Here is a 72,089-nt window from a genome sequence, read left to right as displayed (position 1 = left end):
ATGGTAGTTGTGTAAAGGTGCTGTGTTTTGGTGAATGTTTTAAGAGTAAGTGTAAGTAGGATACTTTTACTTGGCAAATGGTGATGATTGTGGTACAGGAAGAGACCCCCTCCTCGCCAACGGTCATCAATCATGCTATTACTTGACAAATGGTGATGATTGTGGTACAGGAAGAGACCCCCTCCTTGCCAACGGTCATCAGTCATGCTATTACTTGACAAATGGTGATGATTGTGGTACAGGAAGAGACCTCCTCCTTGCCAACGGTCAACAATCATGCTTATAATGATGACAGTTTGTGAACCAACTTTTTCACATTTTACCATGACAGTTTCTACCAGATGAACAGGTGTTTGGGCGTAGGTTATTCATGAACCTCTTCCTTCATAATATGTATTTACTACATTTCCAAACTAATATTGTTAAACACACTGTAGTATGTATTTCATTTTTAAGATTTTAAAAATTTTGACTTTTCTCTTTTTCCTATAATCTTTGATCCAGGGACAGTACCCGTGCCCGAGCCTAGGCCCGAGGTTTGGGTACCCCCCATAGAGAACCCCGGCCCCGCAAGATCAGAGGGACGGATGCCGATCTCCTGCCGGAGGTCGGACATCGCGTCCGTGATCAGGGACCGGACAGATGACATCTGTTGCTGTAAAAGAGACGAAATATCTGATAACGTGAGTGGTGCGAGGGGTGGAACTTTAGAGGTAGAGGGGAGAGGAGAAGAGGAGGGAACATCCCCCGACTTAGCCCGCTTGACCCCTGGGCCTTCCGAAGAGGAGCTAGAGCTCTTCTTACTCTTACCCTTGCCCTTTTTGGAGGGCGGGTCCTGAGCCCAAATATCACCCCCCGCCTGTAACAGGTTGTTATAAAACAAGAAGTCGGCCGCCCGGCTCTTGATTGTGCGTGGTGAAAAAGCTCTGCATTTTTCACAGACTTGATCGTCATGATGTTCCTCCGCTAAGCACCTCAGACAAATTAGATGTGGGTCTTGAGGTGGAAGTGTATTCCCACACGAAGTGCAGGGGCGGAACTGTAACAATCAGAACCAACCTAATGGTAACTGATGTACAGAAAACATACACAATTAAACACATTATGTGCAAAATATAAACGCACGGGCGATAATAAATTGCTAAGCCCAAAATAAAGTACATTTAACCCAGCTTAACACATTGTATAAGTGGCTAAATGCAATCTACAGGCGTGTACATATAATTGTGTGACACCATGATAGAAGACGAAAAGTCGTAAACTCAAGTACCCATTTTGACTGAAACAAGCAAAAAATGGGTTAAAACATCCCAGCATGTAAGAACATACTAACATGCAACATACAGGAAAATGTGACGCAGGCGAAACACTTCCTATAAAAAAGAGAAGCCATAAAGACCGCCATCTTGCCAGCCACATGGCAGGAAGACAGGACCTACCTGGCAAAAGTTACAACAATTTATGAATGAAAATTTCAGCCATGAAATTCCAACTAACGCCCGTGCGAAAGGAAAGGAACCATACATACAGTTGCTGACTCTTTTTCACTCATCTTTTCGGGTTTGTAGGATATGACGCTACTCTGAATGGACGCGACCGTTCACTGGAACGACAGCATGAAAAGTGAGGTGCGAGGTAGACGGCCAGAGTTACCTGCTCTTGGCTGTAGGGGGCCTGAGGGGCCCTATAAGGGTGGTCTCACAAGACAAAAACGAGTTTTTTGTTTTGTAAATATTTTATTATCAAAATAGTTACAACTGTCGTAGGGATTTTTAATGGACATAAAAATGCTTATATGTACCCCAAGGAGGACTTTCTTCAAAGAATTCATAACCTCTACAGGTTTGTATAATTATTTTGAAACCTGAAACTTCTTATGGCTAATATGACGGGCGACTTCTTTCACCCTCTGCTAACTCCAGCTGTGCCTGAGGTGATTACCAGGTGCTCAGATACTGTGGCTTGTTTGATTATTTGTCAGCTTACATTGTATTGATTGTTGTTTATAATATTCAGGATGCGATTTTGCCGTTTACAATATTCAGTGGTGCCTGTGTAAACAGCTGGTACTGGTTATCTTCAGGAACAGGTTGCACCTTTGGCAGGTAATGATAAATTGGCCAACATCGAATAGCTGTCATAGTGTGTTTTAATTTGGGAGTAGCTGACTGGATGTAATATGTTCCCCTCTGTGTGACTTGTTACAAGCAGGAACATTTGTGTACTCATGAATCAGTGAAGTTACCATATCATTTAGCAGTTATACAATTGAGATTAGGAATAAAAGTAATGCAAAACTGAAATAGAATCATTGATCATGTATCATCATGGAATCTTGTTCTGTCAAATGTATCTCATATTGAGGGCTTGCTATGAAAACTGATGAACCAATATTTGTTACTTTAGAGAATCAGTGACATTATTTTATGAAGCAACCAAATAATTATAGTGTATTCAAGCCTAAAAGCCATGGTGCACTTAGTGCACGTATTAAAACACCCCTGAAATTAAGCCTTGATATCAGTTCCTGCATTGTTCCGTGTCTGTGGCTTTTTGTATCCCAATTAGGTGGAACAATGCGAACATGGGTATTCTCTGTCCATACTTGAATGTTTACAGGCTATGCCTGGAATAGTGATGTGTTAGGTGTTTAAGTAAAAAAATATAACACTGACGACATCTTTCACAGTACTGCATTATTTATCCTGGGGCAACAACTCTGTTCCCAAACAAACAGCTGCATACAACTTCCTTTGGTAACAACCGACTGATACATGTACTTCATTGAGCACAGAACATAAAGTTTGAGTTACCAGGAAACTGAACATATGTGTGGAAGTGGCATTTGCACATTTCTTGTATGTGACTTTTTCAGCAGTGTACTTTTATTGTTTTATATTCCTGAGCTCCAAATGCATAAAAAAGCAATGTTGCATCATTGCTCAGCCTCTCTCAGACATACCCCATATCAATATTGTAGTCGCCTGATGTTAGGGCAGGGCAACAAAATGTCAAAAAGGGCACTCTTGTTACAAGAGTTGCATATAGTAACAGACTTCCAAGTTTCAAGTTACCCATGCTTGTGGTTCTTAAAGACTCAAATGTCACAGTTGTTTTGCATAAAATGAAAACTATAAATAGTGAAGTGTTGATGTCCATCACTGTATTCTTTGCACATTAATCTTTTGAAGAGAGCAGTAACTGTTTCTGATTCTTCTGTTCTTCCTGAACAGAAATTTTCAACAACCTTGTCCATGTCAGCTGTGGTAGACATGTCCATGCTTATCATCAAGAGCCTGTTACAATTCTTCACACTCAGTCTGTCTCTCTCTGTGTCAGTAAGAGCTTCACTCTTGAGAAAAACCTCGCCACTTTTGATATTGACACGATGACTGTAGCATAAACACTCAGCAGCTTGACTGTGCATTGATACAGGTTGCATAGTTGTGGTTTCAGACTTGTCAGTGTTTTCAGCTTGGCTGCAAGGGAGCTAGTATCAAGATCATTGGAGAGGAGTTCCTTCACTTGATTCCACTCCAAAAGAGTGTGGTCTATCCAACTGGGACTGTTCTGCAAGGTCTGACATCTGTAAGAGAGATAAAATACAAATAGCTAGTTGTATTATTAACAATAATGAAGTCATAATTGATATTTGTTAAATATGGTTGAATTGAATGTTAATGGGATTTACAGATTCTGAGTCTTCCATTTCTTTTGTCAAAATCTGCATTTTCTCCAGGCTTTTAGATCTACCTGTGCTTAAATGGTAATATTTAAACAGACCTATCAACAGTTCATCAACACTTCCAGTTGCTGTCAGAGATTTTAATGCACAGCTTAGGGCAAGTTGAAGTTGGTGGTAAATGCAGTGGACATCGATCATTGCAGGATTTTCTTTCTTTAGCTGTCTGACTATCCCTTTTTGTTTTCCAACCATCACAGCTGGTCCATTACTAGCAAAACATGTCATCTTTTGGGGTTTGAGGTTTGCTTCTGCCATGTATCCCTTCACAGACTCAACTATTATGTTTACAGCTGCATTTTGGGATTTCCTGTTCACAAAGGAAGGCCAGCTTGGGCTCTCCATCCTCAACATATCGCCCAACAAAAGCAAGATGTTTCCTTGTTGATACGTCTGAGTACTCATCAAGCATGAGTCCAAATGAACTACTGTCCTTCATTTTCTTCTCCACCTCCTCTTCCACTACTTCAGCTTGTCATTCAACAAACTCTTGTATTGTCCTATGACCCTTGTATGATGCATTCTTACCACAGTAAAGGTTGGCAATGTTTGGAGCTCCAAGTTCAATGCATAAATCAATGAAGGTCCAGAAAGTGTTGCATGGGGCAAGTTATGCTTTATGAAAAAATAAAGTCAAGTCTCGTTAGTCCGACATGCCTGTTGCACACTAAATCGTCAGATTACAGAGAATGTCGGATTATGGAACTCTCAGAACATATCATGGCCAGTGATCAAAAACAGGACAATCATGATTCAAATCTCTGCTGTCACTGTCGCTGGTTCAACTTTGTAAAATAAACCTGTCTCGTCACAGTTGAAAATGTCGCAAGGGTTGAAATCGGCAAGGATTTCCTAAACCGATGGCCTGCTTTCACTCACAATTTCTAATGATACAGACGCAGATTCACTTTGCGATTTTTTATCCCATGCCTCTGTTTGAAATGATTCAGCCAACTGGTACTGTATGCAACATCGACCATGCCTAATCCATCACCCAACACTTTGGCCTGTGTTTTCAACAGTTTGTCATTCAGCATCATATTTCTTGATCTTACATCCATAAACCACAGAAATAAAGCATTCTCCAACTCCTCTTGTTTTGGTTTTCTGTTTCTTGATGAGGACGTGTCACTTGGTGGAACAGCCAACCATTTTGTTGAATCTTTCAGGATGTTCGATATCGTCGATCTGCCGATCTTAAACCCAAACTTCTCACTTGCATAAGTGATAATTTCATTCTGGGTCACTTTAGGTCTGTCAGATGTCCTTCTTGATCTGTGGGGTTATGTCTACACTTGGACGTTGTGTTCAACAAGATATCTTGTTGACTGTGTATGGTATGTCGTTCTCATTATTTCTGTACTAAAAATTGTAAATTATCTAACTGACTTTCGTTATATTGAGTGATGTGTCAGTGTAGGATTAACATGACTAATTATTGTGTGATAATGACTGTCAGCTGTTGATTGTGTGTGTCTGAGTCAGAACACAGGACTTCCTGATTAACGATAGTAAATAGCGTTCATTCAATTTCTTGCCGACAAAAGAGTCGGATAAAGCGGATTATCTGATTAAAGTAAGTCGGATTAATGAGAGTTGACTGTGTGTGTCGGAGTCAGAACACAGACTTTCGGATTAACGAGAGTAAATAGTGTTCATTCAATTTCTTGTCGACAAAAGAGTCAGATAAAGCTGATTATCGGATTAAAGGAAGTAGGATTCATGAGAGTTGACTGTATAGAACTTTCTGTGCATCTGCTAGGGCAGCTTTTTCTTGTCCTGAAAAGTCCTAGAAAGCATTCTTAATGGAAACTGCTTCGTCCTTGTCATGTGAAAATGCATCTTGATGCATCAGTGAGTTTTCGTGCAAAGACGCTTTGTCAAGTCTACTGGTCTCACATCCCTCCTTGTTCCATACCATGGATGCATCTCTCCCTTTTGTATTCCACTTCTGACGTAGAGTACAAAACATCATGCATTTCTTGACACCATCTTCGTTTTGGTCATCTTGATATTTCTACCAAGGCCTGCCTTCTTGCCACGTGGGTTCAAATGTCAGTTTCTGCCCTGCATCTTTTTTCTCTTTCTTATGAAAAGAAACTGTTCTGCTTTCTGTCACTGCAGGAGTTTCGGATTCATTTGCTGAACAAATCCTTTCTTCCTAGGAAGCTACTTTTCATTCCTCCAGATTTGGTCATAAGTTATTATATGTTACTTAGTATCATGTTTATAGCAGTCTAAGCACAAAGGCAAAAAAAATTAATGGCATTGTAAATACGGTAGTTTGGAGTACATAACCGCGTTAATATGAAAGATAATGTGACTATAATGTGGCTGCAGTGCTCCTTCATTCTGAGATCATATTGTTTGTTAAATTAAGCCGCACAAGTTAAAGAACACAAAACCAAAATATTACTGCAAATTTTGTGAATCACATTATGGAATTATGTAAATGCTCAAATGAAACTAATTATTACTAAATCCCCCAGTAAATATGTATGTTGTCGCACCTCCAAACCCATACCGCAACCGTGATAATGGCCTCGTAAAATTTTTGATCAGACAAAGCAGTTGAAAATATGCCAATAACTTGCAGAGTTGTGATACTGATACTAATTCAGTGATAATGCATTGTTCCATTTAAAGTTGTTGAAATACACACAAAACTTTATTACATGATTTATAAATATGACATGAAACGAAAGGGCTGACACTTTTGCTTGGGTAATGCGGTTGAAACAAAGCGAAATTTCATTGAAATATCTAACTGACAACCAATGTAAAGAAAGTAATGCAAAATACTTTTGTTCTACTGCAGAAGCCTGAGTCATCAATTCTTGTCGTATGCAATTTATTACAGATATGTTTTATAACGAAATTAACCACACTTAGCCACCTCTCACCAAGAAATCAAGGAGTCATCGTTACTTCCTGGCTTTGGCCCTCACAGCTTCTTCCCTTTTCCTCTTGGTTCTTTCCTTAGTTGGCATTGTGAAATAACCTGCAGTTGCAAGTAATGACTTCGTTTGACTTTGTGTTGTGTATTTTTAAAAAGGTAGTGTTTCAAGCTGATGTGTTCTCTACTTTCAGACTCAGAAGCCAGTTCGTTAATCGGGCAAGCAGGGAAGATAACAGAAAAAAGCAAACAACTGACATAATTTATTACAAAACAGAATACGTAGAAAAGTGCAAACAAAAACTTAACAGCTGATAATTGACACACTATCGCTTCAACTGGTTGATTCTAGATCAGTTAAACTTGTACTTTTAAGCCGCCCCTAAACCAACCCTGTTCTTATACAAACGTTACCCAAATGCTATAGATCCTAGATCTCTTAATTTTCCCCAACCCAACCTAACACTTATAGAAGAAACCTACCAGTACATGGCCTAGTCTACAGTTTAATGTTCCACTCTTTAAACAGGGAGGGAATGACCCTGAAATGGGATCTGAAGGGCGATTTTTACCTGATGTTACTCGGTTGACCAAAACTCGACAACTGAATACGGGAAGCCAGGTCACTCATATAGCACTCTAGAATGACCTCCGACATGGGTCAAAGTTCACCTACTGATCACGGATGGCCTACCCAATGTCTCTAGCACTACGATGAACAGTCACCTTGGTCGGAAAGTTATCCCGTAACAATGTGCTACAAGACCAAACGATACACCTACTCTATACGTGGTATGTAAGGTTGAAATATACATTTATGCACCCTCATGCCCCTTACTTAGGATAGAATTCAACCCAGTTTTTCTACACTTAAAATCCGAACCGAGTGACAAGTGTCAAACAGGTGAGACCATGAACAGAAGGGCAGGACATCTTAGAAAACGGGCAGGGTGAAAAGTAGAAAGGGCAGGGTGCTCAGCCCTGCTAAAAACTCCTAAGAGAAACTCTATATGTTCCCAAGTCTTGATTGCAGTTTTACATTGCTAGAACCTGAAATGCCATTTTATTAAAGCATCAGAGTATTTTTTATGGCTAAATTACACTTGTCATTTCCTGCATGAAAACTTGACATCAGTGTATAATTACTACCCATGAAGGTCTTTGTTAGAACTGGCCTTCAGCAACCCATGCTCATTTGGTTGGCATTGGATTGCCTGGCCCAGACCCTTATTATTTGCGGACTGTTACCATAGAGGTTGAATATTGTTGAGTGCAGGGTTAAACAACAAACCCAGGTGTGATTATATAATGTACTATTTATATATTTTATTCTATGTAAAATGTGAGACAGTAATGAAATGCTGATTAAATGACCATTAGCCTCAGCAGCTGCACATAGCAGATGTTTTGCATGTTTAGTTAGCATAATTCTATCACAGTTGTCAAGGACTCTGTCTTGGAGGCCAGCAAGGGTGTTCAGCTGAAATGTGTCTGGGATAGTTTGAGGTGACTTCAGCATGGGTGTTCAGCTGAATTGTGCCCGGGATAGTTTGGGGTGACGCCACCATGGGTGTTCAGCTGAGGTGTGTCCAGAATAGTTTAGGCTGACACCAGCATGGGTGTACAGCTGAGGTGTGTTCGGGATAGTTTAGGGTGACACCAGCAAGGATGTACAGCTGAGGTGTGTCCGGGATAGTTTAGGGTGACACCAGCATGGGTGTACAGCTGAGGTGTGTCCGGGATAGTTTAGGGTGACACCAGCAAGGGTGTACAGCTGAGGTGTGTCCGGGATAGTTTAGGGTGACACCAGCATGGGTGTACAGCTGAGGTGTGTCCGGGATAGTTTAGGGTGACACCAACATGGGTGTACAGCTGAAATGTATCTGGGATAGTTTAGGGTGACACCAGCATGGGTGTACAGCTCAGGTGTGTCCGGGATAGTTTAGGGTGACACCAGCATGGGTGTACAGCTAAGGTGTGTCCGGGATAGTTTAGGGTGACACCAGCATGGGTGTACAGCTGAGGTGTGTCCGGGATGGGTGTCCAGCTGAGGTGTGTCCGGGATAGTTTAGGGTGACACCAGCATGGGTGTACAGCTAAGGTGTGTCCGGGATAGTTTAGGGTGACACCAGCATGGGTGTACAGCTGAGGTGTGTCCGGGATGGGTGTCCAGCTGAGGTGTGTCCGGGATAGTTTAGGGTGACACCAACATGGGTGTACAGCTGAAATGTATCTGGGATAGTTTAGGGTGACACCAGCATGGGTGTACAGCTGAGGTGTGTCCGGGATAGTTTAGGGTGACACCAGCATGGGTGTACAGCTAAGGTGTGTCCGGGATAGTTTAGGGTGACACCAGCATGGGTGTACAGCTGAGGTGTGTCCGGGATGGGTGTCCAGCTGAGGTGTGTCCGGGATAGTTTAGGGTGACACCAGCATGGGTGTACAGCTGAAATGTATCTGGGATAGTTTAGGGTGACACCAGCATGGGTGTACAGCTGAGGTGTGTCCGGGATAGTTTAGGGTGACACCAGCATGGGTGTACAGCTAAGGTGTGTCCGGGATAGTTTAGGGTGACACCAGCATGGGTGTACAGCTGAGGTGTGTCCGGGATGGGTGTCCAGCTGAGGTGTGTCCGGGATAGTTTAGGGTGACACCAGCATGGGTGTACAGCTGAAATGTATTTGGGATAGTTTAGGGTGACACCAGCATGGGTGTACAGCTGAGGTGTGTCCGGGATAGTTTAGGGTGACACCAGCATGGGTGTACAGCTGAGGTGTGTCCGGGATAGTTTAGGGTGACACCAGCATAGGTGTACAGCTGAGGTGTGTCCGGGATAGTTTAGGGTGACACCAGCATGGGTGTACAGCTAAGGTGTGTCCGGGATAGTTTAGGGTGACACCAGCATGGGTGTTCAGCTGAGGTGTGTCCGGGATAGTTTAGGGTGACACCAGCATGGGTGTCCAGCTGAAATGTATCTGGGATAGTTTAGGGTGACACCAGCATGGGTGTACAGCTGAGGTGTGTCCGGGATAGTTTAGGGTGACACCAGCATGGGTGTTCAGCTGAGGTGTGTCCGGGATAGTTTAGGGTGACACCAGCATGGGTGTACAGCTGAGGTGTGTCCGGGATGGGTGTCCAGCTGAGGTGTGTCCGGGATAGTTTAGGGTGACACCAGCATGGGTGTACAGCTGAAATGTATCTGGGATAGTTTAGGGTGACACCAGCATGGGTGTACAGCTGAGGTGTGTCCGGGATAGTTTAGGGTGACACCAGCAAGGGTGTACAGCTAAGGTGTGTCCGGGATAGTTTAGGGTGACACCAGCATGGGTGTACAGCTGAGGTGTGTCCAGGATGGGTGTCCAGCTGAGGTGTGTCCGGGATAGTTTAGGGTGACACCAGCATGGGTGTACAGCTGAAATGTATCTGGGATAGTTTAGGGTGACACCAGCATGGGTGTACAGCTGAGGTGTGTCCGGGATAGTTTAGGGTGACACCAGCATGGGTGTACAGCTGAGGTGTGTCCGGGATAGTTTAGGGTGACACCAGCATGGGTGTACAGCTGAAATGTATCTGGGATAGTTTAGGGTGACACCAGCATGGGTGTACAGCTGAGGTGTGTCCGGGATAGTTTAGGGTGACACCAGCATGGGTGTACAGCTAAGGTGTGTCCGGGATAGTTTAGGGTGACACCAGCATGGGTGTACAGCTTATGTGCGTCTGGAATAGTTTAGGATGATCCAACATGATTGTAAAACCTTACCATAGTTTATTATGGTAAGAGTGTGTCAGCCATGTTGCCAATATCCTTAATGTATATTTTACAGAGAAACGTAACAATCACTACTGAAAATAATGTGGTAAACACTCAGCAGTCGTGCTGGCAGTATTTATGCCAAGAATATGACGGAAGATCCTAACAATGGTAACCATAAATAATACACTTCATGCTTGACTCAGGGATGCCACATACATGTGAGCAAGTATTGTACAAGTTATAGAGTGTCATATTGACCTGTCTTACCTGGGGAAGGTCACCTAAAGATCGCTTTATAACAATCTTGTCTGAAAGACAGTGTTTTGTTACTGCTGTAGAATGTAAGTGTTGCAAGAAGACTGTAACAGAGTGTAACAAGTGAGATTTATGATGGTGGAAGTGTTTGTGATCTGCATATATACTGATGATTTTTTGTGCTATGCTAGTTCAAGCATACATTATATTATTACATTGACCTATTTTGTCAGCAAAGCCTGTCTGTCATTCATCACATTAAGCTGGCATGATCAGTCTGCATATGTGGTCAAAGGGGAGACAATTTGCACAGTTGTAATGATGCAGTTACCTCCCCTGTTTGCATATGCTCCACTGTTCAAGCTGTAAGCTCTTGCTTGAACAGTAAATACTGAGTGGACAGTTAACGCAGTAGAATTGTTTAATTAATTTTGAAATAGCCTAAATCCAGTGCCAATCCATGACAGCATACATGAAGAGAGTTTTTCATGAATTTACACAAACTTTTGTTTCTGTGCAGTTTGTACTTTGGCATTTATTCTTGTATATGTAACTTCACAAATCGTCTTCTGGTGCTCTGTAACTATCAGATCTGTTTTTCCTGGGAGGGAGTTACTTCTGATTCAATTGTCAGTATTCTTGGTATGCAGATTGGTAAAGTACTTCAAGATAGGAAGCGTCTAAATGTTATTTTTTTCACTTTATTGAACACTGTATCACAACTGTGTTGCAGTCAAATGCCCTAGTTACATTTATACTGAGATCATGTGATCTGTGGTAAGTTTCATGATTGTAAAAAGCTGGAGATAACACTGGGGCAGTGTCAGTCAGGCAGCCAGTCGAATTCAGAGTTGCAATACGGTTTTTCAGCGGACAACAGCAGAAGTACAGTGAACACAGAGGACTCAGAATAAAAGTTTGCTGTGTTGGAACCATTTGTACAGACGTTTGCAGTGGTCATAAAGTTAAAAACCTACTGTGAGTGTGGACTACACAGTACAGTTTGAACTTTGACCTTGTATGTGGTGTTTAGTTGAGTTGATATTTGGCATTCGAGCTTCGAATATTATGACAGTTGATAATTTTGAATGCAGAAAGGATATTGCTGTGCTTTTCTTCAGTCATATCAGTGTATGAAATAGCTTCTGCCTGCTTGTTATATGCTGGCTTACAACTTTGTTTTATAGCCTGCCCTGTGGGCCAATACGTTTTCAAAGGAAACATAGTTGACTATGCCATTGACTACGTGAAATATTTTGAAAATAATTTACAATTGTGGTAGCTTGACAACGTCTGTATAGTTCATGATCAATCAAACTGTAACCTCCACAGATCAGCTTACCTATTTACATGTCAACATTGTTTAGTTATCAGCCCTGTGGACTTTTTGGCATTGTTAGGAGTTTCATACACTGGTCATATGATTGATATTGCTATATGGTTATACCGGAAGTTGTTGATGCAAATGTTCAGTCCTGGGTTGCTTATCAGTGAAGGTCGGGGGTAGGCCTTCAGCAACCCATGCTTGTCGTAAATGGCGACTATGCTTGTTGTAAGAGGCAACTAACAGGATCGGGTGGTCAGGCTTGCTGACTTGGTTGACTCATCATTGGTTCCTAATTGAGCAGATCGATGCTCATGCTGTGGATTACTGGATTCTCTGTTCTAGACTTGATTATTTACAGACCGCTGCCACATTGCTTGAATATTATACAGTGCCAGGCAGTGAAAGACTTGTAGATGACAAGCCAGAGATGTCTAAGAATGAAAAGCTTTTTATAGACATTATGAACTCTGCTGAGCTTGTTGATGGACATTATTAAATCCCTTGCCATTTAAGTCATCATTTGAAACTTTGTCCAGCAACAGAGCACAAGCAGAATACAGGGCAGAGCAACTAAGGAAGAAGTTTGTGCGATGTGAATCATTTCACAAGGTCTGTACAGCATTCATGAATGATTTGTTGAAGAAGGGCTGTGCACAGTAGGTACTGACAGAGAAGACCTTTTATGAACCATGTCACGGCATTTATCATCCTGAAAAGCCAGACAAGATTTTGGTGGTTTACGATTGTTCTGCATGCTGTCAGGGAATTTCATTAAATGACCAGTTGCTGAAGGGGCCGGATATGACTAGTTCTTTGCTAGGGGTCCTATTGAGATTTTGTCAAGAACCAGTTGCGTTAATGTCAAGTACTGAGGCAATATTTAACCAGGTGAAGGTGATGCCAAGTGATGTCTTATGCTTTTTGTGGTTGGCAGATGGTGAGATCACACTGGATTTAGTAAATATGAGATGACAGTACACATCTTGGTGCTGTTCTGTACCATGCACCCAGACTGAAAGGCAATGATAATGCAGCATAAATTGACAAAGGATTAATTGATGGCATCAAAAGAAACTTTTATGTTGATGATTGCCTGAAGTCTGTGAAAACAGAAACAGATGCCGTTAACTTTGTTGCAGATATAAGTGATGTTTGAACAAGAGAAGGTTTTCATCTCACCAAGTGGGTGAGTAACGGTGGTTTGGTTCTAGAGAATAGGAAAGAGCAGTAAAAATCAAAGACTTTAACTTGGACCAAGACAAGTTACCAATGGGAGAAAGAGCATTAGGACTTGGATGGTGCATCAGTTTGTATTCAGGATCTTGATAAAAAACAAACCAGCAACCAGAAGGCTTTCCACTACAAGTTTAGCCTATGATCCAATGGGCTTTGTAGCTCCATTTATTTCACAAGCAAAGCAATTATTGCAGGACTTGTGCAAGATAATATGTGGTTGGGATGATGAAATGCCTGACAGGTATCTCTCATGCTAGAAGAAATGGCTGTAATAAGATATATTCAGAATGTCACCTCAAGATTTCACACTTTTGTAGGAAACAGTCTTTGTAGGGCATTTAGAAGTGATACACACACAGACAAGAGTGTTTATGGATGACAACTTTTTGCTCTTACTCTTCACAATAAGGAAGTTGTCATCCATAAAAACTCTTGTCTTTTTGTAGCAAACAGACTTAATAATAATATGTGCATTTATATTGCCCCAAACTCCATTCACTAGGTGAATCCTCAAGCTGCCTGTTTGACTTTCCATGACGATTCATCTCCACAGCAGTGGTACTATAATGAATCAAAGCTAAACCCAGCTAATGATGCTTCAAGGGACTCTCAGTGAAAGATTTCATGAAAAGTGACTGATGGAAAAGTGGTCCTGAATTCTTGTGGCATCAGCAAGATGAATGGTGAACAGTGTGATCCCTAGCGATGATTCAGAATTGAAATGAAAACTGTACAGTGAAAATTACAGATGTTAGCGACACAGTTTGCTTCATCATTTCTCACAGTGGTACAGACTGAAACGTACAGTGGCTTTACGGGTGAAGAGACACTAGAAGGACAAAGTCAAAAGAAACAAGACAGATGGACATCAGAAGAGTTCAGACCTTGAATTAACATTGCAGGACATGATTAATGGAGAGATTTCAATTGTACCATTTGTACAGAGACTTGCATTTGTGCATGAAATTGACACCATTGAGAATTCTCAGGCTGGACTCAGGTATGTCCAGAAAGTTATGCAAGCTTGTCCCATTGTGCCAGAGATCATGTTACCCCAAATGATCCCCCGTTTACATTTGTAGGAGCAGATTATTTTGGTCCATTTAAAGTTAAGCATAGCTGTGCCTTGGTCAAAAGATACGGAGTAATTTTCACCTGTTTGACTACACGTGCAGTTCATATCGAAGTTGCGCACTCTCTTGATACCAGTTCATGTGTCAATGCCTTACGAAGTTTTGTGGCAAGAAGGGGTGAGATCCAACAAATCAGGTCAGATGATGGTACCAGTCTGAAAGGCACAGAGAGGGAACTTTGGGAGGCAATCAAGCAATGGAATCAATCTACCATTAGGAGAAGTATGATACAGAAAAATTAGGAGAGGATATTCAATCCACCAACTTGATTACACACCATGGCGGAATCTGGGAATGACAGATGCATAGTGTCTGGAAGGTAGTGATGAGGGATGACACAAAGTGCTGTTGGAAGTAGAAGCCATAGTTAACAGTCAGCCAATTTCAAGAGTTTTTGATGATCTGAATAATTTAGATGCTTTGACACCAAATCACCTGCTATTGTTAAAAGGCAAGCCAAACCTGCCTCCTGGTATACGCCTACCCCCGTCATTAATGGAGACAAATCCACTGCTTAGCAGATCTCTTTTGGAAGAGGCACTGGTCTCAAGTGTATCTCACGTTGCTACAGGTGCGACAGAAGAGGTTGAAGATACGTCGCAATATTCATGTGGTACATGTAGTTCTCATTGTAGATGAAACAACACCCAGAAATTCATGGCTTATGGCAAGGATTGAGAAAGTTTATCCTGATCACAAAGGGTTTGTGCACAGTGTTGAAGTCAGAACAAAGTCAGATTTCTTGAACAGACCTTTCAGTTCTTCTGCTTGGATGTACAGAAGTGTAGAGAAGCTTGATATTTTACTTAACCAGCGACTAGTTTATGTTTATTATGAAGTCACAATGTGTGTATGAGCCTTAGTATTGGAGGAGTTCACATTCCCATAGCTACTTGGTGCAGTTATAAATCTGCGTTGAAATGTATCAGTTTATTTAAAACTGAATGTTCCAGATTATGCAGAGTATGTTATTGTATATTATTGTCATTGTTAATTGCAACAATTAAGGGGCTGGAGTGTTGCGGTCAAATGCCCTAATTATATGCAGATTGAGATCATGTGATCAATGGTAAGTCTGACTTATTGGTAAAATAACTATAATACAAACTCTAGCAATCTCCAAACTGCTTCATATTTTTGATTCCCTGCCTAACCTACCAGCAGAGTGTATCACATGACTGTATAAAGGGGAGATAACAGTGTCAGTCAGAATATCAGAGTTCAGCCTGCAACAGCAAAAGCACACTGTACACAGAGAACACAGAATAAACGTTTTCTCTGTTGGAACTGTGGAGGTTGTTAATTTTGTAGAGACATGTGCAGGGGTAAAATCAAGTCTCCAATATAAAACCATTACATTACTATGAATTGGAAAATATGGAAACTAAAGCTGTTTGATACAGACTGGGGAATATCAGCATGTGAGATGATGGAGGCCTTTACTACTGGGTGATACAGACTTCGCAATTGAGTGATGTGGCCCTTCCTACTGAGTGGTGCTGACTTTGCTACTGGTTGATGAGGCCTTATCTCCCCTGTTTAGGGAAACAAGTTGATTATTGTATAACTGAATTCCTGACACGAGTAGAGGGGCATGAGTGAAAACTAGAGTTTGTTATCTTACCTGAGGAAAGTTACCTAAAGAGGGCTTTATAACAATCTTATCTGAAAGACTGCTGCAGAATGTACGTGTTGCCAGAAGGGTGTATCGGAGTGTAACAAGTGAGGTTTATGATGGTGGAAGTTTGTCTGATCTGTACATTTACTGAGGTTTTTTGATGCTCTGCTGGTTCAAGGGTACTGATTATTATTACATGAACCTATTTAGTCAGCAAAACCTGTCTGTCATTCATCACATTAAGCTGGTATGATCAATCTGCATATGTGGTCAAAGGGGAGACAATTTGTACAGTTGTAATGGTGCAGTTACCTCCCCTGTTTGCATATGCTCCACTGGTCAAGATGAGAGCTCTTTCTTGAAAGTAAATACTGATGGGAGGGAAAATTATCACAGTAGAATTGTTTAATTGATTTTGAAATAGCCTAAATCCAGTGCCAGTCCATGACAGCATACATGAAGAGTGTTTTTCATGAATTTACACAAACTTATGTTTCTGTGCAGTTTGTACTTTGGCATTTATTCTTGTATATGTAACTTCACAAATCATACTATGGTGCTCTGTAACTATCACAGCAAAATAACTTTGTTTGTGGACACCGGAAACCCAACCCAGATTCCTGTAAGGCCCCAGTGAGTTTGTTTTGCAGAATCGGTGAAGTTTCCACCCAGAGGTTCCATTGGGTTTCCACTATCCTATACTTTTAGTTGGTTTCAGTTACTTAATTCACTTAGATGTCCGTTTCTTTTAATCACGTTAGCCATTTTCCATAAGTTTCAGTAAAACAGAATCTGTGTGGCTATATTTGGTTTTAGTTATTAGCATCCAGTGATTAATATATAATGCAGTGATTCATATGTTTACATGAATGATGACTGAATAAATTATATGACATAATACATTCAAAAACGTTTTCACTTTAGTTATCTCAACACCACCTGGAAATAAAACAAAATCAGTCAGTCAGTTGATTTCTCTTTATTCATCATAAACAATGTCTTAAAGACTATCATCAAAATATGCTCAATACCACATGTAGGAATACACACTCATAATAAAAGAAACCCAAACAATACCACCTATATTTACATCACATTGTCCTCATAGTATGTCTGTGTTTCAATGTTTCAAATATACATTGTCACAAATCACAAAATCCTGTCGGTAGATTTATCTCTTTTCAGAGAGGAATGACATACACGCACACAAACCACTTGCACACATGCATATTTGTATTTGTTGTTTATCATTTTTCTAGGAACAGGGTTACATGTTTTCAAATGTTTGGAGGGTGTGAAGGAATGGTGACTCAGAATCTCCAACAAGGCTACGATCGTCTTTGTCAAACTCCACAGGCGATGTCAATTCTGGGGTTGTGATAACAGCCTTCACTGTTTTCTTTCTCAGTCCGGTTAATAGATTCTTCATATGTTGTTGTATTGTGAAAGTTATGTCAAACATTTATTCCAGGGAGCGGACTGCTTGGTCTAATTAGGTAATGACAAATTACAATGATGTGTAATGACTTGAGATAAAAGAGTTATATTATTATAGTCATGTTGTGAAGTGACAATACCTAGCACAGATTATGTCAGAAAAATGACTCGGGGAGTTTCACACCCTGGTGTCAGGAAGTGTATATAAACCGGTACAAGTGGTATTATATAGTCCAGTTTCAGGAAGTTACATATCGGATTCTTTTGTTTCTTTTAGCATCTTCCGTGTGATTTTCATTCTTTCCTGCATTCTGCCATGTCAATGATCCCTCTGGCTCCTCCATATTCCACAGAAGGCTTCTATTAAGAAAAGCAAATGCATTCATTTTGATTTTTCCAGTAATATATTATTCCAATCCCACAACCCTTATTTTGATTGTTATCATGTTCGACTATGTATTAAACCAAGTAATAAGTAATTGTGGTATATGCATTACTGAAGGGTAACATAAGTTTTCTATTAGTATTAACATGGTCAACATGATTCAGTACAAATTACGCACTACCGATGATTCACTACCGAAAGCCTTGGTGTGCCATGTTATTTCTACTAGATATTATGGTTGCATCTTAAGAAATGATGAAAACATCAAAGGTAAAGTTATCAATGATAGTGAGTATAAACTGGAACAATACGCTGATGATACTGAACTATTTCTTGATGGGGCGGAAGAGACATATTCTGCCATGGACACCATTAATAGTTTTTACAACTAATCAAAAGCAATCTGTATTGGATCAAAAGCTAATTCAGGTTCTTGAGAGGCATTTAGGAGTCGGTATTCTAATATACGACAAATTGTTATGGATGCCAACTTCTTCTTTATTAAATTTATTTATTTTTTACAAATTAAGATAGATATGCAGCAGAGAGGGTTTGGGTGATTCTGGCACAGTCCGGCTGGTATTATTATTAATAAAGTAGAAGTTGACATCAGTAACATTTTGTTGTATAAAAGCTGAATCTAGTGATAAGATATGTAATGATCTGAAAATTGAATGGGTAGTTGGTGAATTTGATGTACTAGGTATTTAATTTACACAAGATCATGAAGACTTATGGGTAATCAACTGTTACCTGAGGGTGTCGGGGTGTTATACCCTTCTCCCTAGGCAATCTGTATTTCCTCCACTCTTTGTCTGGGGATGATGTAGTCAGACGGTATACTCAAGGATAAGTCCAGTTTGGCGTTCAAGTCCTTTTATTTTTGGGTATAGTTTTTCACAAACAAAGGTCCTCAAATATTTCCTAGACTCTGGTCTAAACACGACATTAGTTTACAATGTCCTGGAAGAACTTGTTGGTCTCTTGCACAACTTCTGATACTCTAAGTTCATCTGAGCCATTCTCTCAATATACGGAGAGAACCTCTCAAGTCAACGGTGGGGCCCAGAATCGCGCACCACTCACCGGACAACTAACAAAATAGAAGTCATGACAATTTAAGCTCCTCCCCGCGAAATAATGTCCTACGTCATACAAAAATGACTCATAACCAATCTTAATAATTAGTTACTTTCATTAGTCCCTTTTCAAGACTTTATCAGTATCAAATTCTTCCAGTGTAAAACATCTTCGTTAATCAACTTTTAGCCATCCATCAACCAAACATTGTCATACCTGACAAAATATCAAATAATATTTCAGACTGGTAGGCGCCAGAAGATACTTAAACAAATTATTTCCGATCCTCTGCGTGTCCCTTTTATTGACACACTGACCATTAGTATCCGAATGTCCATTTGCCTACTCATGTATGATCACAAGGTCTTAGTTTTATGTTACTTCAGAGAAATCGCCATTTCCCCCGGGAAAAGTGAATCCATAAAATTTGGGTAACAGTTCCGCCCGTATCCCCCCCCCCCCCCCCTCCCAAAACATTAACTTACGAACTGGCACTGAAATTAATCACTAGTTATACCATCAATAATGTGTGTGAGGCATGAAAAACAATAGATGACGTGCAATAACTGCCGTTCCCGTATTCAGCCTCGGGAATCGAACGGGTGTTCACATCTGTTGAGGTCAGCGTGACAACATCGCCATATGTAAGCTATTTTCCATACAACTTGTCAATACTCCAGAAAAGTAAAACGTACCTCTACTGGCCTCCCGAGTAAATGGAGCCGATGTCACGTAAAAACTTCATGAAAATGTCCTCCGTGTTACTCGATCTGTACATATACTCAGCCAAGTGTAAGGTGAAATCCTTGTGTCTGGTGTGGGTGTTTGGCAGCTGTCGTTTGATGCACCACCACCGGTTTTCTATTAAGTTTGTACAGGCACCGGTGGTGGGATCTGGTAATAAATAGCAACAAAACTTAATGGAAATGACACATTAATAGCACATTATTTGCACGCATATACTTTACTGCATACACTTACCTTTAAAGTTCTCGGAATGATTTACTGTACTATGGGTATAACCCAGGTCAGACAGTCCGTCGTAAGCCTTCCAACAGTCTGTAACTATATGACTACCCCCCCCCACCACTTTCCTACAAATAACGTCAAGTAGTGTCCGTCGCGCGTCTCCACAGGAACTAGAAAGAACTGTCTTGTCTCCTTACAAATACCACCCAAAACACACTGACCTTCTACCATCCTACCTCTATGATACTTCCGTTTCCCAAATTTACTTTCATCTATTTCTACCGTCAAGCCATCCCACCAATTCTGTCCGAACCATTCTTTTCAACCATCGCAGAGCATACCTCTCTACAATACATGAAATAGTCCGATACTGTTTCTCTGGAGGTTTCTAGGACTTTCCCTTCACCATCACAATCAATACTCGTTTCTCTGATTGTGTCCGCGTATGACATTTTATGAGCAAAGCAGTAGGTGAGCAAAACGGTTTTTCTCAGTGACAAATTGGACCCAGAAAACCATGTACCCCTCCGTGCTGGAACTTGATTTTTGTTACTTTTTTCACATACCTTGCGGTTACACTGGAAACGATAGTCAGGAACCTTACCCTTGCGATTAACTGTATAAGTGCGAGTTAGTACTTGCTGACAGTTAGGACAAGTAGCTTGGGTTGGTAACACCCCGTAGCGCTGGCAGAAAGAAACAGTGCTCTCAGTGCTACCTAAATGTGAAATTCGAAAGAAAAGATTCATAGGAGGGGTTTTTTTAGCACTAGAACGTGTAACAACCCGAGGTGCTGGAGGAGGTGTCGGGGAGATGTTACGAGGGGATGTGGTGTGAGCCACTGCATCAACAGGCGAAGGTGTGGGAGAGCGTGGAGGTGAGACAGACTGGAAGGGGTCGGCAGGAGTTAGGTGCAGGGTTTTTTTTTTACACTTACGGGGACGGCTTGTGTCAGATGGTTTAGCAGGGTTTTCGGGTGAAGAAGTTACAAAACGAGCGGGACGTTTAATAATGCGTTTTGGACGTGCTGGAACGGTAGGAGAAGACGTACTTGGGTGTGCAACAGGAGGGACGGGAGCAGGGTTAATACTGTTACTGCTGGAGTTAATATTTTGAGTCAGTAAAAAAGATAAACCTGTGCTGGACACCGAAGAATTGCCGCGCTGACTGTCACTCGTTCGTCGCCCAGTCGATCCGTCACTAACGCTAGACATCCTCGGTGAATGCACGTTCATGTCGTCAATTGGTCTCTGACCTGGGTCGATCTCACCCTCAGATGATGATGAGAAAAACTCCATAAATGGATCGGCTTAACTCAATTCTTGTTGGGGGAATATCCGATTCAGATGAGGTCGACATTTTGTCTTTTTTTGGGGTGGGCTTACACAACAGCAATGTCTACCAGACTCAGTCAGCTGGGATATAGCATGGGAATGATGAACCAGACGATGTCAACATGGCTATGTTTTCTTTCAGGTTTAGGACTATGGCAGTGTGTCTATGTTTTATTCAAAAAGCATTAAGTCATGTGACGTGTTTAGATACAAGCACCTCGTGCCTAAATCATCATATGCACGGGAAAAGCACACCAGGTGATATCTCATACAAATTTCGCATCCACCAACAGAGTACGACAACACAATTCCTTTAACATAAGCAGTTGTTACATCAATATTACCTCCATGTGTCAACACGCTCAAGGAAAAAATACAAGGGTACGGGGTACGATAGTCGCACCTACAATCAAAGTAACACATCATTCCTTTAATATATTTATTTATTACACCACTATTACCTCCATATGTCAACACGATAACGAAAGAAAAAATATAATTGGGAACGGGGTTCGATCACATGAACTCGCCATCCTCATGTTATAGTGTGTGTCCACTGTACCTCGGAGCCGCCGAGACTTCTGAAATGCACTCCTCAATTAATACAATACAACCCTCACCGAAGCCTAAAAACTAGCGTCTAAATGCAATAAGTTCCGCTCTGTCGGTCACCAATCTCAGTAGCACTGAGGTAAGACGGAGGACTCTCGGCCAGACGACCCGGGTTCGGTTCCCAGAAGCGACGTCGTTTCTTTCAGACTTAGTTAGATTCTTAGTGAAGTTAGTTTAGTCAGTTATGTAGTTCACTTGAATGCTTACACCACTAACATTAGACGTATGAAAGTAGTATGATAATTCACAGGAAGTTGCCGGTGACTAGAAGAGACGGGCGGAGCAAAGACAGGTGAAGAAACACGGACACAAAGTAGTAGGACAAGAAGGCGATTTATTTTTAATCACCGCCCCTCCCCCCCACTTTTTGAATGTTACCCCCAAACTTCTAAACCCCCATTAAACGCTTTAACCCCCCAAAAATTTATAACAGCGCCCCTTTTTGAAATATTGCATCGGGGAATAAATCCCCCGGGCTGCATTTCTTACTGAAAAAAGAGGGGGGGTACGGGCGGAACTCTTTCCAAAATTTGATTACTTGGTCAATGCACTTTCCCAGTACATTGACCCTTCCTAACTTGACTTCAATTTCTCCTTATATTTTTATCAATGTTTTATAAACTTTCTAACTCTAAATGTCCTGGTTATACAACACCAGATAAAGACTGGAGGAGATTAATGGACTCTTAGCAATCTTGGAGAAACAGAATTGTATCACTTATTGGTAAAATAATACAAACTCTAGCAATCTGCAAACTGCTTCATATTTTTGATTCCCTGCCTAACCTACTACCAGCAGAGGGTATCATTTGAAAAAAATGTTTTTTAGCTTTGTTTGGAATGAAAAGAATGATAAAATAAAATGGAACATAATCAAAACCAACTATGAAGAAAGAAGTTTGAGCATGATTGATACTAAAACACTTATGGACACTTTTGAATTATCTACTTTAAGACGATATTTCAAAAGATGTGATAAGGATAATCCATGCAATATGGTTTCAAAGACATATTTAATTTAGGAGCAAATTCTGACGCATAAATTAAAACTTAAAACCCTTTTTGGCAGGATGTGCTAAAACCCTGGCAGCTATTTAAAAAATACATTGACTGAAAATATCATCATTGAAATTCTATCACAACCAGTGTGGTATAATCACAATTTTAAAAAATCATAAACTAATAAAGAACTGGGTAGATAAAAGTATCATAAATATTAGGGATATCTGTGATGAAACTTGATTATTGTCATTAGAATCTTCCAAAGAAATATATGGTATCTAATGTACTTTCTTTTACAATATATATATATAATACATATATGTGACTCTTGGAAAAATACTCTTAACCACTGTCATTTAATACCAGTCTGGGATTTAATTATTTTCAAATGCCAGATCTGTCTTGTGAAAACTTACAAGGGAGGCAGATTTGTTTATGACAAACTGACTTCCAGTGACATACACCCCAACATTTGTAAGAATTGGCAGTTGATATTCCCTGAAACAGACTTTGACTGGAAGACATATTTACAGCATGCAGAAAAGGATTGTAAGACACATAACTTGTAGATATTTAATATAGATATCTACGATGTGCTATTTATACTAAAAGAGAATTGTTTAAAATGAGGAAAAGTTAATAGCAGTATGTGTCATCTAAATGAGAGTGTTTGTCATGTGTAGTACAGTGAGAATGTCAAGTGACACAAACTTTTTGAAAAAAACTCAAATTTGACTTAAGAATTTGCCCCCTCAGCCATTCCACTTATCAGAACATATAGTTTGGTTTGGTACCACTAAATCACATCATCATTGGAGCCAAAAGACACATTTACATATGTAGTATTAGAATATACATCCTAACATAACTTTTTTTTTTATGAAAACCTTCAAAGAAACATTTTTGTCAAAAACCAAATATGCCAAACAAAATAAATAAATAAAATGGAACACATAAATAGGGCCATCTCTTCCCAATACCTTGATGAATTTCAATGTATCCATATTTACCTGATATCATATTTCTCTTTTGCTGGCCTACATATGTTTATTTATTATCATAATATTGATATGATATGTGGACATCATCTATTACAAATGTTATTGCCTCCTCCATTTAACATATAAATGCATTAATGTATTTTATTGGTTCTCATTGTTGTATGTACAAAAGTGCAGTACATATGGATAGATATCAAACAAGGTAATGGCCTAATGGTTCTGCTATAACATTAGTTTGTTTTAAGTTTGATATCTATATTTTGATTTACTTTTTATTGTAGCATTAAAAAAGTGATTGCATTTCCAATTTTCTTTTCACCGTGAAGTTCTTCTTGGCTAGACAGACAAGTCAGAGGATTCAGTTATGTTTTATGTACTGTAGAACATATCTAGAAATTTTATAAATTCACTAAAAACAGATTTGTTGTGGCTTGTATTATGTTGCTGTGACAAATATAATTCTGCCCCAGAACATTCACAAACACATTGGTCCTTTTGGTACCTCTCCCAGTGTTTGTATCAGTATGTACCATGTTGAGAAGTAGACGAATGGAAACTGAAACAGAGTGGAGCCTTACTCAGTAATTCGTAAGCTTAAGATTTCTATGAGTTTTCCAAACAAAACCTAAAAGAGACTGAGAAGAAGTTTCCATATTCTTTCAGTTAGGTTTCTGTTGTCCTGAAATTAATATTGTGTTATGTGACAATATCCTCTATTTGAATTCCATTGTACAGAAACACTGAGATCAGTTGAACATAGCACATAGGCAGTTAAATGTAGGTTTCTGGATATACGGATATGGAATCAGTTCTTTTTCTACAAAGTTTTCATTCAAGATCTCACTAAGGGAAACCATCAATGATGTTTCCATTTCTGGAAACTAACCTTGTTAGTTTCCGGCAGTTTCCAGACGCTGCTGAAACTAATCTCGATAGTTCAGCAACAGGAAACTGCTGGAAACCAACAATAATAGTTTCTTTGAATGGAAACTTATATGATTCTGACATTACCCAGTTTCATGTAGGTTTCTGGAAATCTGGAAACCTTGTTATTTTTGCTTTGATAAGGCATTCATTACTGGACACTGGATACACACTGAAATGGTACATCATTGGTGTGATCTTCACTATGGCCTATACTGTTGGACGATGTGTTTTTTTGTGTGCTAGATACTAGACACAGATATTACTAAGTATTGTACAAGTTCTGCAGTACAGCTATGATAAGCATTGTCTGTAATTGAAGGCTGTTGACACACTTATGTTGTGGTGATGGAAAAGTGTAAGGGACATTTGGTGAGTGTGTGAGTGAGTGAGTGAGTTTAGTTTAACGCTGCACTAAGCAATATTCCAGCGATATGGCGGGGGTCTGCAAATAATCAAGTCCTGTCACATGGATATGACTAAGTATTATTCAAGTACTATGGTACTCCAATATAATACTAGATACCTGACAGTCCTGTCACATAGAAAGGACTAAATATTGTATCAGTGCAATATTAGATACTGGACACAGGCCTGCTACACAGATATGACTAAGTATTGTACAAGTAATACAGTAGTACAAGTAATACAGGACTCCAGTATAATACTAGATACCTTACATAGTACTATGTACAACCAGTATAATACGACACACTTGACACAGTCCTGCTGCATAGAAAGAACTCAGTATTGTATCAGATTAATACTAGAGTTTAGTTTAACGCTGCACTGAGCAATATTCCAGCGATATGGCGGTGGTCTGTAAATGATTGACTGTGGATTGAGTATGGATCAGACAATCCAGCGACCAACCGATCCCGTTAGTAGCCTCTCACAACAAGCATAGTCGCCTTTTATGGCAAGCATGGGTTGTGGAAGGCCTATTCTATCCCAGACCATCATGGGTCGGGACATTTGGTAGGGAAACAACAACTTATTATTGTATAACTGAATTCCTGACATGAGTGGAGGGGCATGAGTGAAAACTAGAGTTTCTTATCTTACCTGAGGAAAGTTACCTAAAGAGGGCTTTATAACAATATTGTCGGAAAGACTGTGTTTTGTTGCTGCTGTGGGATGTAAGCGTTACAAGAGGGGTGTAACAGAGTGTAACAAATGGAATTTATGATGGTGGAAGTTCGTCTAATCAGTATGTTTACTGTTGTTGGTTGATGCTATTGTAATGCTCTAGCCAGAGTTGGCAGTGCCATTGAGCACTAGTTCCCAAGTTATGTTACAATAAAGTAACCACATTGTGAAGGAGTGTGAAGACAATGCCGGTAAAGTAGCTTTGAGCCACAAACCTCAAATAAACCTCTAAACAAAAGCACAACAACAATATGTACAGTTTCTCAGTGTTTATTGCACAATGCAGGGATGTTTGATGACACATAAAGATAAAGAAATTACATGCGCCATTGTTCCCAGTTTTCAAATTGGACATAGATCTCAGACAAATGTGAAGACACAAAAGAAATTACAGCACAACACTTAAGGCCTGAAAATGTTGTAACGATACAACTAAATAAAGAACATGTATACACATGAGCAATTTCTACAAAACATCTTACCAAAGTCATAACGTCCATCTTCCATCTTAAAACAACCACATGAGAAGAATCCACGCCACCTCAAAGACTCTAAGGCCCAGCCATGGTGAAACACACATCAGAGGGTAACACATCTACCCCTCATCAAAACCCAGGGAACACTGCCTGAACATACCACATCTTGATTTCCCTTGTGCAGCCACCAACCAATCAGGGAGGGCGACCCTAACCTTAACCCTAACCCCTAATTGCAGGACCATTGAAAGTCAAAGTTACTGATCATGACATTATGTGTTATAGTCTATTTCAGATATCGCTGTGTGCATTAATGACTGTACAGATGACTAGATGGTTTATTTCAATGAACAGTTGTTACACGATGCTGGTCCTAGTGTACTGATTATTATCACATGGACCTATTTAGTCAACAAAACCTGTCTGTCAGTCATCACATTAAGCTGGAATGAAGATCTGCATGTGTGGTCAAAGGGGAGACAATTTGCACAGTTGTATTGATGCAGTTACCTCCCCTGTTTGTATATGCTAACCTGGTCAGGCTGAAGGTTCCACTCTACTTTATTAGAATCACATGCTCCTGAGCGGGCAGCGTAAGGAAACAGCTGATAGGACAGAGACTTGTGACTGCTGTGATTGGATGAAATAGTGGAAGATTGCACTTGCATCCAGTAATTAAAACTGACCACAATTTGAAGTATTTAGTGCTATCATTTTTATCACAATGACTTGTACTAATATGTGTAATCATATTTTCATGGGGTTAATGTGCTTCCTGTGCTTGGAAAATAGGCCAGACGAATAGGCAAAAAAATTGTGCTTTATTGTAGTATAAGGACTGACAATGACATGGAATGGCTGTTGAAAGCCTGGATGATTTTTGAAAAAATATAAGGTTATTATAGAAACCTACTGGAAAGCATTATTTGTAGTGTAACCTGTAGGTTTTGAGCACTTTTCAGTAATTCATACTTTACTTGCTTTCCTGTGTTTATTTCACCATATACATGTGTTAGCGATAATTCGGAGGCAAATTTAAAGGTGCTGGGAGTAAAGATAGGCCTGGGTTTTGTGGCATACATTGTTTTAGGGTCCTGAATATGAAACCCCACGGTGAGTCTTATCAGCAAGTAATGGTTCCCTGGCCTCTACATTAGTTGGAACAGATGAATCTGACAACAAATTCATTTAAAATCACCACTGCAACAACAATGTGGGTGTTAGAGGTCAGTTTGATGTCAGTTTGATGTTAAATGACAAGAACATCATGATATATGCTCACTGCTGACAGCAGAACATTTGTCTTGAATGTAAACAGTGTTTCATATGATCAATTCTTTTGCATGTGAATTTACTTATTTGTATTTTCTTTTCTTTAAAATTAGACCCCTTTTTTCACTCATAGGACTTATAAATTTATGTTTTGTTTTAACAACAACTGTCTCATTGCTGTTGTGGATTTTAGAATTTGACATTTAATGTAATCTCAACACTATTCTCAGTTTATAGAATGCCTGTTGTGGACTGGGGAGGTGTATCTTCATAAAATACAGCAGAAACAGAATCCTTCACATCTAATGTGGAGCCGGTCCAAAGTCTGTTGTTGGCAGTGTCTAATAAAGCTCAGTCCCCTTGCTTTGATATGCTTTACCACCTTGTAGAAGTTGCAGTACTTGGACATGTAGGTATGTGCAGTATATTTAAATGCCCCAGTCCAGTTAAGGCACCACAGTATCTGAGTATCAAATTCTCATCTCTTAGAAATTTCTGACAGTGTCCCGTTAATGCCTCTCTGTGCAGTATTTCACTTTCCAAGTCATGAATTAAGGCCTGCACATCAACCCCAGAAGCTGGTTAGATGTAAATAATAACAACTAAATGTAATATTAAGGGTCTAAATTGACATTTTATTGACATGGGAGTGGTAGGTTTCTTTGAATTATCTCCCCTGTTTACCCAAATACACGAAGTCGGGCAATAGCAAAGCTTGTAAATAGATATCATACAAACTTTCATTTGAATGCGTAATGATATGACCCAACATAGAATTGTTCATGGAATATTTCATGGTATTACCCATCGAACAAGCTCAAAAGTTCAACGATCATGTATGAGTCTATTAGTTTATTTTGTAAGACTTTTTATCTCGTCATTGTGTATGTTTGGATTAGGTGTAAGGAAGGTGTGGATTGTATTATGTTTGCTATCATTTGTGACAGCATTAGGTAACACCAATGTGCTGAATATATTTCTGTTGTTACTTTTGTTATCTATTGACACAGTTGAATCCTGGCTCTTAGCATGATGTAACCCAATCATTAGACAAGACTTTACAAATCTTTCACCTCAATATGAGAAGTATGAGGCACAAGCTAGCATGCTTGAATGAATGCTTATTTTAAAACCAAATTATCTGTTTCCCTGTGACACACTCGGACTACTCTATCAGTAGCACATATGTAACATGGAATTGTTTTCACAAACCCTTACATAAAGATAGAAATGCTTTTGGTGGAGGTGTCATGATCTGTGTGAAACATGTTTTTATAAAAGATGCTTTGATTTTGAATGCTTTGTATTGATGAAACAATCTGGTTAGAAATATATTTACCTCAGAAATCGATCATGCTTTGTGCAGCTTACAGACCCCCAGGCAGGAATGCGACTTTTTTGGAGCAATTAGAAGATTCAATAGAAAATTCATTTGACTTTACGGTAAGAGTTCCGCCTGTACCCCTCCTTTTCAACTGTCAAAATAAGACGGTGACAGTCCAAGTGTCAATAAAAAATGCAAACAATGTTAACTATGAAGTAGGAAAAATAAGGAATTAACTCCTTTAATTAGCACTTGCAAAACACTCACTTGGAATAGAACACTGGACTTTACGAACAGAAGACGCCATGACACAGGCTGAGAATGAAGCGGATGTATATTCCACACAACTAATACATAAATGTGGAAAAATAGGGAAAATATCCTCAGTGTTCATGGTATATGTATTCAGCTAGGTGGAGACTATAATCCCCCCATCGAGTATGTATACTCAGCAATTGTCTTTTTATGCACCACCATCTGTTCTCGATAAGGTTCGTGCAGGCACCAGTCACAGGATCTGTACACACAAGAAATGGAATCAGTGCAAATATTACAGTGACAAATACAACAATTCAGTCACAACATTACTCATGGAAAAATTTATGGAAAGTACCTTTGAAATTTTCATTATGGTTGACCTTAGTGTGGATATACCCCAGGCCAACCAGTCCGTTGTAACCCTTCCAGCAGTCCGTAATGATATGACTACCCCTAACCACATTGTCCGTTATAATCCTCTCCAACGTGTGTCGGTCACGTTTGTCCACTGGCACCAAAAAATACTTCCTACTTTCTCTACAGATTCCCCCCAAAACCCACTGACCCTCCACTACTCTACCCCGATGATACTTACGTTTACCAAACTTACTTTCATCAATTTCTACTGTCATGCCAGGGCCCCCTATCATGATCGAGCTTTCCCTTTCCATGACTGAAGAGCAGACCTCTCTACAGTACATGAAATAGTCTGATACAGTTTCTCTAGATGTTTCCAGGACTCTCCCATCTTTATCACAATCAATACTTGTCTCTCTGATTGTGTCTGTGTAGCTCATCTTATGAGCGAAACAGTAAGTGAGGAAAATAGTCTTAGCCAATGACAATTTGGACCCAGAAACCCATGTACCCCTCCGTGCAGGAACTTGATTAGTATTAGATTTTTTGCATAACTTTTTGTTACATTGAAACCTGAAAACAACGTTTTTACCTTTCCTGTTAATACTGTATGTGCGGGTAAGTATTTGGTGACAGTCAGGGCAGTGAGCTTCTGCTGGTAAAACACTGTAGCGTTTGCAAAATTCAACAGTGCTGTCAGGAGTACGCAAGTTAGCCGACAATGTAAACAAATTAATGGGGACGGTAGCTCTGACCGTAGGATCAGAAACTGAGGGCTTGTTAGGTGCAGCTGCAGTGGATGACGAAGTAGCATGCGTTAGTAAGTGAGACAAACCAGTGCTCGAAACGTTACTTACAGAGGAGGCCTGGCCGTCAGATGTATGTCCCTCAGTTATAACGTTGGGAGAAAAATGAAAAAAATCAAGTGAGTCATCGTCTGAATCGTCTCTCAGTCTACGTTGACCTGGGATGATGTCACCAGAAGAGAGGAGGTTAAGTAAGGGATTGGTACAAGATTGGTCGGTAGACTGAGTTTTAGGCAGATTGAGTGGGAATCGATCATCGGACGACATGGTTTGAGGAGACAGGAAAGCTAGTGAAAGAAAGAGCTGAAGTTACCCTTACTGCTCAGTATATAACCTCAAGGCACATGAAACATCTGCCATGACAAATAATGCACCCAAGCATACGATTTAAAAAAACAGGAAGAGAACATGATGAGCACGAAGTTACCGTGACATAATGTGGGTCACCGACAAAATGCTACTAATTCAACAGACAACTTCACAAAAAGATTTATAAACAGAATTAGTTTTTATGATAGTAGTATGTGACGTCACACTCTACGTGTAGCTAAACATAAGATGATCGGAAAACACCAACTGTCAACAACTTCTCCATAGCCGTGATCACTCGACCGGAAGAGAAAGGGAACCGGAAGATGACATGACATACAGGACAGCGGATCGAATCCCAAGTGAGTGGTATAAATTCGTAAAAATGTTTAGATATTACGTTGTTGAATGCAGGACTAGAACAAGCAGAACAAGAGAAGAGTGGAGGTGGGACTGAGGCAAGAGGTGCGGACGTCACCATTTTATGTTAATGCTTATCTCTTCCCCCCCACACACGCTTTTTTAATATTACCCCCAAACTTCTAAACCCCCATTAAACGCTTTAACCCCCCAAAAAATTATACCAGCGCCCCTTTTTCTAATATTACTGCGGGGAATAAATCCCCTGGAGTGCGTTTCTTACTGAAAAAAAGAGGGGGGGGTACGGGCGGAACTCTTTCCGACTTTACATCAAAATTTGTCACTAATCTGAATGAAGACCTCTTGTCAGGTAAAGGTTTACATTTAAGAGAGATTATGACCAGAAAAGCATTGTATAATGTTATTAAGAACCCTACATGTGTCAGTAGAACAACCAGAACCTCGTCCATCCATCCCTTGGGGTGAACTGTAACTATTAGACCTGTAGGAAACTTTTCCTTTGGCAATGTCTTCTGTTTAAACACAATCATTGGCTTCAACTTCGTCCCATCTGCCATACAGGAAAGTATGACCATGAAATGTTGTTTCTCGTTCCCTGTCGTCTTCACAGACTCTGTCCTTGCTCCTTTAACATGGACGGTCCTTGAACCTGGCATATCAAAACTAAGGGGCACCTCATCCATGTTACCTATCTGTGATAGATCATACTTGACAGCCTTTCCTTTCCTTGATTACAAAAGCGTGAAATAGGTCCACTTTTGTGCTCACTTTGTCTGGCAGTTTCTGGGCAATATGTGTCCTTTCTCTCAGGGTCAAATTCCTCCTCTCCATGAATCACATACACCATGTTGACGAAGCTTTAAACGAAGAGGGCAGTCCTAACTCCTCCTCCTTCACCTTAAACTGTTTTAGAGGCATTTTAGAAGTTGCTGAGCTAAGATGAAGGAACAAGTTTTATGGATGATCAACTTATTTGTTTACACAATGGCGACGTTTCGGTACGGATTCTTATACCGTTTTCAAGCATATGGGAGGACAGGGTGTAACAGTTTATATGCAGGTACATGAGCTATAACTGAGGAGATTAACAATAACAACAACATAGTTGAGGAGATGAGATAACAAAAACATCAAAGGATATGACTAGAGTTGTTGATATAACCAGTGATCAGTGTGAAGCCAGGGGTGGGGGTGGGCGGATTACAGCGTTGAGGGGACCAATTAATGTTTTTTTAACCAGACAACAGACACACAAGTGGGGCAGCATTGTCTGACTGACTATAAACTGAATGTGACACACCTGTGTGTATTCATGAGCGATTACTAACAATGAAAGTTGTCTCATAAATCTTACACACCTTCGTATATTCATTAAGAATGCTGCATTTACTGTGTCACCTTTATGGGTGTAGTGTCAAAACATGGGATGATAGTGAAAACACAAGACAACACCATTTATATGGATAGAGATAGATATATATTCAGTATACATTGCACAACACATTGACACATTGCCATCTCATATTTAGGCACACCTGCGCATATCCATTAGGTAAGTTACACTGACAATGTCACCTTCATGGATGTACTCTCAAAACGTGTGTGAAAGTAAATGCACAGAGTTATATCTGTAATGATATTCCTACATGAATGATTTTGTATACATAAATACATCCCACAATAGGAGATAACAAGTGATTGGACCCGTGAAGGTCCCGGGGTAGAATAGGCCTTCAGCAACCCATGCTTGCCATAAAAGGCGACTCAGCTTGTCGTAAGAGGCGACTAACGGGATCAGGTGGTCAGGCTCGCTGACTTGGTTGACACATGTCATCGGTTCCCAATTGCGCAGATCATGTTGTTGATCACTGGATTGTCTGGTCCAGACTCGATTATTTACAGACCGCCGCCATATAGCTGTAATATTGCTGAGTGCGGCGTAAAACTAAACTCACTCACTCACTCACTCACTCACAAGTGATTGTTTGGATCCATATGGACAACCTTAATTGGTCACAATCGCAATTCAAACTTTGGGCAGTAATTCTGATGTAGACCTTGACACAATAGTTGATAATAATTACACAGAAAAACTTTAAATCGTAGACAATGGGATGAAAATGTGGTCCTTATCACTTACACCCATGGAATACTACCCAAGGGTATAAATAATGTCCTGAAATAATTTGGTAAAGGTATAAAGGTAAATTAAATTTCTGGACCTAACTATAGACAGAAAAGAGTGCAGTACTGCAGAACCAATGTGTTAACTGTACCTGGCATGGAAAAAATGACTGAATGATAATACTAGTACATTATGGAGGAAAAATACTTACATATATACATTCCAAAGATGTCAAGAGAAAAAATATTAAATACTCTTGAATATCACAAGTTTTAGATACATGCATTAAATGCTGTGTATAAACATAGACAAGTTCAAAAGATACTACAAATCAAGCAAATTCACCCTCTGGCCAAGCAAATTTTGGTCATCCCTCAATGCTTTCCTTGAACAATAACAGTTATGAAATCACTGCTTGCTAGTTACAGACAAGCTTACAACTTTGTTTGCTGGCCATGTGTGCCAGTACATTTTCGAAGGGTATATATTTGACCATGTAACTGACTTTATAATTTACAAAGGTGGTAGCTAGAGGATGTCTGTATAATTCGTGTTCATTCAAACTGTAGCTTCCACAGATATACCTACCTATATATCTAACACTAACTGTGACTGGTGTAGAGAATGCTTTCAACCAAAGAATACTGTCGTTTTCTGTGTTACTGATTCAGATGGCAGTGACACTAAAATAAATCAACAGTGACCACCAAGTTATGACTTTATCAAATTTGCCTTAGCACATGTTTACTCCAAGTAATTCATTAATAACTTTCAATAACACCACCCCTTTAATACAGGGGTGGTTACATGTTTACAGGGCCGGCAACATCTTTTAGTTGTCTGCCATGTGCTCTTCCTGGGTTTTCTAGGAGTTTTATGCACTGATAATAATATGCAATATGCAAGGATTACTGAGATCTACTTTTGGTCCCACCTTAAAGGTCAATGAACTATTATCAGATCTCATCATTACTCAGATAATGATCGCTTTGTATTTCCATGAAAACACAAGAAAAAAAGACTAAGGACAACCATTGTAATGAAATAATACATGGTGGTCCCCAGACAATTGCTTCTGATTGTACATATCTATGTCTATATATCTGGTTGGAGAACTGTTGCAGTTTGAACTCTTCACTTCTGGAATCGTGTGACACACTGATTCACTAGTTCTGGCATTAGGGGACAGGGTCTCTTTGCAATTGTCGAAGATATACGTCTGGGATCGTCATTGGCCATTGGTGTTCTTCTTTTCAGACCACCACTCTGCTCATGTTGTCGTTTCTTGAAGGCCAACATCTGTAAGTCCCATCTGTAGGTCCCATCTGTAGGTCCCATCTGTAGGCCCCATCTGTAGGCCCCATCTGTAGGTCCCATCTGTAGGCCCCATCTGTAGGTGCCATCTGTAGGTCCCATCTGTAGGCCCCATCTGTAGGTCCCATCTGTAGGCCCCATCTGTAGGCCCATCTGTAGGCCCCATCTCTAGGTCCCATCTCTAGGTCCCATCTGTAGGCCCCATCTGTAGGTCCCCCATCTGTAGGCCCCATCTGTAGGTCCCATCTGTAGGCCCCCCATCTGTAGGTCCCATCTGTAGGCCCCATCTGTAGGTCCCATCTGTAGTCCCATCTGTAGGCCCCATCTGTAGGCCCCATCTGTAGGTTCCATCTGTAGGTCCCATCTGTAGGTCCCATCTGTAGGCCCCATCTGTAGGTCCCATCTGTAGGTCCCATCTGTAGGCCCCATCTGTAGGTCCCATCTGTAGGCCCCATCTGTAGGCCCCATCTGTTTGAATAGTTCTTCTTGACTTTCGCAGTCTTTGGTCTCCAGCGCGGGGTCCTCTTACTGTACACACCAGTGTATCTACAATGTAATAATAATAGAAGTAAGGCAATATGTTAGTGATATTGGATAATGTCTAACACAACACATGGCAAAACCCTGGGGGCTCTCACTCACTCACTGAGGTGAAATGAAACTGCCCTGCCATATATGAATATGATAAAAACATGCTTGTAGTCAATCTTAGGAACATGCTTACATTGTTTCCTCATCACTGGTTCTCTGATCAGGTCGATGGAGATGGTTGTCTTGTGATCAATCGCTGCCAATTGGCTCCTTGAACAATAGCCTATAAACCTGAAAGATAGATTTCATAAGAGCCTTTTGGACAGTGTCATCAAAAACTGAATTATTTGTTTACAATAATAAAACATGAAGCAAAAGCCTATTTATTTCATGAAAACAGCTGATGTACTTACTGGTAAGAGTGACGTTTTGGACAGTACATCAAAATGTGACTGTTGAAGGATTCCAGTGCACCTGTATGTCTGAAACATGAGAACATTTAACTAACATTAGGCTACCTTGGAAAGTCAATAGATCTGAAAAAGGCAGTGATCTCTAAAATGACTGATGACGATGGCAGTCAGAATATGTACAGACAGGGATTACTGGGTGTCAATTTTAGGTATACCTGAATTTGCGGAAATAATGGAACTTGGCCAGAAACTTTGGATCTGTGACAACCTGTTGAAGGGTGTCCATTTCAGGACTCTTTTTGTGTAACCATGGCCGTTTTTATCTTGTGTCTGGTCCATAGGGGCATGGGAACACTTGCCTTCTGTGTGTCCTGCAATAAATTACATATAGCATAAAGCACTACTCCAGTGTTATGGTTGGGAAAGTAGGACCTGATACCCTTGGGTGGAGAGAAGTAATACCAAGAACAATGGTCGATGGCTTACTTACAGAAAGTAAAACATGGGAGCACTTAAATGTGATCATTAGTGGAAAAGCAGCTGTATCTAATATATGGTGACAATCACCCGGTAGGTTTATATTATAAAGTACATTTCACATATATTTAATACATTGTTACCCTCATTTTGATGGTGTGTCCTTCGCAGGCCTGTGCACTCCACCAGAAGTGGTTCTTGGTGGGTGTGATCCATTGTCTCAGCACAGATTTTGGCTTGCAAGACTGAAGTGCAAATAAACAAAACGCATAAGCAGGAGACGACTTGTGTGGTCAGGATTGTATTCCAATTATTTTATAAAGGCATTTCCAGTGTCTCAGTTTACTAGTACAACTAATAGAATATATGTAACCCACTCACAGCAATTAGATGCTTTTCAAGGTTCTTTGTTACATGCCCGATGTCATACTGGTGGTCAAAGGCCTGGTATTCTGGGGTGGTTCCTGCGAATTGAAAATACGGGAATGCAAATTCTCTAAATGGTGTCATGGGGTACAAGACAATTTTTTTGGTCTATCTTTGTTACAAGAGATTTTCTCATACCTTGTCATGAATAAACTTCACAACAAATATGTCAAGTCAAAGTACAGTGTAATAAACAGTCATAAAATGTAAACCTAGAACAATTTTTTAACCTATATCAGATATTGCCATTTGATATACAACCAGCTCGCTGTGAACAATCATTCAGTACTCTGCATATATCTGAAATAGATTAGCATAATCTTTGTAATACTTACTCATGAGTTTGGTCTGATCATTCACAACTTCAGTGACCTTTACTTTTGAAATAAGGAAGTCGAGTCCAAGCTTAAATGCCACCTTCTCCATTGCCACACTGGAAGTTGACTGGCGAACATCGACTACTTCTAGGTGTAATATAGCATCTGTGTCCGTATCCGAAAAGGAATAGGTGCAGAAGTGGGCAGAATGACCAGGGGAATCATTCCTCCCATCACCAGCAATCCGGACATCCTGTTGCTGTCTAACCTTCTCTGAAAGGAGCTGTGTCTGCATTGATTTCCAAAACATATCCACTGCTGGTGCTGCATACAGTCTTTGGACCTAAAATACATTGTATAAGCATTGCATATTTTAGACGATATTTCAGGAGATGCTCTTTCATAATATATGTATACTAAATAATACAAGTGTATGGTACGTGAGATCTTCAGAGGTTTTTGTCAACAATAAATACCTGGTAGAAAGTTGGTTCACTAATACATCCAAGGTTTAGGAACTTGTTTAGAAGGCTTGTATAAATTGCCACTGAAGAGGATACTAGTTGCCAACTGCAGATTGCCACAAAACATCTGCTTAATTCTTGGCTGGAGGCCCAGGATCCTCATGAATGTCCAGAATATCCAGGACCAAGTGTTGATGAAACAGTTAAGCTGTCTGGTTGATAAGGGGAGACTTTAAATAAAGAAAAAGGGGTAAAAATGAGTGGGATGGGTGGTGGATGTAGGGGTGGGGGTGGAGGGGAGGGGGAGATGGGGATTTAGTAGTAGGTGGGTGGAATTTGACTGGAATGCTGTTATGTAGTTGTATTATGTTTGCTTGTTGTGCCGTGCATTGTGTGAATATGTGGTTGATGTTTTCGTGTGTGTTGCAGTGAGTGCATCAGCTGTCTGTATGTCTGTTTTGTTTATGTAGTGTACGGTTAAGGTTTGTGATACCTGTGATAAGTCTGTTTATGGCTGTGTCAGTGCGTTTGTTGTTGGAGAATGTGGGTATTTTTCTGATTGGTGATGTTATGATAGATGTAACCCATGTAGATTTGTTAGTGTTTATGTGATGTTGGAAGTTTGTGTGTTTTATGTTTGATTTAATAAGTTGTTTAAGTTCTGTTTTGGATGTGTGGAAGTTAATGTTGAGTGAGGGCTGTGTTGTTGCTAGTTTGGCTGCTGTGTCTGCTGTGTGATTGCCTGGTATGTGTGTGTGACTAGGAATCCATAGTAATGTGATGTTTTTGTTGTGGTGGGTGAGAGAATCTGTTTGAGTGACTATATTATGTATTAGATCTGGACGTGATTTAGAGTGCTGCTTGTGTATTTGTTTAATAGATCTGAGTGAGTCGGAGAGGATAAGGAAGTTAGTGGGGGAGGGAGGGGATTAGATGGAGTGCTGAGAGTGTTGCTGTTAGTTCTGCTGTGTTTATGGAAGTGTGATTTGTTTAGTGGAGGTTTGTTGTAATAGGGGGTGTTTGTTGTACATGTATGTACATACCTGTGAGTTTGTTTGTGTTTATGGATGCGTCAGTGTATATGTGGGTGTGGTTGGGGTAGTTTGTGTTAATGTAGTCGTGGGAAATGTTTGCTATGTCTAGTTTGGTGGTAGTTTTGGGGAGATGTTGGAGGATGGAGTTGATGGTGATGTCAGTGTTTCGTTGTGGTTTGTCGTAATGTAGCTTGTAATGGGAGGTGTGTTGTATATTGAGTAATTGTTGTCAGTGTAGCAGATTGTGGAGGTGAGTGAGGTAAGGTGCTTTAAGTGGGTTAAGTTTGAAGTTTTTAAGTGTAGATTTCTTAATTTTATTGTATTTTTGTGTGATGTGTTTATATAGTGGGTTATGTTGTGCCCCAACCCAGTAAGTGAGTAAGATGTGATTTATTCTTTGTTTGTTTGAAGAGTTGCCTGTTAATAGAAGAAGTGTATTTAGGAAGGTGCCACTCCTCGCACCAAGGGCTAATTTAAGGGCTTGAAATTGTACTGAATTTAGTTTCTGAATGTTGGAAGGGGAGAGTGAGTGGATTACCGGAGAGGCGTAGTCCAGTCTCGACAGAATAAGGGTTTTATAAATGTTGAGTAATGTGTGTTTGTCGGCACCCCAGTTTGTGCCGCTGATGGCTCTCATTAAGTTGAGATCTTTTTGACAGGAATTGACCAAGTTATGAATGTGGGGTGTCCAAGTTAGTTGTTGGTCGAAAGATACGCCTAAGAATTGTGCTTCCTTTTTAATTTAATTTTTTGGTTATTAAGGTGAAGTTTGGGTGTGCAATTTTCCATATATTGAGTTTTGAAAAGTATGCCCACGTTTTTTTTAACATTCATGAGGAACCCCCACTTTTGGGCCCAATTTTGAATGTGTCCAGAAAGAAATATCATCGGCGAATTTAGCTCTAGAGATTTCAGGCCAGGAATCAGAAAAAAATATCGTTTATCATAATAATTGAAAAGAGTGGGAGATAGTAGGCTGCCCTGGGTGGTCCCGTTATCTAATGGATAAGGGTCCGAAATGGTGTTGTGAGATTTGAGAGTTATTTGTCTATTATTAAGGAATGAGTGAATGAAATTTAGAATCCGCCTGTGTATGGCATGATTTTGATGTTTTTGTAGTAGGCCGTTGTGCCAAACCATGTCGAAAGCTTTGCTAACATCTATGAAAATGGCCTTCGTGTATTGTTTTTGTGCTTGGGCTACTTTCACATCTTGCTCCAAATGCAAAATATGATCTAAACATTGTCGGGTTGGAGTAAAGCCACCCTGGTCCTCTTTGATAAGATTTTTGGACTGGATGAGATGCTTGAGCCTGTAACTGTTTACTATTGTTTCTAATGTTTTACATAAATGGGAGGTTAGAGAAATGGGGCGGTAGGAATCAGGCTCATGGCTCCCCGGATTGGCACCACCCTAGCTGTTTTACAAGTGTCTGGGATAGTTCCTGCAGTCCAGATTTGGTTAAAGAGTGTGAGTGTTATGTGGTGCAAGTTAGGTGGTAGTTTGTTTAGTATAGTGTATGTGAGTGTATCTGGACCGGGGGCTGAGGCTGATTTTTTGTTTTTGAGTGCTGATTTAAGTTCATGTATGTTGATGTTTTTGTTTATGGGGAGTTCAGTGTGGGGTGGTTGTCGAGTGTGTGTTTGGTGTTTCTTAATAGTGTCTTGAAAGGCGGGTGGGTAGTTGGTGGAGCTACTGGTGGCCGAAAAGTGAGCAGCAAACTTGTTTGCCTTAGGTTTGTTTGTAGGTAGGTTCGGAAAGTTAGGTGAAATGGTTTTTTTAGAAGTACCCTTTATGGCTTTAAATTTGTTCCACATGTATCGAGAGTTTTGGTTAGATAGCCTGAGGGTGGAGCAGAATTTTGTCGAGTGGTTGGATTTTGTTGCCCTGATTAAATCTTTAGTTTGGCTTCTTAGTTTTCTTGCCAAAGTTAATTTCGAACGGTCCCTTTTAGATTAAGGTCCTTTTTCTTGCCTTTCTGGCATTAATTATGTCAGAGCTCCACTAGGGGACTGTTTTTTGTGTGTGGTTAAGGCGAAAGGTGAGAATTCATTTATCTGTTATGTTTAGAATGGTGTTTGTGTAATTATTATTGAAAGTTGATGTTGGAGTCTTGTATGGTGTTTATGTTTACTTATTTGCATAATGTATTAAATTTGTGCCAGTCTGCTTTGTTTAAGTTGTATCTTATCTGTGGTGGTAGTGGATGGGGTGTTGGTAGGTGGGGTGGGAGTGGAGATGTGTGAGTGTATTGTTATTTTGATGGGGCAGTGTTCACTGCCCCAGGTGTCATCGTGTACCTCCCATGTACAAACTTGTGTAAGTTTTGGTGTGGTGATTGTAATGTCTATGGCTGTGGATGATTGTAGGTTTGTAAGGGGGTAGCGTGTGGTTGGTTGTCGTTGAGTGTTGTGAGGTTTTGTTGGTTAAGCCAGTCAGGTAGGCGGGTTCCGTTAGTATCAGTAAAATCTCTAGTGCCCCACAGTGGGTGGTGAGCATTAAAGTCTCCGAGGATAATGGTGGTCGAGGATAATGGTGGTCGGGGAAATGAATTTAGAAAGGGTGTCCAAGTCTTTAGGGTGGGGGGGGGTGGGTAATTTTGAGATTAGGCTTTCTATAAACATTTATAATAGTGAGGTCTTTATTATTGAGTTTGGTGGCTAGACTTTGGTGATAGAGTTTTGTTTTATGTGCGAGTGCATGTAGTTTTTTGGCTGTAGGTTTTTCCATAAGGATGGCTGCAATTATAAATTCAACTAGTTTGTTAAGGTTCATGATGGGATCCAGATAACAAATATACTTCCGTGAGGGAGATGAGGTCAAGTAGTGGTTCTGAAGTTTCCCTTCCTCCTCCTCCTCCTCATCATCATCATCTGGCAGTGGCATGTTGAGAAGATCTTTTTCAACTGTTGACATCTCAAAGTCATCTCCAAATGTAGCCCTGTAAATAGGCATGAGATTTCATTTGCAAATTTTGTGGGAGAAAATCCTGTCCTTCAGTTTGCAAAATTTAGTCACAACATGGCCTTTCATAAAACTGTGATACAATTCAGACATTGACTCATGGAAAATTGTTCCAGCAATTTCTATCACAAAATATGTTGACACTGAGTCTGTCTCAAGGACAGTATGGTATTATTAACTGGGTAGTGATACTGTCAGACCAGCATGATACCTCTTAGTGTATGCTTGTTTTTCTAATGAGGATAAAGTCTGTACATACCTTGTATCACTGACATTTGGGTGATGATCTTCACCAAATTCATTCTCTGTGTCCTTTGCTGAAGCTGAAATTATTGATATATGTGTAAATTATATGTAAGTCATGTTACTGAAATAACAAATCAGAAATGTATAATTTTTTATGCACATGGAATAATGAGTGCTAGAAAACAATTAGTCAGCTGTACCACCATTCATATTGTTTTACTGGCTTGCATTCATGAGACTCATAAAAAATATCAGAAGTTGTTTCACCATTATTAGAGACCCGTGAAGGTCCCGGGGTAGAATAGGCCTTCAGCAACCCATGCTTGCCATAAAAGGCGACTCAGCTTGTCGTAAGAGGCGACTAACGGGATCGGGTGGTCAGGCTCGCTGACTTGGTTGACACATGTCATCGGTTCCCAATTGCGCAGATCGATGCTCATGTTGTTGATCACTGGATTGTCTGGTCCAGACTTGATTATTTACAGACCGCCGCCATATAGCTGTAATATTGCTGAGAGGGGCGTAAAACTAAACTCACTCACTCACTCACCATTATTAGGGTTGTGAAACACAGAGAAGTACAGTTTCTGCAGTTGTTGTTGCTACTAGTGTTTTATAGTGTTTTTTCTTCAAATTATAAGTCAATGTAATAAATTCATTAGAACCTTGGTTGTGACATTTCACAAGGTGCCTGGTCTGGGACTTCCGGAGAATGGAGCAAACTTGCTGCCAAGGGTGACAAACTATCACAATAATCACTGGCAATCACACTGGCATCTATAAACATAAATCCAAAGTACACATATGTTTCTATTTATACAACATGTATATGCACAACTATAACCAAATATGTCTATAATTTGTCAAGAGCAGCTTTGGCCACTTATTTCTGTAGTATGACAACTATTGACAGTTTAAACAATAAATTATGGTACATACAGTCTCACCATTAAAAGTAGTAGTTGCATGAGGGAGGTGGTGGGGAATATATATATACAGCCACCAACAATCACAGTTACTAATGTAAACTTCCAATCGTAAAATATTTACCTATTTACTAATCGTTTCACAAAGCTAATTCTTTTAAAAAGTCACTGATTAAGTGAGAACTGGTATTATTAAAAAGATCCTTCATAGTTTGTGATTTAAAATTGTTATCCCTTGTGATGGATTACTCAACACAATGAAGAAAGACATGCTTGACCATGATTCTGTCATCACCAGGCCCCCCTAAGTAATTGAAGGAATTACAGCAAATTTGAAGGAATTGCATCTCAAATGTAAACAAACGCAGCCCACTCGCGAAACAATTGCAGCGATATCGGTAGTTTAGCGGTAATAACAGAAACACATCGGCCCTATCGGAAGCAATGTCGGTAATACTGGAAACACGATCGGCCATCTTCGGAGATTTTTCGGTCGCGAGCGGAAACTCACGCAGCAAAACATGGCGTCGTTGGAACAAGCACCCGTCTCGGTGAGATTTGTTTTTAGTTCCTACTATTACATTTTTATACTTATCCATCTTTGACCACCCGTGTTGAATGCGTTTAGGTATGAGGTGTTGTCGTGGCAATAGCTTATGTTTTTAGGAAAAGATTGTCACTGCAGAAGAGTGTCACAAGTCATGCCCCTGGAGATTGTTTACATCTGAACATCGAAGTTGTGCCGATGATTACGAACATCATGAACGTGCGCCATGAAGAAGTTTATGAGCCATAATTTGTCTTGCTATGAAGTGCAATTGACAAATTTAAACACATTTTTAAAAAAAAAATCATGTTATATCTGGCGCACGTTCGTAATCATCGGCACGACTTCGATGTTCAGATGTAAACAAACTGCAGGTGGCATGACTTGTGACACTCTCCTAGAGTGACTATCTTTTCCTAAAAACATAAGCTATTGCCCCGACAACACCTCATACCTAAACGCATTCAACACGGGTGGTCAAAGATGGATAAGTATAAAATTGTAATAGTAGGAACTAAAAAGAAATCTCACCGAGACGGGTGCTTGTTCTAACGACGCCATGTTTTGCTGCGTGAGTTTCCGCTCGCGACCGAAAGATCTCCGAAGATGGCCGATCGTGTTTCCAGTATTACCGACATTGCTTTCGATAGGGCCGATGTATTTCTGTTATTACCGCTAAATTACCGATATCGCTGCAATTGTTTCGCGAGTGGGCTGCGTTTGTTTACATTTGAGATGCAATTCCTTCAAATTTGCTGTAATTCCTTCAATTACTTAGGGGGGCCTGATCACAAGGGATGCAGAATGGAGGATCATCACCTGGCAGTTGGTAGTTATGAGTATAACTTGTGTGACCAGTACAACATCGTAATGTGATGACCTCTTCAAATCTGGACTGACAACCCAAGTTGGTGTAACCAGTACTGGGTTTTATTGCATGTTATTTATTGATGCCTACTTGGGTGTTCCACTTGTGCATCAGATCACGGATTTATCTTCAATCCTTCAGTCAAGCAATCCAATCAATTCTGTTAAACTACAGAGCAACAGCTCATGGCCTTACACACAGAACTCCCTCGGACCTGATGTTGGGAAGAAACATTAAGTTGCCACTTGACAGACTTCGCCCTAGCAAGTCGTCAAACAACCCTGATGTTCTGGCTAGAGATATTGACAACAGACAGAAGAAGTCTGAGAGTTACACTGACATTGCACGTAAACCTACAACCCCAAAGTTCAAACCAGGTGATTGGGTTCGAACTTCAAGACCGGTTCGAAGTCACAAGTTGAGCTCAAGTCTGTCCCAGCCTAGACAGATAAAATGACGGTTAGGGAAGTATTCCTATCAGCTACAAGATGGTACTTGTTGGAATGCCCGATATCTCATTCCTGCTAGAGGCCAGCCATCATCACTTGATTCAGCTGTCGATGTGCTTCCTGCTGATTAGACTCAACCCCAGAGAACTCCCAGACCTCCGGTCTACTTGTCTGCCTATGATTGCACTTGAACTTTTGAAAGAGGGGAAATATGTGGTGTTTCGGTAATTCGCATTCCATATTCCGCTTTCAAGTTGTACTTTTACATGTAACCAATAATATGCGTTTTGTTTCTGAGCTGGAAGACTTGTTTTTTTTGGTGAAGGCAGAATAAAAGGGAACCACATGGGTGGCCTAACGGACTGAGAAGGTGTTAGTCCTTTTCTTCTACATACACAACAGGTTCTAATGCTAGTTTTTTAATCAGTATATGGAATGTACATCTTAGAAAATGTTAAAGAAATAATAATAATAATACAAAAACATCAGGTGCTCAGTAAACCAATAAAATTAAATCATCCATTTTATTGATCTATGTATCACTGTCCACTCATGTAGGGTGTATCACTGTGGTGGTAGGAAGGACAACTATCACAGAGGTTTGTGGGTTTATTTGTAGCTCAAAATGGGCTTACTCAGCCAACATGGCGAGACAGTGGCCATGTGCTCTCAACTCCTAGAACAAGGGCAATGAGAGTTATCTCCCTTACGTTAATAGTACTGGGGCCCTTTTGGGGATAGGGGCCTATTCAGGGTTGTACAGTTCATAGTGGAATAGCTGATACCACATCCCCCTTTGTAAGAATGGAACACTTAATCAGTGAACAAGCCAGAAATAATGAGTAACCTAATGTGCACTTGGCTGTGTATGAAATGATCACACAAAATAAACTTTATGCTAAGTTGCAACTATAATTAAACGTCCATAAGCTGAAAAAGAACACTAGGATATATTTATCTTATGCCTTCCACTTTCAACTGCAAAGTCACTAGTTTGGCTTGTCACACACTACACTACACTACACTACAGGTCAAGTCTGTTTGGCTTGATGGACACCCTTCCTGATCTGGTGACTGTACAGTTTGGAGGCATGTCACTGCTTGACTGTGTCTGTGTCTGTGTGGAGACTGGAGAATGAGTTAGTTCTGCGTGATGTGCAGTTGACTGTTGTGGTGGCAACAAGACAAGATGTTTTCGATTTCTTCTCAGGAGACTGTCACCAGACTTCACATAGTAAGAACGTGGTGTGTTTGCTTTCTTGTATACTTCGGCTTCCCGAATTGCTTCAGGGTCACGGACTAACACCTTATCTCCCTCATTTACAGGTGGAAGATTGCGACTTCTGTGACGAGAGTCATAGTCAGACTTTTGTCGCTGTTTAGACTGCTTGAAAGATGAACTGACTTGCTGTGAAGAAGGCAGCTGAGGTTCAAGTTGTGATGGATGAACAGGAAGAGTTGTGCGTAGATTACGTCCCATCAACAACTGCGCTGGGCTGTAACCACATTGCAGTGGTGTGCTTCTGTATGTGAGCAATGCCAGATATGGATCAGTTGCTTTCTTCAGAGTTTGCTTGATAGTTTTAACAGCTCTTTCAGCTTCACCATTGCTTTGGGGATACCTCGGACTGCTTGTGATGTGATTGAAACAGTAGTCATCAGAGAACTTCTTGAAGATGTATGACGAGTACTGAGGACCATTGTCAGAGATGACGATATCAGGGATTCCATGTCTTCCGAAGATGGATTTTAGATGGTTTATAACACTTGCCGAGGTTGTACTTGTGAGTTTACTTATCTCGATGTACTTTGAATAGTAGTCTATGACAAGCAGGTACGGATTTGAATTGATTTCAAACAGGTCAGTGGATACCTTACTCCATGGACGAGTAGGGGTTTCTGATGGGATGAGTGGCTCATGAGGGTTAGGTCGACAGCGAGAGCAAGTACGACAACTCATAACAACTTGTTCAATCTGAGAACTAAGTCCTGGCCACCATACAGATTCCTTTGCACGAGCACGACACTTGGTTATGCCCTGGTGTGTAGAGTGATTGATATCAAGCATTTCTGCTCTCATACAAGATGGAATTACTAGCCTTTTTCCAAACAGCAAGAGCCCTTCAACAACGGAAAGTTCTCCTTGATACGGCCAGTATGATCTTGTACAGTTTGGAAGAGATGCATAAATTGGCCATCCCTCAAGACAGTATTTCATGATGACTGAACAGACAGGGTCTTGGCGCAACTTTAGACGAATTTCATCCAGACGCTGATCAGATGCAGGTAAGTTTGCTAATACTGAGTCAACGTAGATGTTTGTGTCCGCTAGAAGACGAGTTTCCACACTGGAGAGTGCCAAGTTAAGAGGAGCTCTGGAGAGTGCATTTGCGGAACACAACTGCTTCCCAGGAACATGAGAAATGTCATATGAATATGCCATGAGACGCATTCTGAATCGTTGTATTCTTGGTGGGAGTTGGTCAAGAGACTTGTCACCAAGAAGAGCGAGAAGAGGTTTATGGTCAGTGTTGATGTGGAAGTATTTTCCCAGGAGATAATCACGGAAACGTTCGCATGCCCAAGTAATGGCTAGCGCTTCCTTTTCTACCTGTGCGTAACGCCTTTCTGTCTCTGTCATCGAGTGAGAGCAATATGCGATTGGTGTGTATGTTCCATTGTCACACCTTTGTGAGATTACAGCACCCAATCCGTAGGACGATGCATCAGCTGACAACAGTGTCTCTGCATTTGGATCATAATGTCCGAGAACTGGAGCACATGTGAGTAGAGATTTAATTGACTGAAATGCAGTTTGTTGAGGTTTCATCCATATCCATTGTCTATCCTTGACAAGGAGTTCACGGAGAGGCTGTGTGATGGAGGCAAGATTTGGAACAAATTTTGCAAGTTGGTTGACCATTCCAAGAAACCTTCGGATATCTGAGACATTCTGTGGTTGTGCCATGTCGAGAATAGCACTGATTTTGTCTGGGTCGGCTCGAATACCATTTTGATCAATGATGTGTCCGAGAAATTTCACTTGCGATGTGGAAAACTGACATTTTTCAGCATTGAGAGTTACACCTGCATCCCGAAGTCTGCATAAGACTGCTTCACGCTGATCGTGTTCATTGTCGTCACGACCATGTGTGAGAATGTCATCCATTTGACAAACGACACCATCCAGTCCTTCTAAGATTTGTTGCATTCTCTTCTGAAAGAGTTCAGGTGCAGACGAAATGCCAAATGGGAGTCGATTAAAGCAGTATCGACCGAAAGGTGTAATGAAACAAGTGAGAAGTTTGGATTCTTCAGACAATAGAAGTTGATGGAATCCCGAATTAGCGTCAAGTTTCGTGAATACTCTTGCTCCGCTTAACTGACTGAGAGTGTGATCTACAGCTGGGAGAGGATGATTTTCACGTCTCACAGATTCATTAAGTTTGGTGAGATCGACACAAATCCTTACTCTTTCCGAGGACTTGGGGACTACTACCATGCCGGCACACCACTCAGTAGGAACATCAACCTTCGATATGACGCCGTTGTCTTCCATAGACTGAAGTTCATGTTTCACACAGTCCATGAGAGGAAGTGGTACACGTCTAGGTATAGAAATTGCAAAAGGTTTTGCATTCTCCTTCAGTTTGATGGTGTATTCACCTTCCATTTTCCCTAATCCAGAGAAAAGTTCTGGGAACAGTTCTTTCCAAGTGTCACCTGTAACACTGTCAATGTGTTTGATGAGGTGCAGTCCTTCGATTGCTGGTCTGCCAAGTAGAGAGTGTGTGAGACCTCTGGCCACATATATATCTTGTTCTGTTTCGACATCCCTGCTTATGCTATTCAGTTTGGTGCGAAACTTTCCAACGACGCTCAGGCGGGAGTTTGAGGGACCAAACAGTCTCTTGTCACTTTTCTGCAGACATGGAAGATACTGAGATGTGTAGACACCATACGGAATTACCGTCACATCAGCTCCTGTGTCAATCTTGAATTCCTCTGTGACAGATGAATTTATCTTCAAGTTTACAGTCCATGGCTGAGATGAACTTGTGCTAAGCATCCCAATAAAGGCATATTCAGGCTCACTTGTAGTAGGAGACTTGGGAGTAGATTGGACTTCAGAGAGTCTCGATTTTGAACTTCGACATACAACATCCCAATGTCCCGCTTTTCCACATTTGCGACATGTAGAATTAGATGCAGGACACTCACTTCTAGGATGAGAATTTTTTCCACAATATTTGCATGTTGATTTAGGTTTGAAGTGATCATTGAATGGACGAGATTTCTTTGATTTTGACTTGTGCTGTGATTTCTTGGATTTTGCTGATGGAGACACTACTTCTTCCACACTGGAATTGTTAGTTACATCAGGCTTACTTGTGGTACCACGAATAACTGGTTGCTGTTTGTGAATAGTTTCTGACTGGCGCACATGACTAACAGCCGACTGTAGAGTGAGATTAGGATCATGCTGGAGTTTTTCTGACAGTCTCACATCACAAATTCCAACAACTATTCTGTCTCGAATCATCTCATCATGAAGAGAGCCATAATTGCAATTTTCAGCAAGAGAATACAGATCAGTAATGAAGGAATCTACAGGTTCTCCCTGTCTTTGGCATCGCTGATTGAATTTTGCCCTCTCAAATATCACATTTCTTCGAACTGAGAAATAGTCATCAAATTTCTGCTTTACAGTATCATAGTAATTTTCTTGATCCTCATTGAGAGAGAATGTAGGGAGAATATCATCTGCTTCAGGACCCATTAGATACAATAACTGATTCACCTGAGTGGTGGAGTCCTTAGTAGATAGTCTGGAAGTGACCCGGTATCTCTCAAATCTTCTGATCCAACGAGTCCAACACTCTGGGTTAGAAAAGTCAAAAGATTCAGGAGGTGTGATCTGAAAACTTGCCATGATGAGCCTTGAACCACTTCTGACACCATGTGGTGGTAGGAAGGACAACTATCACAGAGGTTTGTGGGTTTATTTGTAGCTCAAAAATGGGCTTACTCAGCCAACATGGCGAGACAGTGGCCATGTGCTCTCAACTCCTAGAACAAGGGCAATGAGAGTTATCTCCCTTACGTTAATAGTACTGGGGCCCTTTTGGGGATAGGGGCCTATTCAGGGTTGTACAGTTCATAGTGGAATAGCTGATACCACATCACTGTCCACACATGTAGGGTGTATCACTGTCCACTCATGCAGGGTGTATCACTGTCCACACATGTAGGGTGTATCACTGTCCACTCATGCAGGGTGTATCACTGTTCACACATGTAGGGTGTATCACTGTCCACACGTAGGGTGTATCACTGTCCACTCATGCAGGGTGTATCACTGTCCACACATGTAGGGTGTATCACTGTCCACTCATGCAGGGTGTATCACTGTCCACACATGCAAGGTGTATCACTGTCCACACATGCAGGGTGTATCACTGTCCACACATGCAGGGTGTATCACTGTCCACACATGTAGGGTGTATCACTGTCCACTCATGCAGGGTGTATCACTGTCCACACATGTAGGGTGTATCACTGTCCACACATGTAGGGTGTATCACTGTCCACACATGTAGGGTGTATCACTGTCCACTCATGCAGGGTGTATCACTGTCCACACATGTAGGGTGTATCACTGTCCACTCATGCAGGGTGTATCACTGTCCACACATGTAGGGTGTATCACTGTCCACACATGTAGGGTGTATCACTGTCCACTCATGCAGGGTGTATCACTGTCCACACATGCAGGGTGTATCACTGTCCACACATGTAGGGTGTATCACTGTCCACTCATGCAGGGTGTATCACTGTTCACACATGTAGGGTGTATCACTGTCCACTCATGCAGGGTGTATCACTGTCCCCACATGCAGGGTGTATCAATGTCCACACATGCAGGGTGTATCACTGTCCACATATACTTCACATGTCACACAATCCCAAATATACATAAAACAAAAAGTTAAAGAGGGAGTTTACATGTATATTTAACTTTTTGTTTTCCACTTTTTCATCATAGGAAATTTTTATCAAGTAGTTTATAGCCTAAACAAAACATATCAGGAGTAACTAATTTATTTTGGGGTTCATTATCGATTCAAAGTTTCTACATTAACCAAGAGTTCTCTTTCCACAATGAACACACCATGGCTTACGTCCCTTGAAAATGACATCATTGGTGCCCAAATGATGAAGGGATGATGTTGTGACACCTTCTTAGTCCCATTTCACGTGGTGCAGCTGTAGGTGTGGTGGTTGTATTTCCATGTGCAGGCTACTGCTTTAATCCACCTGTTGCCTGGCCGTGAGCTGGCTTTGTGATTCGTTCCACACTGTTACATTGTACAAAAAGTGTTACCTCATAACCAAACTGTATAACATTCAACCAGTCTGTTGTCTTTCCAACCAACAGTAACTTAAAATTCTTTCACCAAAACCCAAGTGTATAGTTTGCCATCGGTGAATGTGAAGGCATTCTGTGTTTGGTACATTGCTACATAAAGATAATAATAAGATACAATTCTCAGGTTTGAAGTTTTGAATTCTGTTTCACAATTGTTTTTCTATGATGTCATCAGCTAACTGTGTGGCAAATTTAGTGAAAATTACATGGCTCTATCCAGTCTTGACACTGAATCACCATTCCTTGTGTCACCATTCCTTGCGTGAAAATTACATGACTCTATCCAGTCTTGACACTGAATCACCATTCCTTGCGTCACCATTCCTTGCATGAAAATTACATGGCTCTATCCAGTCTTGACACTGAATCACCATTCCTTGCGTCACCATTCCTTGCGTGAAAGTTACATGGCTCTATCCAGTCTTGACACTGAATCACCAATCCTTGCGTCACCATTCCTTGCGTCACCATTCCTTGCGTGAAAGTTACATGGCTCTATCCAGTCTTGACACTGAATCACCAATCCTTGCGTCACCATTCCTTGCGTCACCATTCCTTGCGTGAAAGTTACATGGCTCTATCCAGTCTTGACACTGAATCACCATTCCTTGCGTGAAAATTACATGGCTCTATCCAGTCTTGACACTGAATCACCAATCCTTGCGTCACCATTCCTTGCGTGAAAATTACATGGCTCTATCCAGTCTTGACACTGAATCACCAATCCTTGCGTCACCATTCCTTGCGTCACCATTCCTTGCGTGAAAGTTACATGGCTCTATCCAGTCTTGACACTGAATCACCATTCCTTGCGTCACCATTCCTTGCGTGAAAGTTACATGGCTCTATCCAGTCTTGACACTGAATCACCATTCCTTGCGTGAAAGTTACATGGCTCTATCCAGTCTTGACACTGAATCACCATTCCTTGCGTCACCATTCCTTGCGTGAAAGTTACATGGCTCTATCCAGTCTTGACACTGAATCACCATTCCTTGCGTCACCATTCCTTGCGTGAAAGTTACATGGCTCTATCCAGTCTTGACACTGAATCACCATTCCTTGCGTCACCATTCCTTGCGTGAAAGTTACATGGCTCTATCCAGTCTTGACACTGAATCACCATTCCTTACGTCACCATTCCTTGCATGAAAGTTACATGGCTCTATCCAGTCTTGACACTGAATCACCATTCCTTGCGTCTTGTAATTTATAGTATGTCTCAATCTAAATGTTGAAATTCACATTGAGTATCGACTTAAAACAACAAAAAAAAAAGATGTGATCACAGATATTTTTATTGTTTGGTTGATCGTTCTGAACGGTCGGTCTGTGAACCGAGAATCACTGAGAATGTTTATTGTTGTACTGAACTTTCAGCCAGTTTACAAAATCACGTCACATTTATGTTTGTCATGTCAACTTTTTAATTCAAAACCATGTTCCTTTCATGAATCCTTGAATTCCTCATACGGTTCAAAATAAAATGACAAATGGCCTTTGTCACCAAAACCAAGTGTCTTAGTGGGATCTAGCAAACTATATCAGGGCCCGCTTGCACAGAGCTTTCTTAGTTACAATCAATCTTAAGCACCTACAATCAACTTTACAATCACCGTACAATTGCTCTAATCCACTTGCACAAACACGATCTTAAGACAGCGTGGATTTAAGATCGCCATCTTAACTAAGATTGAACTCTTCAATGTTGGAGGTAGAAATTTCTTAAACTCGACTCCTGTCTACAGTTGTCTTCAAGTGCGCATAGCATGCAGCGCAAATAAAACGTGGAACTTGTTCCTGCACACAAATGACATCCCTTCCTTAATCGCACCTTGCAGATTTTTCATGAAAAAAAAAAAAAATAAAAAAACAAACAAAAAAAAACCAAACACAAAAAAAACAACCCACAAATCTTTGAAGGAAATGATAACGCTGAAGAAGGAAGCGATTACGTGGAAGGTAACATGTATAATCACTCGTACCTCAGGGGTCATTCTCTAATTTTTCTACATTCTAATTTTTTATGAACTAAACATGTGATACTGCAACCACAGACCTATCATGTTTTATGCAAGTATTGAAATACAAACAAATACGTAAACAAATTGGGTCTTGAATTATTGATCAAATAATCATGAAATTAAACGATAGCACATAAATAAAATTTCCTTATGATATAACACCTAAATATACCATGATTTGTCAGTGGCTGTCAGTTGAACATAGTTTGGCATCTCGTAGGTGTTATTTGGAGTAAAATCCCAAATATATCCCCCAAGCATTAGATTTGTAAAGATATGAAAGTGTGACATGACTGTGGGAGTGTTGTGGATAATTTATGACAGGGAAATATGAAAACGTTATTATTTCGTGTATGTTCTATGTGTTGTTGAATGCTCATCCACAGTATATTAATTACTTTATGCTATGTTGTTGATAATTATTTTTTCGTTTTGTTAAAAAAAATGCTGTATGCAAATTTCACATACCCCAGCAAGTGTACTTTCCCATTTGAAGAATACTTGTATTATATTTAAAATGCATAGATTACAACTCTTGTCTACGTTTTATGCAAATTTCACATACCCCAGCAAGTGTATTTTTTCCGTTTGAAGAATACTTATTTAAAATGCATAGTTTACAACTCTTGTCTCTCGTCAGATTCAATTTTTACCAGTAGAAAAAACATAATTTTGCACGTTATCCAACTGTAGATTATTTCAATGATAAACTAAGACAAAATCATTAACCGAAAAGAAACATGTGGAGATCTGTTCTGTCACAACAGAACATGCATTTGGAAGATTTTACGGCAACGGCATAATATGCAAAGGGAAACCACTCCCATCTTGCGTAAAAACTAAGATTAGCTGCCCTTGAGTTATTGAAAAGGTCATGTTCACTGCTAATCGCATGCAGACACCTTTTGTTACTATCCTTTCCTTGTTTATCAGTGAGTGAGTGAGTTTGGTTTTACGCCGTTTTTAAGCAATATTTCAGCAATATCACGGCGGGGGACACCAGAAAATGGGCCTCTCACAATGTACCCATGTGGGGAATCAAACCCGGGTCTTCGGCGTGACGAGCGAACGCTTTAACCACTAGGCTACCCCACCGCCCTCCTTGTTTATCAAAAAGGTATGGTGTTCATACTTTTTCCAACACTGAATCGGGAGAGAATTGTACTCTATGATATCGACTCGATGATGATGTTGTTCACTACCGCAAATAACGATATTTCTGACCTTAAATCGATGTTGCATTCTCCGTGTCGCTGAAGTGTCAAGGCGAATCATACAGTTTTATGCAATATGAAAGCAATCCCCAAACGTAAAGCTAATTATTTGCGTGAAAGTGACGCCAACTTGGACGCCAATTTGCTACTGACTACAATGATCTTAGCTGGTTCTGACCAATTGTAAGTTTTGATTGTAACTTACAATGATCTTAGCCTACAATCACTTTGTGCAAGTGGATGGCGATTGTAGCCGAAGCCTAAGATCGCGATCTTAAGGATTTACAATAATTGTAGCTCTATGATAGTTTTGTGAAAGTGGGCCCAGGTGTCGTGCTGTGAGAGGACCACTGGTTTGAACAAACAAACTGGTTTGTTTAAACAAAGCCCATTTCACACTGTGTATCATTTCCTCATACTGTGAGTGACCTTTTCAACTTCTCATTGCATACACCTGCTCATACAGTTTAGAGCATGCATCTGAAGAACATTGTAGCAAGAGATAGTTAAATAAAAACTCCCACACAATTGCGGCCCTTCTTCTCATTTCTGACTATTGCCCTTGATCACAAAATGAAAATAACAACCAGCAGATAGTAAGAATATGTTGGACTATTTACATGTCACATTTATGCTTCATTGGGGTGAGGTTATGATGATGTTTGTGTACTGTTTGAGTCATGTATGCAAAGGTGTTGATGGTATTTGGGTGACTGTTTATGTCAATGGCAGTGACATGCAGTTTGAGTTGGATACTGGGTCGAGGCATTGATCATCAGCGAGAAGACCCTTGAACAGAAGTTCAAAGGATGTGAATTATAGAAGCTGGAAATACCTATGAAGACTTACACAGGTCACTGTGTTCTTGATTTTGGAATAATGAAAGTTGACGCTGGTAACAGCAAACTCATACACAAACTTGATTCCCACTTTGTGAAGGTGGAGGGACCACTCTGCTTAGTAGAACATGGCTGCCATTTGGTGACATTGACTTGAAACGTGTGGGGGATGATATTCACTATTGCAAGGAGTACAAGAGTGATACACAAATTCAGGAATTACTAGTGAAATACTGTGATGTTTTCTCTGATCAGATTGGTACATTTAAGGATATGAAAGCTCACTTATCATCTAAAGATGGTGAGTCTCCAAGGTTAATGGAGGCCAGGCCAGTGCACTGTGCTCAACAAGAGAGGATAAATAAGGAAACAGATAGGATGGAGAAACATGGTGTGCTAGTCAAAGCCGATCACAGTGAGTGGGCAACTCCTTTAGTGTGGGCACTCCTACTATGGGCACTTTCTGAGAAATGTGTCACCTGTTCTTCACCCCTTGAATGACCTGTTGAGAAAGGACAGGGAGTGGGTTTGGTATTGTCAGTGTGAGGACACATTTAACAAATGCAAAGCTATACTCTTAATAAAAAGTAGGGGATAATGAACTTTCAATTTGGCCGGATGCCCATCACATGCCGTTATTTTTGAAAATATCTGTGGTATTCCTTGTCTGTTTGTAAGAAAATATCCCAACAGTGTAGTTTTTTCTGATACCTGGATGGTATAGTGACTGATCCACTTTGATCCCATTTCGGTGTTTTTGACCTCGATATTTAATCATGTCATTTAAAGATATGATGTCTACAGGCACATAGCTAGCAAGCCATTTGTTTCATATAAGTCCGATAGATTGCAAAACTTTATATTGAGATAGTTCGGAGGGACTATTTGCCCAGTCTGGGTTGACATATGAGTTAGTAACTGATGATGAAACACAATTTGTCTCTTGTAAGTTTGAATCATTCCTGCAGAATAATGGAGTCAAGCATTTTTGTCTGCTCTTTACCATACAACAACAAATGGCCAAGCAGAAAGATTGGTACAGTCCTTTAGGCAGTCCATGAGAGCATCCGAAAGTAGTGATGGAAGTGTTGAAAAGAAAGCAAGTCTGTTCCTGAGCAGGGCTGCTCCACACTGTCACTAATGAGACACCAGCCAAGTTATTCTTGGGATGAGAACTGAGAACAAAACTAGACATTCAATCTGCTATGACAACAAAGTTGTTGAGTCAAAGTGGTATCATGTCAGAGACTGGACAAGTAAACAGTAAAGTGTGGGTTAGAGACTATCGTGGTGCAGAAAAGTGGGTACCTGGACACTGCTCAGCATCGTGAGAGACATGATGTCAATGTGGGTAATGGGTAGTGTCGCAGTCACATCGACCAGTTGTGATCCAGTGAGGAACACAGTGTTAGTGGCCAAGTTGAACCAGATGTACCAGAGAGGTGTGCTGCACTGACGAAAGACGCTAATGTGTCTATACAAGCTCACTTGAACTAGTGCTTCAGCCCACTCGCTAAGCAGTACAATCCATCCGCCCAATAGACTGAATTTGTACTTTGGGAACATCAGACAAAGTGGACTGTAAAGATTAGCTGATTGATCACTGACCAGACATCACATGCAACGTTAAATGACTTGCCTTCGTGCTCATTTGCATATCCACAGATGTTCATATAAACTCACTCACACACAGATTCATTACAAAACACTTGTCGCCAGATGAGGTACCTATGCCTACTATCTAACCCATGATAGAGAATCCTGAAAATATTTTTGAAATAGCATTGATAAATATTCCATAATGTTATTCTCTCAAGAGAAAGTAAAGAATGGCTTCTAAATATTATTCTTTGAAAATAGATTACCATTTTGACATTGTCTTCAGTAACAGCAGATCAGTAGCCAGCTACAAAGACATGACCTGCACTCTGATGCTAGCAAACATGACAGTATCCAAGCCTCCTATACAAGCCACTCAGTCTACTATACAAAGTTTCTTGTATTTTCTTATATCATATATAGTGCTACCTGTTCTCATATCATTTTTTACTCCACTCACCAAAATGGAGTCGTGAATCTACAAAATTCTTACACGTTACATAAAATCGAGTCATCATAGCTCATATTAAACGTTCATTACTCAGTATATAGACAAACACACCTATATACTTACATCATAATTAAATCATAATATCACAACGCCTTGCCTTCATAGAAATTTAGTTCTAATCCCTGGCAACATGTCATGTGATAGCAATGTAGTTTTCACAGCTTTTCAGTTTTTACATCAGTTTAAAGCATAACCTCTGAAGTTCATAGCTGACTTCACAATATGCAACCAGTTGCAGGATAGTAATATTTCTGTGTGCTATTTTAGTGCCCCATGCTCTGGCTGTAGATATGTCACTGTGACGCTTCTATAAGTCTGAGAGGGCATGATGTCCAAGTTTCATTGTCATGGATTTTATCTGCCTCTTTAACATATATCCTTTTTCCATTCATGAAAGTTTTGAAAAAATATGTAATTTTAACAGAATAAATTGTGATGCCAGTTTTCATGTGGAAACTACTGTCAAGTTGGCTGAGTCCAAAATATGGAAACATGTAGCTTACAGAAGTCCTACGAACTTAGATTTATTGTTTAAAACATACAATTATCATTACTACATATGAAAAAGCCTGTTTATCCTGTCCCAGCATTCACCCACTTCCAAAACAAAAATGCCAGTCAAGATCCTATGATCCAGCTTTTCATTTGTTGGTAATCTTCTTTTTCATTACAGATATGGAAGATACTGGGTAAAACTGAAATGTGCAAACACAATAATAAATACATGTACAATTCTCCTAAAGTTCTCACACTCCAAATATTCCCAAATAGAATATATATCTCCAAAAATATGCATGTCACAATAATTGCTGAATTATGACGAGCCAAAAACCTGAATTTGTTACAGTATTCTTATTTCCATATAACATTGTAACTTCAGTAATACACAAGAGGTAACTCTACAATAGCCAAACTAATATGTCAACCAGGCCACATGTATGGAAATGCTTGAAATACTGCATTTTGACAGCACAGCATTTCTAGCCCCCAAAAAACTTGCATCCTAAACTAAGAAAAACTGAAAAAATGTTTCCTAAATTAAATATACAATGAAACATTCCAAAATACTATGTAGAAATAGCAGTAGAAGTATTTGAAAACAGTTCAGTGTTTTCCCTGCCTAAACTTTTATGCCACATTCAAAATACTAAACACATCATTTAGACTCAGATTGTCTAAATAATGAAATTGCACACATATTACAATATGCAAAGAGCAGCCAATATGAAATACATACACTTTGTGTATTTGTAGCCACAAAATGGTAGAGAATCCTGACTATGCGGCCCTCAAGCTCGAAAGCTCAAAAACAAAAGGCACGAGAAAGGTGCCTGTGAATAAGTTCCCTGTGAAATACATGGTACACCGCGGCCTTCCCTCCCAAAACATGTTCAAGAACGAAAAAGTATCGTGATATCACATGTGTTAACATGAGCTGTCCTTACAAAATCTACTTTGAGACATTTTGGTTTACATATCTTATTGCATGTGGAGAATGAAGTGGACATTAACAGAATGTTAACTAATACTGTCATTTTGTTTTAGGTTATGAAACTATCACTGTTACCTGCAAACAAATTTCACCTGATAGTATAATTCCCTCATAAGAATTAAAGGTGTATGTGAAGATGTTTTTGAAGAAATAACTAGAAACACTCAAACAATGGCATGTAGCTTTTCAATGGTGGATCAGAACAGATCGGCGAAATGTCAGATTTTTCCCACATCTCAAATACACCCTACCTATTTTTGGGAGTCATAAGACTATCACTATCACTTGCAAATACCTTTCATCTAAGGCATGTTTCCCTTCTAAAAATTAACTTCTTATCGGCACAATTTAGTCTATCTATGTTGTGAATCGAGAATGGAAGCCAGTGAGGTATAAAATACCGACTTGAAATTTGACTTCATATCTACAGTGCAAATACTGACACTAATACCAGTTCTTTGACTTAAACTGAAGTGACAAAATAGTCAACTTATCTTCCACATGTAGGACTCAAGTTGTCACAACTCTCAGCAAATTTAATCAGCTGTTGAAAATAAACCGGGCTCAATCTTAAATACTAAGCTGTCGCCATTTTGGATACACTTGTTACGTAACGGCGGCATATGTTAAGGGGCTTTTTGAGGAGTTTCTTCTCCCTCTCTATATAGTCTCACTGATTTTACTAACCTGTTATTAGCATAGACAACACATTTAATAATGTCATTGATTAATACATATTATACTGGGTGATGTATCCTGTTTCCTTTAACATTTATGTTGTTTTTGAGCAAACTATGTTAAAAAAATGTGAAAGAAAATTCAACCACCCCTCCTGCAGCCTGCAGATGTGAACATGGAGAGTATTTTCACTGAAGTCTTACCAAAGTCTTTTTCCACAATAATCCTTGACCCTGTGAACGGCGATTCGTGTTCACTGAATGTCCCTTATCTTTTATCTGTAGGAAAACAATTTAGTGACAGACCAACTGTTCACAGAAATCTAGTATCAATTCTGACCCCGGAATTCTGTTCAGTTTTTGACAAGTTTTAACAAAACTCTTACATTTCATCTGACAGAGAACAGTTATGGATGAAATTTCATCAGATGTGACTTACAGTCAGACATTCACAGCCATTTGGTCAAAATGACAAGTGAATCTTACAGGATTATTCTGTTCCAATTTCTGATGGAACTTCAAAAGAAGAGTACATTGTCAGGTTTAGTAAGTGGACAGAGAAAATGAATAGAGAGGGTCTAAAATTGCCAAGTGAAAATCTCTTCCAGCTTACAAGTTCACTCGAAATTGAATGCAAAAGCAAAAGTTGTGTGCCTCCTCTCTATTGTGTGATAAACTTAAAGACCATCATGACAAACTACATGGTCTCCTACTACCAGCAGAGATGCCAACCACTCCGATTTGCAAACACAAAATCTACTCTCCGATTCGTCTGTAAAAAACTCTGATTTTTAGGAAGTACAAATATGTCTATAAATTTAGAAGTTTTGAAAGAATTTTACTAATAGAATATGTTCATTTTAATTAAGTATTATCTGGTTAAGTAGGCCCAGAAATTGCATGTTTCCAGCAGACTAAATCTATTTTTGTAGGGGAGGACCCCCCAGACACCCACCGTCAAAAGGGTCCCGATCCCCCTCTCTTACTCCAAACTCGCACCTTCAGGGCTCAAGAAATGCTTTGGGCAAGGCATGACTCTGCTTTCATTTGATTCAGGGTTGGCATCTCTGTACTAGGACAAATTAATCTCCCGTGACTGTGTTGATGAACTGAAGCTCAAAGTCTTGGATGTGTGGACTTACTTCTCGGTGTACGTGGAGGTGCTGTAGCTAAATACTCAAAACTTCAGCTACATGTGTTCTCAGGGTAACACTAAAGGATTATGATTGTTCTTGGCATAGGTGTGTCATGAACAGTTACTCTAGCTACTGGTGCACTTTTCTTCTGTGATCTGTTTGCCTCTGATAGGTTACAGAGCTGCTGAACCCATAACTTTCAGAAATCATGTGCTTAATGTTGTACAATGAGGAATTGTCATTTGCTCCTCCTCTTTGCCTATACTGGCCAAACTGCTGCTCAAGTGGATCCTGACTGAATCTGTGGGTCAAGATATATGCAGCACATTAGGTTAAAGGTACCTTACAAGTTCTACAATTGACTTAACAGATACATTGGAAACCTGATAAATACACTTACAAGGACTCATCAAAATTGTTTACTTATCAGGTTTTTTACTTATCCAAACTTATCAATATCTGCAATTGACAGAATAACAGACAAGGTTTGTAAGTAATATAACATGTTTTATTGCAAAACGTTTCACTGATTAAGTATAGAATATAAACAAAACATTTCAATCACAGTCTTGCTTATGGCTTATTTCACAAAAGCAGTTATGAGGGACTGTCTCTTTGAAAAACATCTTTTCATTTCCTTCCCTGCAACATAGTTGGCCACCATATTGAAGCCTGTCATAACGGTACATCACGTAACGCCTGATGACTTAAAGGGCAGCAGTTTATAAAAATCCCATCTGCATTAAAAATGTCTTTGTCATCATATTCTCTAAGTAGAGAATCAAGAGTTTTAGGAGACATTTTCATGGTGTCAGATTCTAAATCAACAGAATTTTGTGATTACACGATGCCATTTAGAAAGTGGTCAAATGCAACATATGTCATATTTGGGATTTCACTTTCTTAGTAAAGTACAAATTCTAGTACTTTTTTTCGGTTGAGTCCCATCCGGGATTCGAAACCGCACCCTCAGAGTCAGGCACCTAATCGCCAGCACACAAAGTCAGCCGCCTAGCCTCAACCGAAAAAAGTACTAGAATTTGTACTTTACTAAGAAAGTGAAATCCCAAATATGACATATGTAACAGAATTTTCTTCACACACTTTTTTCAAGACAATGCCATAACGCGTTTTGAAGCGTCCTAACCAACCAACTTAACACTTGAAATCTACATGGCCTAGCTGACTTGCAAAGTCCTCAGCTTTTGTCATCAGAAGTGGTCCAGACAATGGAATGTTTTCATTTCTTCCATTTTTAAACTGTGTCAATAACGGTGGTAGCATTCCATAATTTTGTCCGAAATTTTTTATCCTGTTGTACAAAGTAGCAGTGGGTATATGGAATTTCTTTGCAACATCTGACTTTGTCAAACCATTTTCAATTTCTATAAGAGCAGCGAATTTGTCCTCAATAGACTTTGACACAAGTTTGGATCATTCTGTCAAAGGTAAACACAAACTTGGTATCCCCCCAGTCAAGCTAGGTCCTTCGCAAGATTGTGCAGACATTTTGCCAGAATAGATTGACAATAAGATTTTTCCTTGTTTTTTATACACTCCAGCTTTTGTGTTAAATAAACTAGCGTTTCTTTTCAATTCATCCCATTCTGAATTCACCGCTATTATTTCAGCTTTTATTTCTTGTCACATGACCGTAAGCGGGCTGCTTCAAGTCATTTATGATGTGAAGAGGACAAACTCACTGTCATAATAAACTGGTCTACTCAATGATACTCCCAAGCTGCATCTAACAATGAGCAACTTAACAGGGCTGGCCTCCAGTTGTCAGTGTATGGTAAACTGCTTGATGCCAACGAGCTGTAAGTTTATTTACCTGGTGACTTGACACATGTCCCTCATGTCGGATTATGTGGTGATCGCTAATTTAGTTACCTGGTCTCCACTGTATATGCAGTCCTTTCAATGTCTGATGACTGAGCATCATGCATCTTCTTTCTGCTAATGTTGTGTCACCTGAACACTTCATGACACTCTCCTCCCTCCCATGAGGATCATGAACACCCCGATATTCCTTCTTGTTTGAATTTCTTGACATAACTCCTTCTCCTAAACTTCTTGTATTCACAAGAACTTGTCCATGTGCCTCATGAAGTTCACAGTTTTTTTACTTTGTCTCCATAAATAGTGTTCCTCAAGAGCATTAGCTACAGTTGAACTGAACTGACTTTCATTGTTGAAGATGATGTCAAGTCAGTGTGGTCCCTTGTAAGTTTGTATGTTTTACAATAAAGCAAGTTCTCCATGAATTGTTCTTACAGTCTGACAATCTGTACAGGGATGAGAAATTTCCACGGATTCGCGGAAATCCGCGTTTTTTTACATCCCCAGGGTCATTTTTCTGAAACGTCTAAATATATATACAGTGTTAATATTGATTTTAGAAGCCATATTTAGTGTGTAAAATGCCAAAATCCCCAGACCCCCGACTCGTTTTCAGCTGTAAATGAAAATTTCCATTCTCATCCCTGTCTGTAGCCAGCTTATATCACAATTGTCCTCCACAGCTGTCTTGACATCTTGTGAGAACCTCAATTAGCAAAACAATTTGTTGTGGTCTCGAGCAGATGAGGCACATCTGATATGAAATATAATTTCCATTTTGGAAATGAATATGGATTCCATGTCCACTAGATATTACCTAGTTGTGGCACATGATGAAATTAAAAAAAATTCCTAAAAATTTGGGGTAACATCATCACACATGATGAATTTTCGGCATCAAATCCAGAGTTAGTACACTTTCCCATAATACAGAATATAAATATGATGATTCAATACTTCTTGTGGCAAATGCTGCATACGGATACTGGAAATCGGCTACAATTCCTCGCATCATTATCACTAGCATAGTACGGGCTAACTAGGGTTGTGTGTCCTTCAATGAATCTTCCAATCGTAGCAGTTCATTCCCAGTTTTATCCAGGTCCACATGTCCATCTAATTCCCCAGATGTCCTGTCATACACGAGTTAGGGTTAACTATCCCTTCCCAGTTTTATCCAGGTCCACACAGCCAACTAATTCCCCAGATGACCTGTCATACACGAGTCAGGGTTAACTAACCCTTCCCAGTTTTATCCAGGTCCACACAGCCAACTAATTCCCCAGATGACCTGTCATACACGAGTCAGGGTTAGGGTTAACTAACCCTTCCCAGTTTTATCCAGGTCCACACAGCCAACTAATTCCCCAGATGACCTGTCATACACGAGTCAGGGTTAACTAACCCTTCCCAGTTTTATCCAGGTCCACACAGCCAACTAATTCCCCAGATGTCCTGTCATACACGAGTCAGGGTTAACTAACCCTTCCCAGTTTTATCCAGGTCCACACAGCCAACTAATTCCCCAGATGATCTGTCATACACGAGTCAGGGTTAGGGTTAACTAACCCTTCCCAGTTTTATCCAGGTCCACACAGCCAACTAATTCCCCAGATGACCTGTCATACACGAGTCAGGGTTAACTAACCCTTCCCAGTTTTATCCAGGTCCACACAGCCAACTAATTCCCCAGATGTCCTGTCATACACGAGTCAGGGTTAACTAACCCTTCCCAGTTTTATCCAGGTCCACATATCCATCTAATTCCCCAGATGATCTGTCATACACGAGTCAGGGTTAGGGTTAACTAACCCTTCCCAGTTTTATCCAGGTCCACACAGCCAACTAATTCCCCAGATGACCTGTCATACACGAGTCAGGGTTAACTAACCCTTCCCAGTTTTATCCAGGTCCACACAGCCAACTAATTCCCCAGATGTCCTGTCATACATGAGTCAGGGTTAACTAACCCTTCCCAGTTTTATCCAGGTCCACACAGCCAACTAATTCCCCAGATGATCTGTCATACACGAGTCAGGGTTAGGGTTAACTAACCCTTCCCAGTTTTATCCAGGTCCACACAGCCAACTAATTCCCCAGATGTCCTGTCATACACGAGTCAGGGTTAACTAACCCTTCCCAGTTTTATCCAGGTCCACACAGCCAACTAATTCCCCAGATGATCTGTCATACACGAGTCAGGGTTAGGGTTAACTAACCCTTCCCAGTTTTATCCAGGTCCACACAGCCAACTAATTCCCCAGATGACCTGTCATACACGAGTCAGGGTTAACTAACCCTTCCCAGTTTTATCCAGGTCCACACAGCCAACTAATTCCCCAGATGTCCTGTCATACACGAGTCAGGGTTAACTAACCCTTCCCAGTTTTATCCAGGTCCACATATCCATCTAATTCCCCAGATGATCTGTCATATACGAGCCCTTCTGATATTTTCACTTCATCCTGCAAAATGCCACCATAGGACTTAAAGGGGCACTAATGCGGAGCAATTTCCGTGGACTGGTGTAAACTTTTGTTATTGTTTTTCTCCTGTGAGTACCCGGATGATATCCCAGAATTCGTGACTGGTTCGTGACCTCTGCTGCGCAGTCCGTAGGCGCAACTTATAGTTTAATTACAGACAGATCAACTGACGTGAAGTCATTTTTTACTTCATTACAAATGTATTATGAAAACAAATGAAACACTTTGAAGGTTAATCATCTGCCAGTGGTAGAAATGGTAAAAAACTACTAGGACAGAAAAATAACGAAGCCAGTGTACGTCTCTATATTTTGCCTCATAACCCTAATTAGTTTATTGTCATATTTGTATGATTCTGAAAATTAACAAAAGAACACACGATCTGCTTATACTCATAGTAAATTTCTAACATAACAGCAACATTTATACATTGTATAGATTGCCAATGTGGATCCTATTTCACACACATACGCGATCTAGTGTCTGTTTTCTGTGATACAGATTCTGCTGAATGCTACAATAAATAAATTAAACCAAAATGCAAATAATGAATGTAAAACAGACTAATTTTATAGCAACAATGTCAGGCTACTACCTTGTTCAGGAGTGTATCCATCAATATCCACATAAAAGAAATCGTATTCCATTCATCTGCAGCTGGTAAATAATCCTGCTCTGTGTCGCGTGTCTTACAACTGTCTCATTTGCGAAAAAGTAACACATCGTTTCACGTCTTTCGTTGGTGAAAACCAGATAAACCTCTCATTGGTCTCCCAAGATAGCACACCTGGCAACTAATTGTATGATGTCCACTATTCTAAGTAATTTAGTTAACCAATAATGAGCAATCAATCAATCAACGCAAGGGTGGTTAATTCTTTGAAGGGAGGATGTTGTTTTTGCACTCACACTTTACGACAGGGTGTTGTCATCTATACACTCTGCCTTTTGACAAATCCGCTAGAAGATAAAAGTAATTAATCAATCAGTGTGTTATCGGTTAATCCTTTGATCGATGTTTGCTTTTGTAACTCAGCTGATAAAACCTCTTGCATCACTTACATGCACATGTTACATAACATACAATACATTTGCCATTACAGACCTTAATTTATAATGTTGAGTATTTACTCCAGACAGGAGAAATGCCAAATGGGAACCTTTGTTGAGTAACCGAAGTGGTGTTACTACTAATTATACCTGTTAAAAAATCATTAATTGACCATCCAGGGAATGATGACAAATAGCACGTGTATTTACACCATCAAGCGCGAGTTACAGCAAGGAAGATGTAATCTCTGTGTCGCATGCAGCCTGAAAACACTTATGGCCCGAAACTGTTTTGATGATACCAACGGAATTTCGTTACATAAGGAATACACACTGGCATTTGCTGTGTACTTTGGTAAATAGGTGAAATAAGGGTTTTTTTTACGTAAGAAAATTTTCAGATTTCTCTACCAAAGGCAAAGTCATCGTTTTTTGTTTACGAATTCAAATAAATCAACTGTGTGTTTTTTTTATCATAAATAAGAAACCATTGTAGCTACCATAGCTACCAAAATTTACGTATGATATTTGCTATCACAGCTCAACCAACACTCAAAACTACCTGAATATAAAGCTTTGCAATCTTCCGTACTGAAACAAATGGCTTGCTACGTGCCTGTAGACATTATATTTTGATGTAACATGATTAAATATCGAGGTTAAAAATGCAGAAATAGGATCAAATTGGATCAGTAACTATACCATCCAAGCATCCTAAAAGTACTACACTGCTGGTATATTTGGTTACGATCGAACAAGGAATACCATGGATATTTTCAAACAAATGGCATATGATGGGCATCCGGCCCCCTGACTGTTTAGGTGAAAAAATTCTGCTAATATGGACAGGAGCCCAGTTCCTTTGTCCGTCACGGACGAAGGAGCGGGCGCTGACCAAATTGCGGTTTGGTTTCGTAATTAGACCGTTGGCGAGAAACATTATTTGCTCCGCATCTGTGCCCCTTTAATATCACCCTCCAGCATGCCAAAGGCCATTGCTTCCTGCATCAGATGTTCAGCATATTCAGGAGGGAAGCCAAGAATGCTTCTCAAAGAAGGTGAATAATCAAATAGGGTCCTCTTGCTTGGTTTTTTTATATTACCTGTATGCCGTGCAGCGTCATAAGCTTTCCTGTTCTTGCTACACAGGGTGCCATCTCATGGAATGTTTGTCGGTTAGGTTCGAATACTTCACTTGTTCCCAAAATAATCTTTGCAGAGAGTTTTCATCTGGATAACTTCTACCTCAGAGTTGTATTTTCAGCATGTGTCTCAAGTCATCACTAGTAGAATTTAGTTTTAGTGCTGTATTTCCAATTGTATAAAACACTTTTCAGTTGACCTAAATCACTCTTAACTACCTGATTGTGAGTTTTAACAGTTTGAAATTTGTTCATGAGTTCCATTTTCATCATGAGCTTATGTGTCTTATGAGGGTGTGGCTGACATGGTTTAGGTGATAAACTATTACGAAAGGGTAGAATGATACCTGCAACAATGTTCACATCTTGTTTTCCCAAAAGCTAGCCGGGAACACCGTGTTGAGCAGATGGTTGAAATTCAATGTGGTTTAAACATATTTATTTCATGAAAAAAGCCAAGGACAGAATTTTCGTGAACTGGACTGGTCAACAAGCTCAAGAGAACTTATGTGAAGACCGCTCCAATGTACACATATATATACATATACATATATATTGAGGTGTCGCTGGACACCTCGGCATCCTTTGGCTGATATCAGCTGTGGTGATGTTAATACTGATGGATTTGGCATCAACATCGTCAGTGTTCTCGTCGTCCTTTTCCGGAATTCCGGAGATTCGGACGTTCTTGCGATACAAGTATTGCTTGTTCCTGTCGAGACGGTCAGTAAGATCATTGATTACATGATCCTTTTCCTCGATTTTCTCTGTGAGAAGGGACACTGATTTTTCCATCTGCTTGTTTTCTTCGGAAATCTCCCCCATTGCTTCCCTGATCATGGGTCTTATTAGATCTGTTATAGTTGAACAGAGCATTGTAAGAATTGTTTGTTTTGAAAAGTTAAAAAGAGCCTCTCAAGGAAAAGATGAGATCCGGGAATAATGTCAGTTTCGCTATTTGTATCTACTGGTTCAATCATGATCGTAGTTTGTGCACTTTCCAAGTCCGTAGAGATGTTACAGAGTCTCTTTGAATTCGTCTCAAAGTCCGATTCAGGCGAAGAGACCACTTGGCGGTTACGTTTTACTGTTGAAATATTTTCCATGTGAACCGTACCACATGTATTATGATAACAGTCCCAAAGCAAGATAGAACACAGGATGCTGGGATAAGCTCCTGGGATCCGGACACTGTGAATTATCGATGAGGGTGACAAAGTTTTTATATCGTCATTTATCCTTAGAAATAATCACCATCGGTTCATAAGTGACATTCGTTAGCACATACATACAATAATGCTTACATTCGTAGTATTATTTGCTGTACAAATGCGATATTTTCCACCACAGCTTGTAAACTTTCACTCAGTCTCAGCAGAGCTGAAGGGACCACGTCTTGTCATGGTGACGTCACTTCCTTATTTTCAATGTCACTGATGTTTGCACCTATGTCACATTCTCTGTATTCTGATATGCTAGAAGTAGCAGTCTGACTCAGCCGAACACCTCTCGGAACAAGATGGCTGTATTTGTCTTCACAATTCCCGAGGCAGACATGCGAAAAGGACAACTTTGACAGAAGTTTCTTGACATCTGTGAGAGTCGAAAAGAACTTGGGCAAGCCAGTCCAAATATCATGATCATGTTCAATTTTCTGTCTGTGAACAGAGATAGATGACATCAGTGATGGTGTGATTGCCACTGCCAGTATTACAGCTAAATCGGGACCCTCATGAAACTGCGAATTTGATCGCATCCTCTTTTGTCCGAATAATTGTGAAGTCTCCAAGCTGATCATACTCTTCAAATAAAGTATTTTTCAAACGTGAGTAATCTTGGTATTGTAATATTCGCTCTCTGGGAGGAGCCAGTGACAGGAGTTCAATGAAGAGTGTACCTCAGTGTTTCCCTGTTCAAGGTTTATTATGGACTTTGCATTGTGTAATTTTAATATATGATGGAAATCTACAAACCAGCGGAACAGTGTACAGTCTTCTTCAGTTCAATGGCATTTGTCATCTCTTTCAACAAAATTTGACACAAGGCAGAAGTGTAAACAATAATAATAATTCATTCTGTTAAATAAAACATAAGAAAAATAGCAAAACAAATTATAACAAAAACTTAACAAAAATAGCTCTCTCTCTCACTCCTTTAACAAAAACAAAAACACATTAATCCCGTAAAATATACTATGCAATAATCTGTTGTTCCCACCCGACTGCTGTATAAAATTACTCAACAATACGAGTCCTAACAAAACAAACCAACCCCAACGAGCTGTAGGGAACATCCCCCCTATAGGCAGTGGACTTGCTTGCTTGGAACACTGATTTGCATTGCAAGACGATATCAGTCGCATCAGGCTCTTATATACCTTGTGAGCTAACCTGCGAAAGGTCACAACGAAGTGTTATGATTGGCTACGCAATAATAAACAAATTCACTGTGGCACCGGGCATCTTCTGCTTCCACACCCAACATGGCGGATAGAGAAGAGATAACGACGTCAATATGGTACTTGCACGATAGGCAGAGATGTAATTATAAGCCACCTAACCTATTTGTTTACATTAACAAAACCATGTGTATAAAAACCCGCTGATATATAAACACACACAACCCCAAAACACCATAACACTATTTTATTCCACCCAACATGCCTTTTCTAAAATATAAAATACCCGATCTCCTACAGCATCTTCTGTGATGAAGTATGCCAGTGACCAGTCGTCCAGATTGTCAACAGGGTTGTACTGGTGCATCTTGCCCTCGAGGACATAAAATGCATCAGCTGAGCAGTAGTCAGAATCTGTTGATTCACCATGACTATGAGGTTCACTTGCAACTGCTTTGTGACGTTCAGCAGGGTCGATGTAAAAAGCTGCCCAAGTTCTAGCCCACTGTGGTTATCTAACACTGAAACAAGAATTAAAATGTTGAAATAGAATGATACTGCACTATTTATAAAGATTTCCATATAAAAACAATGAGAGCAAACATTTGTGCATGTTCACAGGCTTGCTGACTTGGTTCACACATGTCATCAGTTCCCAATAGTGCCGATTATTTCACATGCTTTGATCACTGGACTGTCTGGACCACACTTGATTCTTGCGTGTGAAGCCCATTTTCTGGTGTCCCCCGCCGTGATATTGCTGGAATATTGCTAAAAGCGGTGTAAAACTAAACTCACTCACTTGATTTTTGCAGAACTCTGCGATATAGCTGGAATATTGCTGAATGCACCTTAAAACTGAACTCACACACAAAACAGCATTTAATCAAGTCTTTGTTAGACTACTGATGTTCGGTTGAAGTGCAGTCACTGGGTATTGCCTAATTTATAATGATTGTCATGCACACAGTACTTACATGTTGTCATCATATGTGATGAAATGTGGTTGGTGTATCTGCATCCTTGTAATTGATTGTTGAGCCACACTTTTAGACTTCTTCCAATGCATCCATTTTTGTATTGTGGCATCTGAAAGAATAAATCAAATGTAATCTAAACATACACTTCTACTTCACACGACCACACCAAGTTTACACTTCGTGTCAGGACAGGGAATACTTAGTACAGAACATGCATTTACTGTACAGTGACTCAAATTGTGAAAAAGGGGAAAATGATTTGGAAATATGGAAGCATATAATATGGTAATGTTCTTGATGCCCAAATAATATTCATTCAAATTTGCTTTGATATTGAAAATTGCTGATTTTAACTAAAGGACCTTTGCTAAAAGATATCCTGAAAGTTTTTAGCCTGTTCTAGTGTTTTTCACATCATTGTAAAAAACCTTCAAAAGGTAAAAGCATATTATTTTTCATATCAGTGCATACCAAAAAAAGTGCCGAATGCAAAAATATAACTAACATTCTCTTGGAGCGATTTATTCCTTAAACCATGGTACTACAATATATAGCGTAATCACATGTTTCTAGTATGATGGAATAACAGGCATGCAATTTCAGATACACTTTGATTGCTGATTTTAAAAGAATACAAAAACAAAAGCCTAGCGGTAATGATCGCTTTGTCTCGTGCAGCATTGATCAGCTCCGAATTAGCGCTGAGGCCTGTCCCTCGATATATGGTTCCTGCTTTGTTCATAGTTTTATATAGAAGTTTAATTTGGGGGGCAAAAACATGAAAATGAAAGAAAAATTGAAAAAAAAAGTGTTTTAAAGCAGATTTTCAGTGTCAGTTTTGTTCTTAATGTATCTTAAAATTTAGTTCTTTTTTACATTCTTCAGTATAGACACTTACGCACTGACTCATTGAAAATGTTAAAATATGATTTTCTAGTATCATGCATTCTAAGAAAACTTATCCTCAGTACTTTTCATCACACTCCACTACTGAGTCTAACAAAACCTTATGGGATGTCATGTCAGGTAATCTTTGGAGTGACCAATCAGAACACAGCTTACCAAATCACGAAAGTGTACATTCATACATATCTTTTGAACTATATAATTTGAAAAGGTTTGTACCCGAACAATTCCAATGCTATTTAGTGTACGCTCGCTTCTGGGTGATGCACACGTTGTACGTGCAGTCATGACAATGGTGAGTAAACAGTCATTGAAAATAGTGTCTTTGGCAATATTCAAGGATGTTATCTTGCGGAAATATTAGCTAATGGTAGCCATGTCAACAGAACCCCCAAAGCATACATACTGCAGGTAAAAAAACTGTGTTATATGCAGATGTTTGCGTGTGGAGAGATCTGTATCGGTGACCTGAATATTTTGAAAGTCCCTCTGATCCCTAAATAGTAGCCGTTGTCTGATTGGTTAAATCTATTTAACCGTCTCGTGTTTGATTGGACAGTCATTGGTCGCTCAAAGGTTACCTAACGCGACCTTCTACTAGTTTTTGTTAGACTCAGTGGTGGAGTGTAACGAAATACACTGAGACTAAGTTTATTTAGACTGTAGTATCATGTTAAGTAGTATAGCTGGTAGTGTGGGGAGTTGTCTCCCTTGGACCTTTTCTGCGCATGCGGAGTTTGTGCGTCCCCTTCTCTGAGTGTGAAACTGATACAATTTCACCTTAGCATGTATATTTGGGTATTTGTCAGTTTGATGCGCTGTCATGACTGCACAGTAACCAAGAAGAGAAATAAATAAACAAAGATGTGTTTTTTGTGAGTATGGAACAGTGAAATTGTATTCACAAGCTGAGAATGAGTGGAAATGTTCATTCGCCTTTGCCATGTCACATGCTCACCATGAGCGGCCATGTGCTTTGACATTCCATGTTTCATGTGTGGATTTGTGAAGCGAGACATTGTCATATTGTTTTCAATGTAAGTTCATGCAAATTTCTTGCAAACATTTACTATCTATCATCGCCAATATGAGTGACTGTCAGTCATTTGAGACATTTGTAACCAGCATCTCCTTCAGTTGGCTGGATGGGTATGATGTGTATTATAGCCCTGCCGTCAAGTTGTCAGATCACGGTAGACTGTCAGGTGGTTTTTGTATTTGTATT

At 40.0% G+C, this 72,089-nt stretch overlaps 1 protein-coding gene and 2 pseudogenes across 1 annotated transcript; all 3 read right to left on the bottom strand.

Moving 5' to 3' along the window:
- Window positions 1-32,491: 32,491 nt before the first annotated feature.
- LOC137295105 (uncharacterized) lies at window positions 32,492-35,791 on the bottom strand. Its single transcript, XM_067826401.1, has 4 exons — window positions 35,636-35,791; window positions 35,421-35,489; window positions 35,201-35,298; window positions 32,492-35,022 (listed from the first exon to the last, which is right to left on the bottom strand). The coding sequence occupies exons 1-4, from the start codon at window positions 35,704-35,706 to the stop codon at window positions 34,658-34,660; spliced, it is 603 nt and encodes a 200-aa protein (XP_067682502.1). The 5' UTR covers window positions 35,707-35,791; the 3' UTR covers window positions 32,492-34,657.
- A 24,475-nt stretch (window positions 35,792-60,266) lies between these two features.
- Window positions 60,267-66,595, bottom strand: LOC137295361 (uncharacterized; annotated as a pseudogene).
- Window positions 66,596-66,721: 126 nt separating this feature from the next.
- Window positions 66,722-71,883, bottom strand: LOC137295360 (uncharacterized; annotated as a pseudogene).
- Between the last annotated feature and the right edge of the window lie 206 nt (window positions 71,884-72,089).

Source organism: Haliotis asinina, chromosome 8 (genome assembly GCF_037392515.1).
Source record: "Haliotis asinina isolate JCU_RB_2024 chromosome 8, JCU_Hal_asi_v2, whole genome shotgun sequence".
Lineage (NCBI taxonomy): Eukaryota > Metazoa > Mollusca > Gastropoda > Lepetellida > Haliotidae > Haliotis > Haliotis asinina.
The sequence above is the reverse complement of the archived record's forward strand: the minus strand, read 5'-3'. Positions and strand labels throughout refer to the sequence as shown.

Bases quoted from the DNA above. Each gene is read 5' to 3' on its own strand.
- LOC137295105 (XM_067826401.1), bottom strand. From the start codon at position 35,706: ATGGACACCCTTCAACAGGTTGTCACAGATCCAAAGTTTCTGGCCAAG. The intron at 35,490-35,635 runs GTATACCTAAAA...CTCATGTTTCAG, and splicing joins CATTATTTCCGCAAATTCAG to ACATACAGGTGCACTGGAAT. The intron at 35,299-35,420 runs GTAAGTACATCA...TCTATCTTTCAG, and splicing joins CCAAAACGTCACTCTTACCA to GTTTATAGGCTATTGTTCAA.